This window comes from Lepidothrix coronata, unplaced genomic scaffold (assembly GCF_001604755.1).
Source record: "Lepidothrix coronata isolate B3197 unplaced genomic scaffold, Lepidothrix_coronata-1.0 Scaffold71, whole genome shotgun sequence".
NCBI classification, from domain to species: Eukaryota; Metazoa; Chordata; class Aves; order Passeriformes; family Pipridae; genus Lepidothrix; species Lepidothrix coronata.
This window is the reverse complement of record NW_016690251.1, coordinates 1,545,676-1,597,657: the sequence shown is the minus strand read 5'-3', so window position 1 is coordinate 1,597,657 and position 51,982 is coordinate 1,545,676. Positions and strand designations below refer to the sequence as shown.

Below are 51,982 nucleotides of genomic sequence, written 5' to 3'. Positions count from 1 at the left end.
GGCAAAACATGCCATGAAGGTGAGGCCCTAGAAGAGGGATTTTCCCAAAGCCCTGGATAGATCTGCACAGCCTAGGTTAGACAAGTTCCCCGTTTTCCCTGGGGCAATACTCACCCCATCTTCTCAGCAAGGTCTGTTGCATACACCCTTGCTTCTGATACCTCTACTGGGTAGGAAGCATGGGATCAGATTTGCTGAAACCGTGACCAGACGCGTGCCCTGAGCTGGTGGCAGTGCCTGAAGGCCGGTGGTGGTGTCCAAGGGCTGGTGGTGAGTTCTGCAGGGGATGTTCATTGCTCCACATGCAGACATGCGTGGCCAGAGTCAGTGAGCCAACACGTGGTGCTTGCCCACACCAGATGCATTCAAACATGCTTTGTCTGGGCTGACAAACCCCTCTCTTCCCCTCTCCCTCAGCCCCACCACAGTCAGCAGCTACTCCAGGAGTCTGGCAGCACCGTTGCCTTGCAACTCTCAGCATGGGAAAAGGTTTCAATTCCAACGTGCTGCTGCTGACTTCACTGGGCACCTACCAAATCTGGGACTGAAACGTGCTGGAGGAAGGCAGCGGGGATTGCAGGGAAATCCCCCATGGTGCTAGCAAAGAAACTGGTGCCGTGAGGATGATGTAGCCAGGAAGTGGTCTAGGAAACAGTGTTGAAGTTTGACTTGAAAACACACCACCACTTTTTCCTCTAATGCCACTCCTTGCACGTGGTTCTGGAGCTACCACTTCCTGCTCTTGCTAAAGACTCTCACACAGAGGAGAAGTGAAGACAAACATTGAAAATCCAACAAACAAATCATAAAAATGAGGATGAATCCTAGCTCTGAAAGGCTGCAGGAAACTCCGCTCTGTGCATTCACGCCATGAAGCCACTGGAGGATCACAGCAGCAAAGGCAATAAAAGAGATGGATTTTTTTTACTGCTCTGTGCAGGGACCAAAGGGCTCCCAAATATTGTGCCTGGCAGCACCTCTTTCAAAATCATCCAGATAGGAGCCATGATGCCTCCAGCTTCAGAAAAAAGCCAGATATTTTGGTGGAAGTCCCTTGGGGAATGGGCTGCTCAGAAGTAACCTATTGCAGGTAGTGAGGCTATACAAAAAAGCCTGTGGCAAAACCCTGCCTGATTTTGGGGCAGACATGAGCTCAGCCTGAAAGGTCTAAATTCCAGATGGTTTGTGCAGGCTCACAGGGGTGATGACTGGGTCCATGCTGGCAGCAGCCATCAACTCTTTGAGAGAAGATCAGAAACACATCCAATTCCTCCAGCTGGATGTTCAAATGACTACGCCAGTAAGATGAATGTCCTCAAAGAACAGACTAAAAGAGCTATCTAAGGGGAAATTCATCTCCCTTCAGCCTGAACTCTCTTTTACTGCTGGCTAATGAGGTCACATGAAGGAATCCAGATGTTAGAAGCAGCAGTCACGCCAAAGAGCTGGCCTGTGTCCGTGTGTGATACTTCCCCACTCTCCTGGCTGGATGGGCTGGGAGGGAGCTTGGGAGCAAAAACCCAGTTGAACAACAGCTTGCATTAGCTGAACAACTGCCAGCAGCCACAGCAACTCATAAGCCAAGGAGAAAAATCCCACCTGCAGTAAACCAGAATGATGGTTGGTTAAAAAAAATAGGCCGAGCAAATATCGCAGCCCTTCATGGCTCTGAAAATTAAAATTAAATTTTAAAGAAGTCAGTAAGAGGTATGCTTGGAAAGGGGATTTGTCAAATGGTAGCTTGGTCGCCACTTCTTTGGGTCTGTCTGAAACTATTGGGCTGTGAGTGCCTCTGCTGCCACAGGGGAGTCTGCTCCTATCAGCCACCCACACTGCACCAGGGAGGACCTTGTGCAAGAGATATAACTCTGCAGGACCCAATTCATCTGGTAATTCATTTATATGTATTTTCAACAAATAGGTCTCTTTGCCGTGGAACAGGACCTTACATCCCCTGGTGACACTGGCTGGTGTTTCTTAGCCACCAGCAGCCGTCAAAAATCCCCCCAGCTGGATCATTTGTGCTCAGCTGGGTGTTGTGGAGCTTATTTGTACAAGGCTTTGGGGTCACCAGCCTTGATCTGGATGAAAATGGTTCACCCACTGCCACTGTTGCCTGGCAGCCTGCTGGCCATGGAGCAGAGGGGCTGAGATAGTCTTTCTTTAATTGCAGAAGTAGTTTGACAGCCAGGCTTATGGCAAAGGATACTAATGAAAAGCAGCTGCCTCACGCCTGTAAATAGCATTGTCTGTGCAGCATTTTGCCCTAATAGAGCAAAATCAGAAGACAGGAATTTTCTTTATATGTGAAGACTTTCGGTCTCAAATCCAAACTTTACTGACACCATTGGTTGGAGGGGGAGGGTTTAGGAACAGTCAGATGTTGAAATAATTTATTCAAATGTGTTCTTTGAGACTTAAAGCCCCCCTGAGGCTTTGTTTTGCCCACATCACCCTGGCTTTGGTGGGGACCAAAGCCTACAGTGCCTGTTCCTGCCCCACCAGCCTGAATCAGCTCTCAGCTCCACCAGGATGGGAGCTGCTAGGCAAAACCCCTGGCTGCCACTGCACAAGCACTTGGGGACCGTGTCCCTCCCATGTAAGTGCTCAGTCAGGGTAGCACTGGTTTGGAAGACAACCTGTATCTGAACACATCTGCAAAAAACTCAGCATAGAGCACTCAGGTTACCTCAAACAGACTTAAATACCTTCCCTTGCCTCCAGCCACACTGTAAAATCCTCTAGCAAGAGAGATACACTTTATATCACACAAACCTCTTCACTCCCAGCCTTCCCTCGCTCTCCCAGGCTGGTTTCTCTGCCAGGTCCCTCCTTGCTGGCCTCCCCACGCTCTTGCTGGTGGCTCATCCTCAGCTGGGTTTGTGTTGTACAGCTACAGAAGACAAACCCATCTTAACTTCCCTCATTGAGCAGGCACTAATTCCAATGATGACTCATCTATGATGTGAAGTGAGTGTAAGCTGGGGTGTCTGCCCAAGCCCAAACATCACCATCCAGAACAGCAGGCACTCCAGCAGTCAGTGGATATGGACACGGATGGACAGAGCAGCGGAAGCCCATGTGAGAAGTGAGAAGTGTTGCTGTGGGGGAGGGCAGCTTGCCCATCCCATCTCATCCCATCCCATCAGGCACCAGAGCAAAACACCTCCCCATTCCAAGTGGCCTTTCCTTCCCAGGTGGTTACACAGCCAACAAAACCAGCTGAGAAATGGCATTTACTACTTTCCCCAAGTGTACAGTGGAAGGAAGGAATGAAAACCAAAGCATTACCGATGTAATGCTCAAGTATTTGGTTAACAGAAATATAAGCACTGAGCAAAGCCACCACTGAGTGACAACAGCTTCCTCTCCTTCTCTGCTCACTTCATCTCACTCAAGAAGTTGGCAAGTTGTCTGCAGAGCCAGAGTTACTCTTGCTTCAAAAGCCTTTGCTTTAGGACTGTCACTCTGGGGTCAAAGGACAGCCCAATTGTTTTGTCCTGCTCTGCTCTGCACTGAGGCAGCCTCACCTCGAGTCCTGTGTGCAGTTTTGGGCACCACAATATAAAAAAGACATTAATCTATTAGAGAGTGTCCAAAGGAGGGCCCTGAAGATGGTGAAGGGTCTGGAGGAGAAGCCTTATGAGGAGCAGCTGAGGTCACTCGGTTTGTTCAGCCTGGAGGAGACCAAGGGCAGACCTCATTGCACTTACAACATCCTCATGAGGGGAAGTGGAGGGGCAGGCACTGATCTCTTCACTCTTGTGACCAGTGACAGGATTCGAGGAAATAGCATGAAACTGAGTCAGGAGAGGTTTACATGGGATATCAGGAAAATGTTTTTCACCCAGAGGGTGGTTGGGCACTGGAACAGGCTCCCCAGGGAAGTGGTCACAGCACCAAGCCTGACAGAGTTCAAGAAACATTTGGACAACATTCTCAGGCACTTGGTGGGATTCTTGGGATGTTGGGTTCAATGATCCTGATGGTTCCTTCCAACTCAGCATATTTGACAGCAACGGAGAGTACAAAGTAAATGACTGCTGCCTACATGCAATGGCTTGTTGTGAAAATGAGGAAAATAATTATCTTCTGTGAAGTTATTATAGAGTCGATGTTCTTGCATGTTATACTACAGACAATTGCTAGAAATTCTGTATATTAAGGAAACAAAGATTTTTTGGGCTGGCTCCTGACAACACTGCTAAAGGTGAACATCAGAATCGCCACCAGGTCAGGCCAATGGTCCACCCAGCCCTGTCTGCACCTCCAACAGCAGTTATGAACAAAGGAACAGGGAAGAGCAATAAGAAGATGACTACATAAGTTATTTGCCCCTCCCTCCAGTGGGTTTCAGCTCAGGTGTCTTTTAAGCCAGGTGTGATTTCTGCTCAGGGACACCTGCCACACAAATACTGCATTCCTGACATTGACTCCCTTTTTCAAGTACTTGCCCAGTTTTCCCTTGAGCCCATATATATGTTTAACACCCAAAACTCCTCAGGCTGGTTACTCCATTAATCCAGTCCCTGCTGTGTGTAAAAAACCCATCATTTTTTCTTGTGGCTCTGGCTGGCTCCTGTTGAAGACCCTCCTTGCTTCCTGCTTCTCCAGGATACTCATGATTGTGTAATCCCCTCTCATGCCCTTCTTCAGTCATTTCTTTCTAAATCCAAGACTAATACCTCACACAGACTGAAGCTGCTACATGTGGATCGTTGTGGTCTCCTTCTGCACCTTTTGCAGTTCTCTTCTGTCCTTTTTAGATGAGGAAACCCAAACCATGTGCGTATTGAAAATCTGGATGGACCATGGATTTACTCTATCCCTTTCCTTACCATGTTTGGCGTGCAATTGGCTCTGACCACTTCCCAGCCTACCTACAGCAACCCCAAGACCCAGCTCCAGAGCAGCAACAGGTAACACCTATTCCCTCACCATGTCACCTTCCACCCCTCTTCCTTCCCATCTACCTCCCATTTCACTTGGCCTCCTACAGCTCCTTCTGAACTTCCCCCAGGCTGCCCATGTCCTCGTCACCACCACCCTGAGAAACTACCCCTCCTGAGCAAGCTGTCCTATCCCACTGTTCACCTCCAGTTCAGTGTGAACATGTTGTAGATCATGGTGGTTCCTGCAAGAAGCTGTCTTATGCTCACCTGCTTGGGACCAAACATGGTGGGTGAGGAGGACTGTCCAAATAACAGAGGTCTAATTTCTGTTACAGACCATTTGGCTCTTCTCAAAACTGTGCTTCTCTTAAATATTTACTCTCACACCAGGTACCAACATGTGCCCAAGAGGTTAGGGACAAAAATTGTTCACTGAGTTATTATCTATATTTATGCAGCACATCTCGGATGCTTTTTTCCTCTGCAGCAGCTCCATGAGTCAGTGTGGAAACATCCTGGAGCTGAGTTACAGAACCCAGTTTTCATTTTTTTGCCCCCAAAAATGGCAGCCTTGGAGGATATGACACAGCTGGTAAGAGCACTTGAGCTCTTCTAACTCTTTATCCTTTATTTCTTAAATACCAAACTATTTTTCCTCCAAGTGTATGTTTACAAAGATTTTCAAATCTTAACATGAACAAAAATTCCCTGGAGTAGAGGCTGGCATCATGCCATGCTATAGATCATTATAAAAGACAAATTCCAGACACTGTGATATTCAGAACAGATCAAAAGTAAAAGGAAGAAACTCAGGGGGAATTTATAAATCAGTAGGTGGGAGAGATGTTTAATATAATGTTAAAGCAGCACTAGTTTATTCAAGCAAATGCTGGGTGACTAAATGAAATGGTGGTTGTTTTCTTTTGCATAATTTGGGCCCTTTCCTTTCACACTTCTCCCATCTGGGGATAGAAACAATAACATCATCCCTGAAGCACCATGTTTTTCTGCTCACTCTCACAGAACTACACCAACATGGGTGCTCTCTGTTTAGCCCCCAGAGATATGCAAGGTGTAAACATGTCTCTAGAAATAAGCTATCCACGGTGTTTTTGAAACCACTGTGCTTCACAAGATACAGACCCGGGGGGGGGGGGGGAAAGTCTCTCAAATATTTCCGTGCATCAGTTTTCCACCAGGATTTTCATCGGGTGTTCTGTTGGGATGCAGGAGCGGGCCGAGGTTTCTGCCAGGTTTGCTGTCAGCTATGAAATCCTTCCAGCTCTGATGATCTTGGCTGCCCCTCAGTGAAGGGCAGACCCTTCATTTACAAAAAACACTCCCACGCCAGGCTTTTTTATCTGTGTTTATCCCCCCCTCCTTCCCCTTCTCCCCTGCAGAGGAGCATAGGAAGTCATTCTGGCAAGGCCCAGCCAACCATAGCGCTCCAGCTGCTCCGCATGGGAGTGAGTGCAGCTGCATTCCCGCCCCCCTGGATTGCTGGTGGAAGTGCACAACTGCTTCATTACAGGAATGATGTAGGTCTGACACCATGCTGGCCTCTAACCCCTTTTCCGAGCCTGGTGAAACTGGGAGAGGTGATGACTTTATTGTTTGGGCTTCTCCTGTTTACTGCAGCACCTCAGGACACAACCCCGCACGTTCATCAGTTAGGAGGGTAAAGAGCAACCCTACCAGGTTATGCAAGAGCTTCCTCTCCAGACAGACACTTGGGGGATGGATGTAAGCAGGACACAAAGATGTATCTTCTCTAGAATAAATCCCGGTGTAGCAAATGTGGCTTAAGGATTTCTTGAACAAACAGCTGCGCTGTGCACATCAGCCATGGACACAGCTGTGGTCTGAGAGTCTCCCTATCCCCGTTTGACCCCTGCAATCTCCTGCAGAGATCAGAGTTCATCCATATCCTCTCCTGGTTTAGATGAGGGACAATAGAGCGTCGCTGAATTCAACCACAGTTCTCTCCATGGAGAGGTGAAACTGCAGCAACTCCCGTTGCTTCTCTGGGCAGGAGGCACAGGGCCTCGGAGAGTTGCCCAACACAAAATAAACAGGGAGATAATTTCATCGAGTGCCTTTGTTGTTTGGAGGCACGAAAGGCAAAAGACTGAATCACAGATGTGGGGAATGAAGAACTCTTCTAATTATTAAGTACCATTAAAAACTTAAGTGCAAAACTCATCTGTGTAATTAGGTCAGTATCAATTACCCTGAGCGAATGATTCAGATCTCTCTAGCATTAAACACCAGCTACATGCAACAAACATCCTAAAGCAGGGAAAATCCTGAAGAGATCACCTGAGAACAAGCAAAAACAAATCCAGGAATGGATATTACAGTCTTAACCACTCAACTGTGCACAGACCAGGACATCCATTTTCTCTCCTGCCCTAAAACACACTCAGAGTAGGGAAAAAGCACATGCAGGTATGAGAGGGCCCTCCCATGTGCTGGAACTGCCTGAGAAGTGAAATAAAGGAACAAGCCTCATCTGAGATTTAGTGCATTGGGTCCATGCCAGTTCCTTCTCCCAAGACACAGACACATATTTCACTTTACTTTCTAGCAGGCAGCTGCAACTCCATCACACAGGATGGCTCAGGCAACGCAGAAGAGAGCTGGGAAATATAACAAATTCTGGCATAAGCAAATGTGATTTGGTGTAGCAAATAGTAGGAAGTCAGTTCCAAACCTAGATCAAACGTGAGTAGTTTTGAAAAATTCTGAGATGCTTCAATTAGAGTTCAAAGAAAACCCCTCCACAACCCCCCACTGTGGCATTAACTTTCCAGCAGCTCTGAACCCCATTTTCTCACACTTAATATTCTTTCACTTATAGCTAAAATGGTTCATCTTGCTTTCCTGTGAGGAAGAAAGCACAGGAATTAAAAATCAGGAAGCTAGAGCAGAACAAATGGATAATCAGCATTTAATAAGAACTGCTGGCATGTATCACATGTCAAGGTACACCTCATGGAGGAAAAACACCCTGTTGGATGCATCATGTAACCACACATAAAACTTCAATTTTTCCTGTTATACTTTGTTACTAAGAGATCACAAGGGCATCAGGTTTAAGTTGTATCACTGATGGCCATACCAGCAACACCCACTGGGGATGGTCCATTCTGAAAAGATAACAAGGGTAACCCTCCTGCTAAACCCATACCCCTGTGGATTCAGGGGGGCAACACCTCCCTGGAATCTCATTTTCCTCTGGGAAGAGTAATCAGCAGCACTGCAGGCTGTTACTGAGCAGGCACAGACCGTGCAGGAGATCAGGGGTAGCACCCTGTACATACTTTGTAGTCTCACACTGTTCCCACAGGTCTGGCAGAATAAAGTGTTTGGCTCAAAAGCCAAGTTGCCACGCCACAAGTAAATTTTTCAACCTTTCAGGCACAATTTACAGGCTTTGATAAGGGCAGAGGGGTTAGCACTTATGTCCACTCCAAACTGCAAGGTGGGGAGGAGGGAGCTGATTTTCCCATTCTTGAAGCGCCAGATACAGAATGTTCATATAGCACATAATTATGTTGCAAAGTTCTTCGCCAGTGAAGGTTTAAAAAGAAGAAAAAAAAAAGACAAGAAAAAAAAAAAAAGACAAATTCCTGAAAGATGATCTTGTTGCTTGTCACTAACCACCATGGTCTAGAAGCAGCTTCTAATGATTAAAGGCTCTCATGAGCTACCAGAAGCATTTTGTTCTTCCTCTGAGGGCTTGAGGACCAATCTAGCCTTGGTTAGAACCAATACAGCTCTTCCTTGAGTTTACTTTAGAACAATCCAGGTTATATTTATATGGAGAACAGATGACAGCTCCAATAACAAGAACAAATTCTCAGACTAATTCCAACAAGGAACCCCTCTGAAATCTGAAGGGCACAAACAAAACTCATCTCTCTTGAAAGTCATCCAATTTCTGGGTATCACAAAGCATGGCTTATGTTTATACTGTCTTGATAGTGATACTCATCATTATCTTCATCTGAGCATCACTACTGCTGATCACCCGGGAGGGTATCAAAACCATGCAGGACAGGTTTAAGAAAAGCAACAGTTTACTGGCCTCTCTGGCATTTATTTTTGTTTTAAGATGAAACTTTCAGATCTCTTGGGCAGCTGCCAAACCTATGTCTAAAGCAAAAGTCTCCTTCCTCACATACTGGAAAGATTGAAAGGAAAGAAAAAGGCAAATTTCCTTTGGTTTTACATCTATTAAAAAAAATTCCCTCACTTCCCACTGTGCCTAAATAAGATACCCATCAAACCAAGGAGTCATTTGTTCCTTCACCTCACCCTATTATTTCATACCTTGGCAGTTGCTTACCTGAAAGCTTTTTTAATGTCTGTAGTGGGAATTTCCTGCAGCCACCCCCCCCTTTTTTTTTAAAAAATCATTTGTACGTGCTTGCATATGGGACAGTAAGAAGTGCAAACCAGGATGCAGATTTTGGAGATGAAATAAAACACAACAGGTCTCTAGGTACACAAACATGCTTCTATTTTCTTCAAAAGTATTGCTAAAGAATATTTCAAATCTCAGTAAAATTTGGTCTAAAAGTGGATATTTTTAATCTCACCTCTACTCGGAGGTGAGCTTTCAGGTTTGATTTCCATCGAGAGAGATGCCAGCCTCCCTACTTAGCAAAAAGAATGGACATAAATCCCACAACTACCTCCAGCTCTATCACAACAGCTAACTCTCTAATGTTACAGGATACCTGGAAAGTAAGAGCACAAAATATTAAGAACCGGAATGATCTTACAGGTAAGAAAACAAGGAAGAAATTACTTGCAGGATGATGTTTTCTGAAGTTACAAATTTATTGCACAAATGAAAGGTTGTGTGTTCTCAAAATTCGTGACCTCCTTTCATGCAGTTCAAACACTCATCACACAAGGGGCTCCTGCTGATCTGCCGGCACAACGTGCATGTGGTGTCCCCAAAAAAGACAAAATTCAGACTGCCATGAGATAATTGACTTTCCTGGAAGAGGAGGAATATCAGTGGCAGCGGTAGGAGTAGTGGAGAAAAAACAGATGACACATTTCAGGTACACAAGGAAGCACAAATGAATCACGTACAACCTCCTCGCATTGCGGAAATCGGACAAAATTTAGCTGGAGGGATGGAGGAAGAGGGGAAAAGGACACAAAAATACAGCCACAACAAATACTAAGCTGCAGCTCCTGGCTTTAAAAGCTATCAGGGGATGTTTGGGGATTTTTTCCTAACCCCTGTAGAAACTCTCTCCAAATCTGTTCAGGGCAGTTTTGATTAAAGATATTACAACGGCAGTGACAGTAGAAACTTTCCAAAATCAGAAAGTTTACAGCTTGTTTTGCAGCCCAGTATTTTTTTTTCTCCCACTTACTCCACTGTTTGAAACAGTTTGAATCAGGGTCTGATAGAAGTGATTTTGTAAATTTTTTTTAAAGCTGATCTCTCAGGTGAATTGCCAGTGAACACTCTCCAGACTCTCTTTCCTCCATAGTCTAGGGGTCTGTCACTGAACATCAAGCCACAAAATGAAGTACCTTAAGACTACTCTGTCTGAGGGAGTCAAAATCCATCTGCTAGAGGGATCCATTCATTCCAGTGAATCCAAAGAGGTGTTTCTGTTTCTCAGAAAACCCTGAGGTTTACTGGTGAGGCAAGCGCTCAATCTCTACCAACAGATGAGACAACATGGGACAGAGGGAACAAAGACATGATGACAAAGCAAGAAAGATGGATTTATTTAGATGGGGAGCTTAGCAGGAAAAACTGTAACTGACACAGGTTGAACAAGCAGAGGTAAGCCAAGGAGCCCAGAAATTAGAAGACTGATTGGAATTCTACATAAAATTTGACATGGTGCAAATTTCTATCTTGATTTATTTCTGACAGGAAATGCAGAATGTATTCATATAAATCCCCCCTCTCAGAAGAAAGCGGGTAAGACGAACAGAAGGACTTCACCTAAGATCAGTAACTTTTCAGAACTTGACAAACAGCAACAGGAGAGACCCCAAAAGCAGAGATCCCATGTGTTCATTGTCCTTCAGGGATGAATGAATTCCCTTTGAGCCAGCACAAACCTGCCATTCCCATCCAGTTCAGAGCTGAGTCACACTTGCCAGGCCTCAGTGATCCTACCACATACCAGACTGCTGACCTGAAAATGAAAACTGGGCAATAAACTTACATGGGCAAGTTTTGAGGCCGCCCTCCACAGTTCCTCAGAGAGCAAAGCTGCTGCATGCTGTCAGAGCCCCAGCCCCTACGGCACAGAGGGTGCTGAGTTATAAGCACATAACTCGTGGTCTAAAGCGCTTAGGTTTGAAGACAACTCCAAGAATATATATATAAGTGCAATAACATACAGAAAACAGAGCAAAATTTGAGGTCACAGAGATTTGTTCCATACTTATGTAGATGTTAACAGAGCCTGAAGTGATGGTGGACACACCAAGACCAGATTATGTCCAACTCACCTCATTCAGTCAGGTGTTAGACAGGGTACAAATGTTTTCACTGACAAATGAAAATGGATGTTTATCTTTTGAAAAGGCTGGTGTGCAAACCCCACAAGGTGCTGCTCAGCAGAATCTACCCAGAGTTGTTTAAACATTACTTTGAGCAGGCCGGGCCAATATAAATATAAACAAACTGTGATTAACAACCAAATACCTGATCTGAGTACAAGCAAAAGAAAAACTGACCTGCTCAGCTTTTCATCATTGCTGTCATTTTGAAAATTTGCTTCCAGAACTGCGGTTTTCTTTACTAACTTCTCACTCCCACTCTTGTTCTCATCCTCATCCAGCAACAGCTTTAAGAAGTTGGAGGAATACAATGAAGAGAATTTGGAGAGAGATGTTTCCGTGCTGGGGCTGATTGGCATTCCTCCACTCCGAACCACCTCCGTGATTACTGTCTGTAAAAGGGATCCATTAAGCAGCTCTCCCTGCCTTATTTGCTTGCTAAATTGGGTTCGTGATTATTCTATGAGGAGGAAGTAGTTCAGCGTAGACGTGAACTCATTTGGATTGGTGCCCTCAGGAAAACACAAGTACAGTGGAAATCTTATGCATATGAGGTGCAATAAGAGAAAGGAAGCCAAATTTCAGGGGGTAAACTGCTTACTGTAAACTAGATCAGAATAACAGCAGCACCAGATAAGAGCTGGATTGCTCATTACTGCATCAGAAAGCCCAGAATTAAGGATTACCCGCCTGTAGATCCCTGCTGACTTGCATACCTAATGCAAAAATTTTAGTGAATCCTAATCTGCCCCTTTCCTGTGTTTTCCAGCCAAAACTCTTCTGAAGTTTGGCTCTCTGCGCTCCCAACACTGAAAAGCAGAAAGGATTGCCAGGAATTCTCTTATCACCAGTCCTGTCAAGCACTACATTTCACTCAAGCCTACATAAAAAAAAAGCTGGGTAGGGGAGGAAGGGATCCAAGTGTAAGTGCATACAGGCTAAATAACCAACTGGCAGAAAACAGGGACTCCATCCTCTAGAAGATAAACATTATAATTTGTGCATTAATTATAGCTCATTTACCTTCCTTATCCTGTATTTCCTCCTCCCAACTGGATTTTGTAACAAAGGTCTGAGCCTTTATACAAACAAGTTAATGGATTCTAATGGTTCACCCTGATGCAATGTTATTTAATCACAGCAGCGCTTCATTTTCCCTGCTGTATTCAGGGAAGAATAAATAAATAAAGAAACATCGTATCCACATTCAAATGTCTTATTTCAGTTTTCAAATTCCATTATTTCCACTGTAGTGAAATTTTACCATGCTTTCATTTTAGTAGACTCTTTCCCTTAAGAAAAATGCAACAGAAATTTTAAGTATTTAGCAGTATTTAAGAAAGATACAGCAGAATACAGCAGATACATGTTATTTGTTTTTCAAAGACTTTCATCTTCTGTTTCCCAACTGTCCCCAAATCCCATCGCCACCACACTTCTGGACGCACTCTGTGCATTTTATCTCTGATATTTATTTCGCTTACTCTTTATACTCCACACACTCTCAATTATTTGTCAAGACAATTCTTTCTCCATGGGAGTGGACCAGAGACATAATTGGATAATAGTCACCAGAACTTCTCCATGCTCATAGTAAACAAAACTGGTCTGTCCAATTTCCTCCCCAGAACCTTTTACCTCTTCACCCCACCAGCACCACCTGCTCAGCCTTTTCCTCTCCCCCTTTCTCTTGTCACTTCAGGAGGTGGGTAGATGCTTTCTCACAGCATTTCTCCTTTGCAAGTATCACTCAGCCTGTTTTTCCTTATTATCAGGGGCATCCTATGCAAGAGGCCTGTTTTTGATCTCATGGTTGCAGGTATAAATTACACAATTAATGCTGGCACTCCACCACTCCCACCCATTTCACTTAGTATCACATGTGCATTCCACCCTACCTTACTCACACCATTTAAATCCTGGGCTTTTTTCCTGTCCCTTTTTCTTTTTTTCCCTTCAAGCCTCTCTTGTGTGTTTGATCCTTCCATGGACCTCATCAGTATGTTTAGTGTTCACTTGCCTCTGTCTCTGTCTCTCCCCTCCATGTCTCTACTCAGCAACCCCTCCTTCCCCCTCAAGGCTCTTGACACTACATCTCTCCTTGCACCTCTCATCATCAGCATAACTCATTTTCTTTCACTTGGTCCAAACTCTTGACAAAAATCCCGCTACTATTTAAGGAAACAGGGTGCTAGGAACAACAACACATGAACGGTAAAACCTGCATCTCTTTCAGAAAGGTGTAATTTCTCACAAAGCACAAGGTCAAACCTCATGGCACAGCACCAGAGCACAGTCTGTCTTTTACCTACCCTGGGGCCGACACGATCATCTACAGAACAAAAAGGTGGAAGACCAGACGCAGACAAAGTACCACGTTTGTTCAAGGTAAATGAAGGGGAAAAAGCAGGTGAAGAAGCAAAGGAAAAGAGTCGTCGCTGCCAAGTTGTTTCAAACAAAAACTAAAGTGCCAGCTATTCAATCCATTCCTTGACTCCTTTCAGCTGCACAAGCAGTGGCATTGTACAGGCAATTATCTCTGTACTTACTGTTTCTCCCAGGGCACTTAATGTCCCCCAGCTTTCGCCAGAGTTGTCCATCTATTCCAGTATCTAACGAATGCATGCACAATTGTGACATTTTCTCGATAGTCTGGTACACAAGCATTAGAGAAATAAAGCCTTTTGCTTTATGTCCTTTTACTGGATGCCACATTCTAGAGCTCTGCAAGTCAACATGAAGCATGACAAGAAATACTTAAATCACATTTTATTTTTCAAGTTCAAAAATAACAATTAGCTTTATTTAACATGTTACACGTATCAGATTTAAAATATCATGCTCTATTTAAATATCTGAATGACAACACTATACAAATAAAATGTTACACAAAATATATTTAAGAAAATGTTTTGGTCTTCCATCTGAACAATAAATAGACAGGCACTTCTACATGTACAAAGAAAGCAACCACTATTTAGAATAATTCTTATAAGCAAGATGTGGAAATACAGAAGATCTGAGTTTCGAGAACATGTTTAACTCTACGTGAGGCTTCATGCAACTTCAAAGTTTGTTTCAAAATCCGAAACTCTTTGTATCTGCACAATTCTGGATTTGCTACCGCTTTACAGGAGATCCAAACCGTGCTCTCATAAGCAATGTGCAATTTCAGTCATTCCCATCAAGCTACCTGATCACATTTAGTGCCCAAACAGGAAACAAGGATTGACCAGAGTAGCTTTTCACATAAATAACATAAACAGTAAGTCATCTTTAGTAACTAAGTGAGGCAGGGACCAACTTAACTGTACCTGCTGCCCAGCTCCAAACAAAGTCTGTTCTTTTTCCTTATATATTGAGCTCTTAAGGGGTGTTTCAAGCAGTATTATGCTTTTCTTGTAAAAAAAAAAAAAAAAAGGCATAATCTAATAAAAGGGTAAATTCCTTCAGACACAGATACACTTTGCACAAAAGATCCTAAGTAAAGGAGAAAATACTGTTTCAGGGTGCAAAAGGACCGAAAACTATACATTAAAACAAAATCTAAAAGTTAAAGTCTTGTAAATGTTTCATACCTAAAGATAAAATTACATTCCTCCAATTTGTGTATTTTCAATTTACAGTGGTTTCCACACACGAACCCTACTCAAGGAAAAATTATCTTCCACCAACACAACTCATGAAAGATGCATTGCAGTAGGCAATCCCTGTTTCCAATACAGCTAACCAGTCACTGACAGCTAGTTATATCCTCAAAGTCTCTTTTAAAATTAAGACAAATATTGAAACATAACGACCATCAGGACAGTGGAAAAGTCAGGACCAAGTCTTCAAGCCATCCCTTCAAATTTTAGTATTATTCTCGTTTTCGAAAGTACAGGAAAAAAAAGTTTAGGGAGAAAATTCAACTATTAAACAGAGCTTCAGTGATCCACCAAGGAAGTCAGACCCAAACCTGGAAAGTTATTTGGACTTGGACTTATGCACATTACTTTAACAATTTAAGTGTGGATCTTGCAAGCGTGTCCAGATCTTAATCATCTCTTGAGGTTTTCTACTATGTACTAACATTAAGTTTGTGTAGGAACATATGTTATTTCTGTATTTCTCCTCGATATCAAACGTTTTGAAGCCTTTGTGTTTTTCCGGAGCAAGCCCAAGCTTCTGAAGGCACATTCCAGTATAAACATCATCAATAGGGTAAAGGAGTACCTGGTCAGATGCATTATTCAGTCTTAATGCCAGATCACCAGAGTACAGAAACCCGCCACCTCCAGCATACGGAGGGTATGAACCTTCATAAACACTCTCTGGGATGTAGTACTTCAATTTTTTTTCTCTGTGAGGTCCAGCATCTTTGATCACGTCGCCTATAAATAAGTCTTTGGCTTTTTCCTTTGATAAGCTCTTCAAGTAATCCAGGATCTGATGGGTATTCACAAAAACATCATCATCACCCTTAAAAATAAACTGGACGTTCGCGCAACTGCTGCTGACCCACTTCAGAAACAGCACCTCTTTCAGAGTCAGGTTGAAGAAAGTATCTCTGTAGTTCCAGAGGAGAATGTCTTGGTGGGTTTCACTCTCGAATTTCAGCATGTGTGAAAGATCGGGAAAATGATCCTCTGGTGGGGTCTGTCCAAGTAAGAAGACCCTTTTGACTATCACATCCCCTGATTCAATTTCCTTGCCCCAGGATTCCCTAATTGCTTGCCTTCTATCAAAATGGGGTATAAGTGACTTAATAGCCAGCAGCAGAAAAGGTTTATGTTTGCACTTGTTTGGCTGATCCATTACTAATGAATAATTTCTACATCTCAAATAAAGTAGAAAGTCTTTGAATCTGTCTGGCAGGTTTGCAAAGTCACTAACCTCTGAAGATACCCATGGGTCAGGGTCACAGGAACTGAGAGCGCTCAGGTTAGAACTCAAATTCTCTTCCACAGTCATATTGGAAAGCAAGGCCAGAATAGGGTTGTACAGGAGTTCAAGCTTCTGCTGCTGTTTGTTCCAGTAAGCTTTGTGAGGGGTATATTTTCTCCAGAATGTGCTACGTGGTATAACAACACGGCCCTTTGCATTCTTCTCTTGGCTGCCACTTTTTGAGACTTCCACAATCACATAAATAAAAATGTTCACCATCATCAGAATTCCCAGCAGCTTTAATCTTCTGCGTCCAACACTCATTTCTCATATCTAGAAATAAATAAAAGGAGATTTTTAGCCTTCTTCATATCAAGTTCTCGACCTCATAAAAATACAAACTACTTTCAGGTGAACAATATGAAAGTTAGTAACCTAAAAACAGAGGTTACCTACACCCCCAAAAAGGCCAAACTAATCTGTCTCTAATACATGCACACCTACAGCTCGCAGGTGTTTGGGGTCTCATCAGCAAGCTGCTACAAAGGCATGGTTTCCATTTGCTACTTAGGAAGGTTACACAGCATTTCACTGGGCACCTAAATCAGCCGGCGGTGTTTGCTTCTTATTCAGATCTCCTGTAAACACTTGACTGTATAATAATTAGAATCCGAGCCCTCAGCTTGGCAAAGGCAGGCAGAGAAAGTTTTTTTCTGCTCGTAAGGTGAGCTGAAGGGTATAGAATAAATTGCTATATGATAAGGTCAGTTATTTTTAAATTAAGTTTCAAGCTTTTATACTTGCACTCTTATATCTTCCAACTACATAACAGGCAGAGCCAAATTTTAAAGCACACAATCATTTTCTGACAATTTCACTTGGCTGTTCCTTGGGAGAGAAGAGAGGCTGACAAAACTTGCCAGCTGCATTGCTGGTATTCAGATCTCAGCAGACAGAGGAGAATGTGAACTTGGATTTCTATTTTTTTTTCCCCTCCAACTGGAAAAGAAATGAATGGCAGCTGAAAGTAGAACTGTAATTATTAGGAAGTTTTAAAAAAATGAAAAGAAATAAAAAAGGAGAGGTCTCCCATACATGCAAGACTTTGAATTGTTCAATCAAAAATTCTGTTACCCATCTCCAGTTTTTACTGAGAGAGACAAAATGGATCAATCCCTCTTTCTTCCACAGCTGTCAGGATGAAAAGTACAAGGAGCAACATGAAAACAGTGTGTTCCTCTAAAGCAGTGCTTATCAAACTGTTCACCAGCCCAGGGGTATATCCATGTACAAGATACACAAATAACTCAGAATTAATAAGGTCAGCAAGACTACGGTCAAGTCATATATGGAACTCATTGTTGAAGACACTTCCACTTGCCAGGAATATAAATGATTATTAGAAGACCAGAAAAATCTCATAGAAGATTTGTAATCACTGTTACAAGCCCAGCTGTAAACACGGCCTCTGAGGTCCTGAAGTCACAGAGAACAGCAGACAGGGGCACTTGAAAAGTACACCTTGTACTTGCTGCTGTTTTCGTTTCTTTTCCCAGCCATCACCAGATGACTGAGCTAGACTGACCCTTGATCTCTTCTGGTTTGATCAGCCTTACTTTCTTTTACTCCTCAACAAGTTAAACACTAAACTACTAAAAATTTAGGAAGAAAGCAGCAGGTAAATAATCAGCAATCTTTTTTCTCTTATTTGACCTTATTAATCCAAAGTGGGTGTGTGTATTTCTGAAATAAAAAGCCACTCTCAGAAACAACAGGCTATTCAGAAACACCCCTGTTCTTCCTCATGTACCATCTGCATATTTATCTTTGTATACACTCAGGCCAGATCTACTTTATGTATTATTCTATTCTCAGTCAGCTATGAAGTTCCTGTTCTAATTTTAAAGTAGTTTTCTTCTATACTTTAAAGACAAAAAACACACTTGTGGTCAGTGCCATCACTGAAGCTAAACAGCTGAACTGTTACAAAGCACTGGTTGGTCGCACAGAGTTCAAAGAAACTTTATCTTCCTCTTCCAAATGCCACAGCAGCTTCCACTAAGAACAGATAATTAAATATTATTTTTCTTCACTTTCCTTCCAGTACAACAAAAATACTGAGGCAGCTGTCCCCTGATTGTACTACTCCATGCAGCTCAGCATGCACATCAGTGCTTATCTACCCTGTCCTCTGAAGCACTTCTCACCAGAACAACAAATGATGTGGTATCTGACCTATGATCCCGGGACTCCTGACACAACGGGATGACATGCTCCCTCCTAGTAACAGCCAACAAAACTCAGGATTGTCAAGAGCTCAGCCAAAGCTTGATTTTTCAGGAAATGTAGCACTAACACAGCACTGTCTGTCTCAGCCCCCAGCTTACTAAACTGTGAGTATTCAACACCTCAGTAAGTCATCAGGATACTTGACTCTTCTGAACACCAGACACCATTTGCAAACACTTAACAAAATCCTTCAAAACACTGTGACTGCAATCCTCTGCAGCAAATGAGACAGGGATCCTATGCAGAAAAATCTCCATTTCCTATTAGACTTGGTAGAACTTTTCATCAGAAGTCTGGCAAGGTGATAGTGGTTCCATCACACACAGCACAGCAAATGCTATCAGTCCCACAAGTAAATACTTCCAGCCTCAACCCTGTTCAAAGCTGTGGATCCACAAGCAGCTCAACCACTCTTATCACCTGATCACTCTTGTTGATGGAGACTCTCTCCTCCTCCCTTTCTGACTCCAAGAACTCTGGTCCAACCCCTCCCTCACACTGGCTCTGGTGCTCTGCCAAGCCTCTCCATGAATCAGTTCCCATCACCAACCCAGCAGAAACCCAACCCTGACCAGAGATGCACACCAGGTAAGCACCACAGCAGCTACGGTGGAAGCACAGGGCAGAAGGAAGCAAAGCAGACACATTTCCTCTCTTCAGCTGGGATGACAAACATGAACAACTGAGCCTTGGTTCTGGATCCACAATCCCCACCATCCTCCAACAAGAGGCTTTGTGGCACTGTAGCTGTGACAGCATCACACTTACACCCTGGTGCAGGCAGTCATGTACCACCAGTCTCTGAACAGACTGTGCAGGTGCAAGCTAAAACATTCAACTTTTCCACCTTCTTCCAAGTCTGACAGAAGCCACAGCCTTTAAACTGCAAATACTTGTATCTACTACTGAGGACAGGAGTTATGATGTATTTTCTAAGTGGGTTGAGTAACATGTCTACATTATCTGACTGCCAAACCCAAGCATTAAAAGTCCATTTATTTACTGGGACTGACAAAAGATAAGATAATCCTTATTAGCTACAGGTATTACACCTACCACTCTACTGGTTCAAGAGTAAACTATCAGGAATTTGGCAAAACAACGTTTTAATTCAGCTATCTAATAGATATAACCACCCTTCTCTCTTTGCAGAGGCAAGCTGTAACTGGCACTAAGGCAGACTTGGATCTTACCATGTAACTTCAGTCTGAGGCCTGGTATCCCTTATAGAAGTTGTACATGCAGCACAACTTCTGACACTGTCAGCAACAGTGTGTGCAATAGTGACACTACATTGCTGAAAATAATTTAATTACTTAACACATCACAAGGCATACTCAGTCCTACTAACCTCCTGTGAGATGTATCAGTTCTCCTAAAAGCTCAGTTTTGTTCAGTGAGTCAAGAGATTTCCGGATTGAGCAACAACACAGTTTTAGAACGTGAAGATGTTAAGAGCCCCAGGCTGTTACAAAAAGTCTGTGCTATTTCCAGCTTTTAAGAATTTGAACACTATTTATTTTTTAACTACACACAGTCATATCTCTTTCACCCCCCTCAGAGCTCTACACAAGTTCACTTTTGTACAATAGTAATTAAGAAAATCTTAAGAACTGGAAAATACCGAACAGATATCAGTATTCTGCTTCTACAGAAGCACGTCACACACAGTGGCTACCACTGAAAACAGTCAATGTTCTCTGTGTTCTTCAAACAGCACAGTCTGAAACAATGTTCCAGTTGGAAGAAAGTTACCAAGATAACACACTACTCAAAGCAAAGAGTGCAATGAAATTCAGAGCAGTTATATATTTATTTTAACATTAGTTTTCATTATTTGCATATACCTGCTTTGAGACAACTTTCGGCATATTATTCAGCTTTGGGAGAAATTCCAATCTTCCAGTATTTGAATACCAAAGGACACCAGTGCAACTTGTGCATGGAATTTCAAGACCTGAGTAAATAGCAAGACTAGGAATGGATGTATTTGTATTTTCCTAAAACACACTCCAAGGCATAAAGAACTATAAAGAGTTTGAATAAATGCCAAATTAACTTCATATTCTGTTTCTCACCAGTTATCTTCAGCACATTTTTGCTCAAAAAAACCCCAAAAGCAACACCAAAAAAATATTGATGTTATTTTCTCTACACACATTTGCCATACCAGCTATATAATGAACTTTTATCTGTTGTCCCTTCCCCTTCTTTTTGGTCATTTTTGATATTACAATAACAACAAGAAAACCAAATCGTTTAGTACTTAAAGCTCACAAATAAGAACTTGTGGAGACTTTTTTTAGAGCTGTACATCAGTGGGACTTGGTGCAAGGTGCAAACCACAGAACATACTCAGTTTTGCACAGACTATGAAGTCACTGTGCACCCCACGCACAAGTGATGGCTCTGAAGTGAAAGAACAAAGCAAGACTCCCCTCGAAGCCTCTTAAACCTCATCCAAGTCACAACCAAAATCAAGCAGAGAGAACATGTTCCAACAAGGTTCTTCTACAGCACAACCCACAAGTGACCACACTCCTTCACTGGGTCTCATCAAGCCTCCAAATCGCAGGGATGAAGAGTCAGCCTTGATGAGGTGAGAACACCGTCCTATAAACTTGTCAGGAGACAATCAGATTATCATGGAAGCCAACTCCCCAAGGTGCAATGCATAGACCCTGCAGCTAATCCGAAGGGATCTGTGAGCACTACATTTAAATTTCTCAGACTACCACCACCACCACCACCTGGATGCCAGCAGGTCTCCACGTTATGCAGAGTCTTGCTTTTCAAAGCAATCAGATAACGTTTAAAGGCATTGCCCAGAGCAGTTAAGTTCCAACGAAACTCCAGAAGTTAACTTGCCAAAAGCTAAGTTAACTTCTTGAGTTAACTTCTAAAGGCGGGGAAATCCCTCCTACATTAAAGTTTGTGAAAGCTTAATGAGAATCTAACTCCCTACCCCTAACAGCCTACTTGACTGCTGTCCCGACACTACTAATGTCAGTTTTTCAGCTGTGGTATTAAGACCTTTCATTTGCTGCTGAATGCCAAGTTCTGAGTATCACAATTCCAGAATCTTCAGAGTAAGTTATATTCTGTTCCTGTCACCATTTTCACTAATTTCAGGCGTTCCCCTCCCTCTAGCTCTTCCAGCAGAAAAGAGAAGCTACCAGAACACGCTATTTAAAATAACTCCTATGAAACCAAAGTTTTGTTGACTTTATATTGCTGTTTAGAAATATTGCAGCAACACCCACGAAGTTATCTTTTCAAAGTAAGTCAACAGTAAAAAAATTAGTTTTAACTTCACTAAAACCAGCTTATGTGAAATTCCTGCTTGACAGAACACTTAGAGATGGAAGAGATACTATCAGATCTCCACCATCTCAAACTGAATACTTCCAACCCCAAACCAAACTGCTCAAGTGCCAAATTCTTCAACTGGAGAGTGATCTATTTTTTCATTTTTAAATGACAGTCAGCTACCGGCAAATCCTCAGATCCCAACCCTATCTTTTAAGTTACTAAAGGTGTCTCTCACAAAAGCTTTGGGTTTAATTAAGATATTTAAATACTGTGCACCTACTGAATTCACTGTAAGTTAGGCCCAAATATTGTATTTTTAGCTGTTAAAATTAAATTCTTGGATTGGCTGAATGAATGTTCAGTTTCATATTTGCATTGTTTTAATGTTTCTATAGAAGATCAAGGTATATGCAAGAAAAGCCCTTTGGTCATTATGAGAAGTATTCTGTAAACTCAATCCCAACTTTGATGTATATTCCAATTTTTCTACTGGTATAGACTACTTGAGTTTGGTCATGATTTCCTACAGGGTTGAAAAAGCAACAGAGCTCCACATGTACAGCACACTTACATAAGGCAATTTAAACCATGGCATGTCCCTATAAATCATGCTGATATCACCATTCTATACTGGCACACCTACAGCCACAGTAAACATTTATGAAGGTGTTCCTCACTGCACATGAAAAAAACCCCCAAACCAAACAAAAAAACCTGTAACCAAAAAAAAAAAAATCGGTTTCTTTGTTTATCAGTAAAAAGTGTTTGGGTTGTTGGTTTTAGGTTTGTTTTTTTTTTTTTTAGTAATTGAGATTTCACACTGACAACTGTGAGTAAGATCTCAACTCACTATAAAAACAAATATTAAAGAGGGCCTGTGGTAGCAGAAGTGACCTGTTTTTCCCAATTTGTTAAGACAAAAAAGTCATTCTAAGGTCAGTTCAAGCTTTAGAACAATGATATTGTAAATTTGTTAGGAATAACACAGAGTTGCCAGTTTCTGATTTAAGAACTTCAGTTTTTAGTTACCCTTGACAGGCTTCAGCTTGAACGAACACTAAATTATAAAGAATCAAGATAAGGGGTTTAACCAAGTGTCAGCAGAGAAGTATTTCTTGGAAGAAAATTAATTGCCATTCATCACGTCAGTCACAAGTTGGGGAGGTACAGTTCCAAGGCAGTTTGAAACAGTTTCAGTCACAGCTGACTCAGTCCTATTCCTTCCCCTACAAACTGCACAGTCCCATCCTACCTTTGCACTGATAGGATTGTGGTGAATCAGTTCAGGAAGCCAGAGGATGAGAAAGCACCTGACAATAAAGCAGCAATTAGTTTTCAGCTGCCTCATGTCCCTAGAGGTGTTTGCCACTGTGCTGCACAAACACCAGGAATGGAGCAAGAGAAGAATGAAGACTCCCACAGACCAGATCACAGCAGATCCCATTTTTCATCAGCTTAAACTTCCATGTACCAGCACATTGCTGCTGCACTTCTGGTCTTGTTCCCACCTTCATCCACAGAGGTCCAACAAGCAGGGCCAGACCCACCACTGGTCCACCAGAAACAAAGAGTTTGGGAAACCTCATCTTTAACGAAATACACCCCGGGGTCTGAATTTCTCTAACACTTTTTGTAAGCAGGCCAGCTTACAGGTTGCCTACTGAACCAGCGTGACCCACCCATTTGTGCTGCTTTTTGTTCAGGGGTTCCTTTCACCCGGAGTGTTATCTGCCCATAATTCCTAGAAAGCCAAGGAAGTGGATAATGAAATACCTTCGTCCCAGATTCTTAGTACTTGGATCTGTGTTTGTTCTGATAACACATTGCAAACCTGACTCATGCTTTCAAGGCACATTTAAAGAGATGAAGTCTGCTGGACAGACACACGCTTACTCCTTGCTTTTGTGCTGTATTTGAAATAAAAAAGGTGATTTAATGTACCTATTCAAGAGGCAGATGACCATAATTTCCACAGACAAGACATCTCCTCCTGGTATCTCTTCCACTTTTATCTTAAAACCAGTAATTAGTACTGCCTTAACCATACCTCAACCACCTTTATGTTTGCATAGAGAGCATTCATTATTTAGTCAACTAACCAAACCATCCTTCAAGCACCATACTTCAAGTCATCAAAACTTTACCTTTTCTTAGCCTTCTTGCACAAAACACACTGCTAAAAACTATGTTTCAAAAGCAAGTACAGTGTAACCTGGTATGTCTGTTGAAGTTACTACCTACCCCTGATGACCACTGTCCTTTTGGGTTAAAAATAAACCAACACTGGTTTTCAATTTGACTTCCACAAGCTGTCACTTTTGCAGTCAGTGGCTGGGTGATGGGATACACGGCTGGGACTTCCCAGCCATCTCAAGCCATATTTCCCTGCAAGTGCTACGTGGCTGCTCAGAAGGCAATCCAAACCAAATTCATACTGTGAATATTCACGACAGAATTCTGAGATCTGCCTCTGAACTTACAATACTGAACTAAACACGTGTTTGAGAATGCAGAACCTACATTTCAAAATGCAAATACATGAAAAATACTTCTGCCTTCAACTGGGTTTGGTTTCAGGTGTAATTAACGAGTACAGTAAAAGTTTTTCATCTTTCTGAATAATTCATTTGAAGTTCAGAAAAAAAAAAAAAAAATCAGTGGAGTTCACTGTCTTCTCTCAAACTTATAAAACCTAAGATGCAGATCTCGTTCTAGCCTGTCAAGTTTTTGGAAAAGGAAACAATTTCTCCACAGCTTTAGGCAGCTAAAGATGCATATAAATACCAGGAGGATTTTGTAAAAGATCTTTAAGCCGGTTAGGCAGCTACTCCCATTTTTGTTAACAGCAGATAATCATCTAACCCGATTAGAGACTTCTAAATCCAAGGAGTACCTTCTGTACCTGTTACCTGCACAGGGATGCAAAGTATTTACTGAGTTTGTGAGTGGTTTAGGTAAACAAATTTAAGCTGTTTTGCAGATCTTTTAATTGTTTTTATTCAAAAGCAAATCAACAGTAAGTGTGCAAAAGATAGCCTTCCATTACCAGTTTCTAACAAATATCAGATTAAAAAAATACAATTGCTCAAGTAAGATAAAACAGCACTAAATTCAGGGTACAGAGCAACGTTCAGCTGCACCTAAAGAATCCCACCCTTTCCCAGGCCATGAATTCCCACATTTGCATAGCTCACTGTATTGCATTCTGTATAACCCCGAAGACAAGCAAACAGAAAGGCTATTTCTCAATCCCCTTAGTTCCTCAATTCAGTTCACAACGCAGCTGCACAAACAGCTACACGAGCACAGGAGACCGGGAGGCACAGAAAGCAGCAACTGCTTCAGCCACTCTGCCTCCAAACCGCACTGAGATACACCAGGACGATGCTCTCGGCAGCAAACCTGGGACAGGCTGAACGGCAGGAGAATGGCAGGAAGCTGCACATCCCACACACACACCCTGATGGGGCACATCAGCTTTCAATACCATGCTTCTGCTGTAAATTCCGTACAACTATGCACATCCTCTGGTGGTTCATAAGCCATTGAGCCACTGAGAACTAACCTTTTACAGAAAAAATAAAAATTACTCATTCCCACCCACGAATCAAGATTTCTTGCCCATTTCATTTAGAGAGCTGGCTTTCAAATTAAGTGATTTAGTCAATTCACTCTCAGACTAACTCTTCTGTGAGTTTAAGATGAAGCAGCTGCTAAGTTTCAGAACTTATTTACAAAGACGAACAGAACTAGTTCCAAATTAAGTGCTTTTCAACTCTTACTATTGTATTTCTCTCTAACAACAAAGCTTTCTTAACCAACTGCTGATGGAAACTGTTTCATCAATTCTCCCTTTAAAAAATCTCAGCACCACACCCATCACACAGTGGGATTCTTTTCCTTACTTAAATGCTAATTGCCTCTCATGAGACACCAATTCAATCATTCTTCTGCACAGTTCATCACAAGACAGTTTAATGATCCAGTCTTTTCACTGGGTTTTACATGATCTGGAGACTTGGAGAGGTTTACACAGTCATCTTTTAAATCCTAAAAGGCCCAAGAGAAAGATACAAGCAAAGTGGAAGATCAAGCCCAAGATACCTGTCAGTTCTTCCTATGCAAAAGCAAAATGTGACTGAACAGATCTGACAGTTATTCCCAAACTTTTGGCTAGTGACTTTTTCACTCTGTACTAAAATGACAGGAAGAGCTTGTATTTCATTATATCATCATCATCTTTGTTGCTTTTTTGCTGATTTCTAAGCACATAAAGGGTGCTTACTTACATAAAGGGATACAGCTGTGAAGTAGTAGCAAACTCATTAAAAACATTTAAATATATATTTGTGAGGTCAGCACGTGGCATAACAGGGAGATTACATAAGTAATTTTTGTTAACTGCACTCACAGGCCCAAAGTCCTCCCTAAATCAAATGAAGCACTGTCCTGTGCAGGGCCAGGAGCTGGACTTCAACAGTCCTTGTGGGTCCCTTCCAACTTAGGATATTCCACGATAAGCACTCACCTGAACATAGCCTACGACACACCAGAAACATCAAATACTAATCCTGTGACTGCCCATGCACACAACTACAACCACCCAATTTAATTGCTAAGACTTTGGTTAAAAATGTAACTTTACAAACTACCATATAAAAAAAATTTGGTGTACCTGAAAAAAAAAATTTAAAACTTTAAATATAAAAAGCAAACAGATGCCTACTTGCTTCAAAATTACTTACACACTTCTATTACAGAGTAATAGAAAATGTAATAAGGAGGCATACTAGGAAAAAAAATCCCAAACCAACAACCTATGAAAGGAACAAAGATGGTTTCAAGCTTTTGAGAGGCGATCAATCCTAATGGCCTTCAAGACACATTAACATGAAAACCAGACATGTTAAAATGCTCATAATTTTAATGAAATATATATTTCTTTTTATATTCTGTGCTTTCTACAAAAACATACAAAAAAAACCCCAACTTGTTGCCACAACAAGTACACTCTAGCCAATATCTTCCCCCCATCCTGCCTTTGACCTGTTCTTGGCCAGTTTTAGAATTATACTGCTTAAGAAGCTTTAAGTGTGTGGCAAACCTGCAAGAAACCTACCACGCTCTACTATGTAGACTGCAAATCCTTCAACTGAAAAAGAAGAAATTAATGGGATTTTTAGAGCAGGACACATAACCCAGCAAAACACAAAGACCTGGAATGTCAACCCTTGTGTTTCTGACACAGCTGCTCAGTCACTTGCCATCAAAAGGCACCAGTCTGACAGCACACAGAAAAAGTCCATCAGGTAACTAACTCTGAAGTTTCACAAGCTGTCTGAAGCACAGATTTTACAAGATAATCTGACACTCATTTGTCAAAAATTAAGTAATCTGCTGAAAAAGAACAAGTTACTGAAGAATCTGGTTGAGGATTTTAATTGACACTGTTCAATCTTTTTCCTACCCTTTAGTTAATTTGGAGCAACATGACTATACAGATTTTGGTCAAATGCACATATCAATGACAAGCCATCAATGCCTCTTGACTGTTGTGATAAATGACAATATTGGCTGTGATAGGGGACATATGTTTCAACAGGATCAGCACTGACACAGTCTTTTGTCACCACCATTTGTTCTCCTTCAACTGGATCTACACAGCCAACAGGAAAAATCACTGTCAGAGCCAGTCCCACTGCAAAAATAGCTGCACCAGGTGGCAGTAAAATGACAATTCCTCATCGTCTAAGCGCTGACAAGTCACCATGGAGGAGCATTCCTCTGAAAGACTTTGCTCTCCAAGGAGTCTGATAGTAGGCAAGATGAAGACTCAAATCCTGCTTTTTTCCCCTTTTATATACACTGTGTATATATGTTCATGCAGACAGTTGCACAGATTTGTCAGCGTGCAATACAAAAACACTTTATCCGCTTCTTATTTTTTTGTCAAACACTACTTTTTTTTTTTCTGAGCAAACACTGCCTGTATGCTGATCTCCTCAGCATCATCTTCATTATCCAGAAGTATTTAAGAATTTCAAGAGGAGCTTCCAGGCAACAACGATAATTTTTTTGACCACCAACAACATTGTGTTCATTAGAAACAATCTCTAGGGAGAATTGTGAGCTTTACCTGTCATGACACAGGGCATCAGACAGCTCACTGCACTCCCAGTCATCTAATGCATGACCTTCAAAACAAGTCCCTTCAGCAGTGTTACCTTGCTGCTGCATCTCACTTTCCGGCATTTTTCTCATCTTTTAATAGTACGTGGAGAAAAGACATGAGCATAAATCCATGCATGACGACTCCAGAGATGACAAAATTGCTTTAAATAAATTCTAGCTTTTGGCTGGAATATACAGCCGCACAACTGTACTGCACAACATCTCATCTCGTGCAGAAAGTCACACGTTCAAAGCAAGCAGCAAAACAAGGGGTTCCTTTAAGCCAAAAATATTTTGACTCTAACCGACAGCACTGTCTTTTTAGGTATATGACAAACATTCTGTATTTCAATTCACCTCCATGGCAGTATTGCTTTTTAAGGATTCTACTATGGTCTCACGTTGTTCACGGCCCCAGAAAAGAAAAACAAACAAACAAACAAACAAACAAATAAAAAAACCGAATAAGCAAAACACATCAGAAATTACATCTGCTGAATGAGAAAAGCTGATTCTCTGTTTCGTTTCCTCCACGCATTTCGTAATAATTGGCAGCTAATTCAGCTCTTCCAGTAGTTTATCAGGCATTAGGCTGGGTCACTAAGTAACAAGGCAGTCCTTGCCAGCAGCCACCTGAACGAAACACCAACTGTACCACTCACCCGAGTGTCATCTGCTGCCCCCACCCCACCCTCCACACACGCCCTCGGAGACACCACCAGGACCCGACGCCAAAGCGGAACTGCAAAGAAGAACACGAAACCGTTTCAAGCAGCTTAAAGAGAGAACTAAATTCCGCGCTGCCTCTCTGTAAAGACAGGCGAGAAATAGTTTACCAGAAATTTCCTCAAAGGAGAACGCTATAATCATGTTTCCTCAAGAACTTTAAGAGTATATATCTAGCATGTAATTTTATGCATCTTCCCGTATCCAGATTAAATTCTTCTGTGCCCAAACCCACTTTCTCTGTCCAAAATACAAAAACAAAACAACAAAAAAACCAAAACACCAAAACAACAACAACAAAACAAACAAAAAAAATCACAGGGAAAAAAACCTCTACTGCACCACGCAAACTCTTAATTTGCATAGTTAAAACTAAACATTAGTGTTTAATAATCAACTCCAAGAGCACTGAGCATTTTGGGAAGCCGGATTAAAGGGTTACTCAAGTAACTTTCACCACGAATTTTTGCAGGATGACTAATGAATTGCGAGCTGCAGTTCAGCCACAATCACAGCGAGTAACCTGAAGTCCCCCCCCCCCGACGGGGTACAGCACGTCTCAGGAAGTTTAAAGGACTAAAAAGCATCATCTCGTGATGGAGCACATACATTCAGGGCCAATTCTGGCAAAAACGTGATTTTCCCCCTTTCAGCTTCACCGAAGTCCACGTTATAGAGCCACTACCTCAGCACTACACTGTAGCGCAAAATCCTAGGGTTTGGCAGATATTAATAATTAGCCTACTGGGCTGCAGCCCGCTAACGAGCTGAGATGAGCCGACACAGCCGAGCCCAGGAGCTGTGCGGGTCTCCCCGCTCCACACCCGGCGGGCGCTCCGCTGCCCTCCAGCCAAGGAGCGGATTGCAGCAGCACCCAGCACTGCAGCACTGGGCTTTCTCCGCGAAAAGCTCACGGCTTCAGCACCAACTCCGCCCTCCCCACGTTTAAATAAATTTAAAAAAAAAAAAAATTAAAAAAAAAAAAAAAAAGGCAAACGACGACAAAACATACGGTGGGGCTGAGCTGGATTAAGTTTCACCCATGCCAGCGGATCGTGCCTCTTCTTCCCCGCCTTTCCTCTCGCCTGGTTTGGGCTGCAACATGTGCCGGCCGCCGGTGCTGCCCGTGCGCCCGCGTGGTGTAACCCCACCCTTCCACCGCCCGGCACCTCCCGTTCGGGGGGAAAAAAAAAAGCGAGCCAAAAAAACCCCCAAGCCCTAAGAAAAAAAAAACAAAAACCACCAAACAAAACCAGAAAAAAAAAAAAAAAAACACGACAAAACAAAACATCAAATTCCGAGTAAATACAGGTCTGCGAGCGTTCGCCTTTCCGCCGCCCGCTCACAGCGGTCAGCGCGCAGATAAAGCGAGGGGGCTGCGAGGAAGGAAAACCTCGCGACCTGGAAAACCAGGGGAGGTGAAAATTAAGTTAAAAAAATGATTTTTTTTTTTTTCGATTTCCCCCCGCCCCGTCCCTCCTAAGCTCCTCTCGCAGCCGGCAGCCGAACCTCCCCCCCGCAACCTTCCCCGCACGTACCTTGCCCGGCAGCCGCGGGTCTCGGCCGGGGATGTTCCTGCCGCCGCCCCCGCCTCCACCATGCTTTTGTCCGCCCGCGGGGCTGCCCCTCGCCGCGGGGCTCCCGCCCCCGGCCCGCCGCCCTGCCCCGGCCCCGCCGGCCCCCGCACCTGAGGGGCGATGCCGGGGCGGCGCCGCGGAGGGGGCTCGTCCCGTCCCGTTCCGCCGCCGCCTCCTCCTCCCCCGCGGGGCCGGGCGCTCACCGCCCGCTCCTCTGTCCCCTCAGGGCCGGCCGCGCCTGAGGTGCGAGAGCCCGCGGCGGGCGGAGCGGGGCCGGGGCGCGGAGCCGGACGCGAGGGGGAAGCGCACCCGCGGCGGGGCGGGGGCGGGCGGGGCCGCGCCCTCCTCACTTGTTGCCCTGTGGCGGAGCCGGGCGCGCGCCTTCCCGCGCGGGCGCGCGCACCGCCCGCCTGCGCCGCCGCCGCCGCCGCCTCTCCCCCCCCCCACCTCCAACCCCAGCCAGGCGCCGCCGCGGCCGCACCGCGCGCTGCAGGCGGGGGGCGGGCGGGGGCGAGGCACCGAGCGTCGCGCTCTCGCCGCGGCCCCGCCCACCAGCCCGGTCGGCGGCGCAGCGGGTTGGCGGAGAGCGCGCGGCGCGCGCCCCGCGGGCCCGGGCGGGGCACGTGAGCGGTGGGCGGGCACGGGGGGCCCCCGCGGTTGCCGGACGGCCGCGTCCCTAAGGAGACGCGCGGGCGGGCGGAGCTGCCTTCCCCACCCTGCTCCTTCCCACCGTCACCCCGCCCCCGTCCCTAGGGCTCCGCGGGGTCGCCCCCGAGCCCAGCCGGTAAAACGAGACGGTATTTACCTCAAAAAACGTGGGTTTTTTTGTTGGACGAGCGAGGGGAAGGAGGTGCCGCCCCGGACATCACCGCGCTGCCGTTCGCCTTTCTGCCGGGCCAGGTGCTGCTCCCTCCCTATGGAAACAGCCCCGAGCCGGGCACCCTCCTCCTCCCGGGGGGGGTGGCCCCGGGTGACACCTCCCTCCTGCTCGGACGGGGTGTTTTGCGGCGAGCTCTGTCTGTGTGGGCATCGCCCTACCTCACCTTTTGGCAATTTTCCTTTTTTTTTTTTTTTCCTCACACGGCATCAACCCCTCATCCATGCTGGAAAATGCCGTTCCACGTGATTTTGTTTTTTTTTTCTCTTAAACGTTCCTCCTTTTTAAGCCAGGTAATTGCAGCTGGCCCACCTTTATGTGGATCGTCTTCAAAGCTTTTGTCACCGAGACCAGGAGGGAGGAGAAAATTAGTGTTTTAGGCTGTCGAGGCTTCCCTGAGTAAATAAGTTTCTGAGAATTTCCGATTTTGGAGATTTGCCTTCCAGGGCTGATATTAATCACTCATGACTCATTCATTAGTAACCCTCTTTATTTTTTGTGTTGTTCTTTGCTTACTAAGCTGATGAGACTACAAATCCTAGCCAAACGTCCCTGCTGAAACAAACTAAAGGAATCTCTTTAAGACCTGGGATGCTGACTGAAATAAAACATAGAAATGTGTGCTGCTACAGCAAAGAGTGGAGTCTTCAGTCTTGGACAGATCAATAGCAACCAGCAGTTCTCACGGACGTGAACCTCGCAGCTTTTTGTCCTGTACAGGATAAAAATGAACACATGCCATTTGTTTCTATTTTTAGCACTTGCATTCTGAGTCCAGTATCAGGAGAGGCCCAACCAAAGGAATTATCTCAATGTCACCTGGCACAATCACTTAAAAGCTGTTTTCACTGCAAAGAGAGTGGTAAGGATGTCCCCGTGATCCATGAAAATACACGTTGATGCACTTCCATTTTACAGCACTTATTTTCACCAAGACTCACATCAGCACAAGCTGATGTGCACAGCCATAAACACAACTGGTTTGGCAAGCATCATGAGTACCCACAGCACATACTGAGCTCCCCATACTCTGCCAATGAATGCCAGTGGAAAACCTGCAGTGAGACATTTGGAGCTGCTCTTGAAATCTCTCAGGAGTCTGGAAGAAACGTCCCCATTCACAGTGCATTGGGAGAGACGTTGCATATTTCATTCCTCTTCAAATATTAATATATGTACTTCACGTTTGAGTAAAGCTGTCTTTTTCATCAACGCAGAAAGATTACAGCAAAGGGAGGAATTACCCTAAATCAGCAAAGCATCATTGTCCATTAAGTAACACAGGGCTGGAAAGGAGAATTAAGTGTCTGGCAGCCAAGAGCTTGGCTCCATTACACGGGAGATTTCATAACAATATGTTTTGAGATCAACTAAAGGAAAAAAAAAAAGAAAACAAAGATCAACTATAGCAGTGTATCATGTAACACCGGGTGATAAGGAGCCTGGAAAAACACACTGAGGCTGAAAAGTTTGGACAATGGTGAAATGGTCTGCTGTCTTTGGGGGAAGGACACTTCTCCCAGTCCCACACCCATGGCCGTGCCTGCTCCTCTGTAATCACACCAACTTAACTGGTCACGGGGCTGCATTTTGAAACCTTTGGGGGGGGGAGGTGTTTTAATCCAAATATATTCCCCGATGCAATTGGCAGCCTCGAGGGTTAGCTGAAAGGAGGAAAACACCTAGGACCAACATTGCCATGGAGCACAGCATGTTTTCAAACAACTGCTTCACTGTGATGCCCCTGCTGTGCTCAGTGCAGCTACACCCCAAAAACACCAGCAAAGGGTGAGGCCGGAGCTCACTTTCCAGCCCTGCTCTCCCAAGCAGGCAGATCAACCTTGCCCAAATCCGTGCCTCAATGCCAGGCAAAGTGTTAAGTCTGGGGAGGTTTCTTACTGATGCTGCCAATTAACAGGTCCTAGTTTGAGTACCAGTGAGCACAGCACTGTCCTGCACCTCATCTCGCTGCAATGGCATGAAAACTGCTCCAGCTCTAAACTCAAATCTCCCCTGACAGTCCTCAGGTTTAACAGTCTCATTAGCACAAACAACTCCACAAAGCAACTCTCTCCCCCATCCCATCCTGAGATGAGATGAGATCTGCAAAGCCTGAGAACCACTCCTTTCCTCCTGCCCCTCAAACTCTCACTGGGGGCCAGAACACCTACCCCTAGGTTCGTGTCCCCATGGGGGTTTAGGGGACAAGGTGGGCATGCTGGCTTAACAAAAGGCTCACCAACTCCTTTGCAAAGTGAGGGAGCAGGGAAGGCCATGTGGAAAGACGGCCTACCTTCTTTAAACCAGCCTCCTTCCTACACCCCTCTCTGCCTGCACTGGCTAGTGCAGGGTCATGCTAAGCCCATGCCAGCACCCCATCTTGTGTAGAAGCACCTCAGCCACTTCAGATTCATATGTATTTTACTTTATTTATATATCTTTCTCCCTTTTTGGCAGGCCCTATCGCTTACAGCAAGCAAGGCAGGAAAAAACAACACTGCCAAGCAAGGACACAAATCCACCCAATGTCCTGCCATCCTGTGTCATGACCTCATACAATCTTATCCATTAATTACTGAGGAACAGCTCCTACCAGCACCCAGATGTGCTGTTCCCAAGCTTTTGCTGTTGTTGTTGACATTGTTGATTTGACAGGGCCTGCTGAGAAAGAGGATTTGGTATCCAGCTATTGAGACAGGTAGTGCCAGAGTAAGGAGTAACCTCATAAAAATATACTTTTTAAAGCACTGACAATGAAGCAGACACTAATTACATCTTCCAGGGAGTACAGTCCCTAGGCCACCTCCAGCATGCACTGTAGGATGAAGCAGGACACAAGGGATCACATCTAAACACAGATTTACAGCCTCTCCTGGATGGCTGGTTGTGTTTGGGTGGAACTAAGGGAGGCCTGAAAAATGTGCTATTAAAGTTATTCTGCAGTTTGCTTCAATAGAAGAAGCGGGATTTTCATGTTTCAGGTCTGTAAAGCTAAGCTTTATGACGGACACAGTAGTAAATTGTTGCTCTTCTTTTTTTTTTTTCCTCTCCTGAGAAAGAAAGCAAATGCTTCTGATTGCAGCAACTTTAATTTGGTCTGAATCTGGAATAACTATTTTGCCTACATATTCAAAAATACCACCTTCACTCAGCATCATGATTAGATGCAGTGTACAGCCCTTGTCAGGGAGTTGCAGGGCACCAAATGTTTCCCAGTAGCAGGTTACAGGGAAGTTGTGTGTTCAGGGCATTAGATGTTATATCACTTGGTGACACAAATTCTTCTTGCCTGAGGTTTTTCACAGGTAGGACGATGTGCATGACAGCCAGAAAAGAGAATCTTTTAAAAGGATTCAGTTCTCACTTTTTATCAAGTTCAGAATAGTTTCTGGGTTTTTTTTCCAGGCTATTTATTCATAGCAATTGGGTTCACTGTTAATAAAAGCTGACCTAGGGACTGCTGCATTTACATTTATGGAAATGACTATGTACATTGGCCTTTTCTCTAGCATTTGCCTGTTAATTAATAATTGGTACATTGCCAGGAGCAAAGGAGAAGTAGGAATGAGTCTCAGGTTATAAAACCTTCAAGGTTATCTTGCTCTCCCTGTTCTACTGCAGCAAAGCAAGAGCAAGAAGTCAGACAGAGCCAGGCTGCTGAGAGATGGGGACCAGCCTCAGGGCACTCGTTCCAGGGGGCCATGTGCTGCATTCCTGGGGGAGCCACATCACAGCACGTCCCATCCCACATCTCTCAGTCATTGCAGTGGCTGCAGGCATGTCCTGTCCTCCCCCAGCTACTGGAAAGCAGCAGGCACAGGATTTTCCTGCTTGCAGCCACCCTTGTGAACACGGTCGGCTCATCCCCCACAGCAGCTTTCCACAAGGGACCAGCACTCATCCCATTGGAAACACTGACTAGCTCCTTTCCACAGGGAAATGGACTGGCAGTCATCTACATTATGGAAGTGCTTGTCCCAGACCCCTCACACCACATCCAGTAATATTACTGACATCTCAGCCCCTGCTCCAAAACTCACCACCTTGGCTGAAAATACTGCTGGCTGCAGGCATACATCTATTGGAATGATTCCCAACCTCCCTCTTGTAAATAGTCATTTGGTTTTCCTGAGTCAAAGCCCTCCCATAAGGCCAGTGCAGCTGGCCTTTTCTGTGATGGACCAAAGCTTACCCAGGACACAGATCTGTCTGATTTTTGTGGACAGAATAGCGTGGCTGGAGGACACTTGGAAATCGTGGGACTAACCTGAGTGTGCTTCTGTGACCAAAGAGGATAAGAACAGGAGATAAGATGTTAAAATTTAAATAATAACAGGAGCCTAAGGATTGCTCCTGTGGCATGTGAGCACTTCAGCAGCAATAAGAACAAAATAAAAAAGCAAAGAAGACATGCAATTGGAGCTGGAGCATCTCAGTCCCTCCAGGAATGAACCTGTTTCTTCCTACCCAAATGCTTGAGCCTGTAATTCAAACAAGCAAAGAGCCTCTTCCGGGGTAGGCAGTGTTTGTCAGCAAGGCGTGCCAGCAACATGAACACAGCATTTCAGTGGTCTCCTCACACAGTCATCATTTTCCCCACCTTCTCCCCCTGCCACACTCTTGCAAACCAGCACAGCCAGAGCAACTGCTACAGAGATGTTGTGCCCCACCTCCCTTTGCTTTTGTTCCTTGGTGAGATGGGGGAGATGTGGCTGGTAGGTTCAGCTTTGGTAAAACCACCCGAGTTGAAGAGATTGGCACATCCATCCATGTGCTTCAGAGCACCACTTTTTTCTTCTGGAGCACTGCAGTTTGCTGTACAGGGAAAGCAGGACAGGATAGAGATTGTGGAAAGAAACTTGCCCCTGCTATGCTGTGTGCTGTCATTTGCAAGCTGTGGACAGAGCTGCCTTGTGCTCATATTGATTCACATTTACCAAAAATAATTACTCCCTGAGCTGCTTGGATTAAAGTCAGTGTTTCCCTGCTCTAGAAGGACATACCTGCCTTTTTCAGACAAAGGCTGCAGTAACTAACACTGGTTTCCTCCAATTGGGGTTCCTTTTGCTTGCAAACAGAAGGCACAGCAGTGCAGAGTGCAGGCAAGAGGATGAAGAAGAATCTACTTGAAATTCAATTGCTATACTAGCAGAAACTGGACAGTAGTTATTTGGAAAAAAAAGCACCTACTGTGTATAAAACATCCTTTTTTGTGTCCCGGAAACATGAGCTCCTTACACCTCTCCTTCCCTCAGCTCAGAGGCTTCCCACAGTGTTTTGCAGCAAGACCTGAAGAGCTGTAAAACTGAAGAAGCTGCAGCTGAGCCTCTTCAAAGGTGAGAAAGCTATTTACACTTGGGAGAAAATGTACTGGACCCACTTCAGCTGAACTGCTTCTGCTTTGCTTTTATTTTTTAGCAGATGCAGTTTTAAGCTCCAGCAAAATCTCAGATGTGGGAAAACTGCCAGTCCTCACATGTCACCTAGATTTTTTTTAAATCATCTTGACTTCAGGCATCTCCTGGATGAGGCTCCTCTGTGTGATTTCCCTCGGACTCCCACAGTGCCAGCTTGGGTAAGGCAATTCCAGTTAAAACCACCCCTCTATCTGGGAGGGTGCTGACACCCAAGCTGGCTGTTTCTGGGTGGCAAAGGAATCTACGCCAACACCGTGCGCAGGAGGTTTTTCAGGACACTCCCAACCTCTTGGCAAAGCACTCACACCTGCTACCAGAGCGAAATCCTGCTCAGCCCATGGGAGTTGCAGACCAGTGGCAGAGGCACAGAGTGTTTTGTCACCGGGCTTGGGGCTGGCACTCCTCACTGAGAGCTCCTCAGAGGTCTTTTCCAACCTATTTGATTCTGTGATTCCTTCTTTGGATGGCATGAGCCAGAAGTGTCTCCAAAACCAGGGTGGAGAGAGTGGCTCTGTCTCAGGAGCTTCATTCTTACAGCTGCAGGGTTGGGGTGGGACCTAACTGGGCTGTTTTGGAGCACGCTCCAAGGCACTCATCAGGCCCTATGCAGAAGGAGATTTGTGCCAGTTCTCTGGGGTCAAAACAGCAGTTGCAAGCCCTGGTTTCAGCTCTGCTACTGCCTGCAGCCTCTGTGTCAGCTCATGGGTGCAGGGACCTGGCCAGCACATTGGGTGCCCGGCATGCAGACCACCCTGAGGCCTCACTCCCAGCTCAGAAGTCCCTGTCCTGCACCATCTGGCTTCTGATGGCTTCTCCCAGGCGGTCATCTGATTTCCCCCAGGACCTGCAGTTCTCCTGTAACCTTTTCACATGTATTTATGCTCCTAAAAGCCACCTCAGAGGCCACAGGCAATTTGCTGTGCCACAGCGCTGACTTACACACACTCACTACTACACTGAGCCCACCTGCAGTGCAGGATGTGGCCCCCTGCATATCTGAATTACAATATGTCAAAGAAGGAGATCAGAAAGCTTCTTTCTTGTTATTGTAGGATCTGCAGATAAACTTCAGAAATAAAAAAAAAACAGGACAATGGGAAATTAAATAATCCACTTATCTAGTTTTAATATTTAGACTCATACCTATGGGTTACTGAAAAATGACATAGAGGGGAGATGCCTCCCACATTATGGGCTGGGATCAGCAACATAATCAGAGTAAATGAAGGGTTTTCCTCATGCTGCTTGATGGAGAAATGCCCCTGACATGGATGTGCTCACTATAAATAAATAAAACTTCAGAAACCAGCACACAGCACAGATGAGATCTTGCCTCGTAAATTAGTAAACCACTGCCCCATGTACACAATTGCTGCAGGTTTTGTGCCTGATCCTGTACATATTTAACCTCCCCCATGTAAATAGTCCTCTGGAGTTAATGGAGCTGTGCTAATTTGCAATGGCTGGGGATTAAGCCGTTGGGGTTAAGCATTTCTGCCAGCTCTGATTGCAGCATGCTGTAGTTACCGGGCTGTAGGATGACTCAGAGGTGTTCCTGTGCTCTGGGGAAAAAACACCCATGGCCATTACACCATGTCTCCAGCAGCCCTGCAACGCAGCCCAGGTACAGCACTTGCCCTTCCCTCAGACAGAGAAATCCTGCTCCTGCCCTGCGCAGACCGGTGCCGACATTTCGTCTGATGATGCAATGTAAAGTTAATTTCTTTCTTTCTTTCTCACTGGGTATGTACCAATGTTTTCCAAAGACTATTTCAGTACTATTATGCTGCTTGCAAGCATCTTAATTTAAATCCCATTACAGATGCATCAAGGCAAAATGATCTATCCACAGCTGAAATAATAAACTGGAGTGAAAACATCCTTGGGCTGTGAGAGGCTAGAACAAGCACTAATTGAAATGTATAAACTTACATAACATTATTTATAGAAAGGAGCCCAATTGTCAAAGGCCCTGAGAGAGCTGCAACATGGGAATGTTTGTCCTCCTTGCAAAGAAAAATTAATTATGTAAGTTTATAAATTCCAGTTGCTTTGCTTGCTCATCTCCTTATGTACCTAAGGACTGCCTGAAAGGTATTTATGGTTCCCAGCCACTGCTTCTTGATGGCATTTTTTTAACCTTATACTTCTGCATACCATTGCCTTGCAGGATCTTGGAACAGGGGATTAACTTTACACATTGTGTTCCTCGGCCGTAGAAAAATGCAGATTTGTTCTGAGATTCTGCAGTGGTGAGTTTATTTTAAGGGGATGCCTAGATGAGGCCAGAGCTCACCAAGCCACCACATATTTTGCAGAGGGTGGTGGGGTGGCTGCTGTGTTTTGAGAGTACAGGGAGAGGCCTGAGCCACTCACAGGTGGCTGGGATCAAACAGACACCTCTGTCTGCTTGAGCCTGCCATCTACTTCTGATGCAGCTTTGCTTATTTGTTTTTTAGCTGCCAGGAACAGAGATGCCATGAAGACTCTAATGCCATAAATGGTTTGATTTAAAAGGCAGGAAAAGTGCCACTTATTACTAAAATGCACTATATCATGTAATTTCCTGGTAGTGCTGTACCAGCCAGGGCTGCCAACTGGCCAGAAAGCTCAGGAAGTATGGCAGAAAAATTACATATCATCAAACCCAAATGGTTGTTTCCTCCCATGCTCCTCTCAGAAACACTATGGCTTTGAGTTTTGTGCTGTGATCACTGATTTTCTCCCATCCACCCCTGTAAAACGTCGCTACTTAAGGGTCTGAGACCCTTGCTGGCATCCAAAAATGCCATTTACTCAATTATCCGATATTGTGTATTCTCCAATACCATCTCATTACAAGAGCTAATGGCTGAGTGCTGGAGTTGCAGCGGCTGTGGCCTCTAAGTGAATTAAAATGCAAGCTCCAAGTCACCTGCACGCAGGGGGAATGAGAAACAGGAAGATGTCTTTGGAGAAATATTTCTTACCTCCCAGTTGACAGATGTCCTCTGACAGCTTTGCATTTCAGGGACCTCCCCTTGGGTCCTGCTTGCTGCGATAACCCCAAGGACCACCTGCAAAATGCCCCAAGGTCAAACCCCCCCAGGTGGGCTCTCCATCCCCAGCTGCCCGGGCCCACTCCCTCTCACATGCTTCCAAACCTGTTCTCCTGCAATTTCTTGCATTGCAAGATCTGCCTTGCTACCACTAAAAGGAAGGAGGAAGGGCAAGGCATTTGGGGACTTGACCTTGGGAATGATCAACCCCATTACATCTGGGAGGAAAGTTTCACAGCACCAGCCTCTACTGCCCATGATTTTGTGCTTGGACAACAAGCTCAGGTGATATCCCAAAATAGTACTTGCCAAGTGGTGCTGGCAGTTCAGAGGTGGATTTGCACCAGGTGAGGCTGTAGCTGCATCCCTCTTGCCACCTTTTCATGGGAGGTGACACACCATGTCCTCTGGGACCTCTGTGGCCCTGGGGATCACCCACGGGATTCATGCTACCGGGAAAAGGCATCTTTGTTGGTGTATGTACGTCCTTGTTGAGGAGAGGGGGGGACCCATCCACAGCTTTGGCAAGGACTGGCTGAACCAGTGTGACCTGTGTGAGTAGAAAGAGCTGTATTTTGCTGCACTGAGAGGAGAAAGCGCTGATGGTGACGGCTGCCTGTCTCCCTGTGCTGGCACCTTTATCTCCTGCCATGGCCAGGGAGAGCCAGGAGTGCAGTTCTACCCTCCACGTTGGATTAAATGACACCCCAAGCCACACTTCCCTGGGATTTGGGAATAATTTAAGAGGCAGATTTTAACAGGCCCAGCTTCAAGGCGAGGAGTCACCGTCTGTTATTCCAGCTGCAAGCCACATGAAACGTAACGCATTAAAAAGTCGTCAGTGGCTACTGCAAAGGACCACTGCATTCCCCATCTTAGAAAGGCTCCCTCTGTTCCCAGCACTGAGCACCTCTTTATAAATATTTGGATCGAATGAATAAACTGTTGAAATGCCCCAGAAGGAGAAGAAAACATTTCTGTGAGCAACGTACGGCAAGTGTGAGTCTTTCGGTAAAACTTTTTGGAGCATCTACAAACGGTCAGTAAATATTTAAATCAGGAAATCTCCTCAGAAAAATGATTTATTTTATCAATATGTAGCAAAGAACTGACATACAGGAAAGAAAATCTCTCCAAATATCAACCAGTTTATCAAAAAGTTAAAGCACAATAAGATGGGGAGGTCACGGGCTCCGGCAAAATCCTTCCCACGTGGAACACAATAGGAGCGCGAAACGTTAATATTTACACTTGCAAAAAGGACCTGTAAGAAATAAATAAAAAAGTGTAAAATGAAACTAAGTAACCTGAACAATGGGAAAGTAAATCAACACCAATATAAAATAAATATGCTTCATCATCTGCCGCTTTCCAAGGCCCAAAGCATTATGAAATACGGCACTTGCTTGGCTTGGATTTGGAAAAGAATGGTGTGCCTAAACCATTATTTTTTTCAAAATACAGATACGCCTAGAAAAATACTTTAAAAATTTAGCAGTTCTGGGCATATGCAGACCAAGAAAGAAGAAAACTGTGCTAAGAGTAATTGTCTTGCCAAGCAGAGATTGGATGCAGGGCTTGCCAATTGTGTAATGTGATTGAAGGCGGCAGGACTTGCAGATATTTTAGGGAGCACCAGATCATACAACGAGTGGCAACTTGGAGGAATGCCCAGAGAAGAAGGAGCGATAGCAGGAATAAATTGCAGGGCATTTTAGCAGTGCAAAAGGTGACATGTAAGGAAGAACAAGCTGAAGGTTGCAACAACATGCGGTGGCTGCTTGTGAGTCTTCAGTGAGAGGCAGCAGAACTCAGGATGGGCTGCACTTCACATGTAGGGTGAGTCATCGGGAACATGGTGCCAGAGCTGCAGCAGCTGCCTTTGCTCACCGCAGGGCAAATGCACTGTGGCTTCTGCAAGTTGTCACTCAGGAAACTGCCGGCAGAAGTGGGGCAGGAGGAAACTGCCGGCAGAAGTGGGGCAGGAGGAAACTGCCGGCAGAAGTGGGGCAGGAGGAAGCTGCCGGTGCCGCTGGGTGCTGTCCCCTGCCCCGGCAGTATCTTCCCGGACACTCCCTGCCCGGCCTCTGCCAACACGATGCAGGTTAGATTAAAGACCCAGGCTTTGATTGAAACCAAGCTTGCCCCAGCCACGTGGTAGTTCCCCTACAAGTGGTCTTTAGTTGTTAGTAAACCAGGGGGCAGGCAGGCACAGCTGCAGGGGGGCAGGCATGAAAGGCAGCTCTCTAAGGTTAAGGATGTTGGAGCATTGCAGGAATGGTGTCCCAGCTCCTTCCCTGGCTGCTTTTGAGGATTAGGCAGAGAAACAAACCTCTCTCAGATGGGACTCAGGCAGGTGCCCTCCTTCAGCCTTTCTTCCTGCTGCTTCCCCATCTCCCTCGCTTTCCTCCTCTGGCTGTGCTGAGCTGTTCAGTCCTTGCTGTAAAGCTACAAACTGCCTGACAGGCTCGATTTGGGGCACGCTGTCATGTGGCTGCTTCACTGAAGGAAGGAGGAAGAGGAGAAGGAGGTGAGAGCCCCAGTGTCACACTGGCTTAGTGCACAGACACAGGTGCCAGTGTCATGGCAGGAAGCAGTGGTTTTCAAAACTGGATGAGACCACTATGGCCAACAGGGCTGTGCTGGGATGTCTCCTGGCTGGATCCATGCAGGAGGCATCATCCACGTGTGGCCCCAGCCACTGCAGGAGCTGCCTTAGCATTCAGGCTAAGTCTGGTATCTGGGCTTTGGGGGTGGAATATGAAATCTCTCCTGAAGTGCACAGGCAGGAGCTCTCGCTTGCCAACACCACAGAGATATTTAGCAGGACCATAGATAGCAAGTGACGTCTGTGAATCTTAACAAAAGCCATGGGTGATTGTGCCTTTCACTCAAGGAAGCAAAGCAGAGTGGCATCGGAGGCCTTTCATCTCCTCCAAGTTCAGCTGAAAGTGGCCAATAGGTTCAAAACACTGTAGGCAGGGACAGATGGATGGACACACACAAACCATCCCAGTAGGAAGGAATGGTCCTGCTAAAGGAGCAAATCTGTCCTCTGTGCCCCAGCAGCAGCGGAGGATTACAGCAGTCTGGGGAAGCACAGCATCCTCTTTCCCTCCCTACATCCAATTTTGTGAAGCAGGAATGATTTTGCTGCCCAGTGACATCTTTGCCCTCACAAAGGGGTGAGCAGAGTGCAGTCCTCAACACACTCAGCTATTTTTTTTTTTTTTTTGCACAGTAGTTTACCAAGATCCACCAAGAAGAAAATCTGGATCATTAGATATTCAGTGGAGGGAGGATTAGGAAGAGAGAGAAGCATCCACCCATAAAAATGTACCCCTTTTTAACTTCACACCTCAACTAGGAAAGTATCCAATGTCTTAAATGTCCCCAAGATTTTTTGCCTCAGCCTCCTTGCCTTGTTAGCCATTCCACATATTTATATTCTTTGCATGAAATAATACTTCCTGACATCTGTTCCCAGTTTGTGTCTCTTTAATTTCCATTTATAGCACATTTTCCTATCCTCTGACCATGTTAAAATAAAACAATAAGTATGTTTGACACAGCGCAAGTTACTTAAGAACATGATCCTTCTCTGACCTTAATCTTTTTTTTTTTTTTTTTTTTGTAAACTAAACTGCTCTAAAACACAGAAAACATTTTAATGAACTTTGTTGAAAACGGAAAGCTCAGAGAGTCACAAACCACTCATTTCATGCCAGTGACGCAGCCAGTGACCAGTGTGAGAATCAGTTGGTGGTTACAGACCAGTTCCTCTCTCACAAGTTATCTGCTGAAGGCATGTGGGGAAATCGAGATGCTGTGGGCTGTGCAGTCCCTCCACGAGACAGAGGGGAGAACCAGGTTGCTCCAAGAGACAAGGCGGCAGCAGGACAGGCACGGGAAAGGAAACGTTAATTCCCTGGGCAGTGACACAAATTGGCTTGAGTGATGCTTTCCCTTCTGACCAGGCAGATGGGAAAAGGTGCCCTTCCCTTGCTCTGAAGAGATTTTGCGTCCAAGTACAATCTGGCAACTCCACAAGCAATAAATTCACAAGGAGAAGCAATGAGGAGTACTTTAGTTATGGCACCAGAACATTTTATGTTGTCATCTCTATCTTGGTGCAAGCCCTCAGTATAATTTCAGCTCAGGAGGAGGTTGCTTGCAAAGCTAATATAAAATGGGAATAATCAATGGAACCTCCAACCAAATGTGTGTGCACACCTTCTGGTTAAGTAACAGAGCAAACCAGCGAGGCAGTATCCTCCCCCTTTCACGGACCAGCAGGCAGCTCTCCTGTAGGGACCCTCGTTCTCTGTGCGAGTGTCAGCCTGCCCAGACAGCCCCTCCAGTTCCTCCTGCACCAAAAAGGCAGTGAAGTGTGGTCAGACCCCCTGCTAAGACACAGATGACAAGATTGCACCCCTGGACAGAAACACATGACACTGAAAACGCTCCTGTGAGGCCTCTTTCCCTGGGAGGGCAGCGGCTGCTCTGCAGTTATGACAGAGATATGGGCACCCACAACTGCCCAGAGCCACAGCAACCTGGGCAGTGCAAACCGTGGTGCTGCTTATCTGCCCCTGCTTTCACCTTTCTTCACACAACTGTTTTATCCATGGGGCCTGCCAGGTTGCAAAGGGCATTTTCCTTTTACCCACATTCCAAGCTGAACATGCACACACACACTAGAAACTCTGGGTTTAATCTGAGGCTTTCCGAGGTCAAAACAAACCATGACAAACAGGACTAAGAGCAGCCAAGTTAAACTGTGCTCTGACAAAGCACTGGCCTCTCAAACACACCGTGCAGCTCAGTGCCAGGGCTGCACCACTACAGCTCAAGAGCCAAGAAGGCTGATGAGGGTGGATGGTCCTTGGGGAAGCACATCAGAAGTGGCTTTGAAGGATCGCCAGAAGTAGCTGGATCAGGTGATCTGCACATGCAGGAGGACTGCTCCTCTTGGGAAACCAGCACCTCCCACTGCCCTAGAGACGCTCCCCTGATTGTCCCCTGGCTCCCCACAGCACCGGGAAGGTCTCACTGGACAGGCCAGCCAGGTTGTCCAACTCACACCCTTGGGAACCACTTAATCCTCAGCAGCACAGGGACTCCCCATTACGGAAATGAGCGTTTGTGTCTCTGCTCCCTGAACTCGCTGCACTTCATCTGCTCTCCTGGGCTTTAAGCTCTAAGCAGACAGAGTTCACGCAGGTGGATTTGTCCTATAAAGCCCATGGTTTGGAAGGATAAACATGAGTATCCCCTAATCTGCCTGTTTCTTCTGCTCATTTCTCTCCTGTAACAACGGGCCAATTTACCTTTGCTGTTCATCCAGCCCAGCATTTACAGCATCTGGAAGACTCCAAAAATTGACTGAGGGGTAAATGAGAAAAGCTGTGCTACATTCTAAGGCTTGGTTATGCAAAGCTTTGTGCAAACAATGTTGCTGCCACCTTGGTGAAGAGGCCAGGAGGAGTGGATGAGAAATCTTCACAGTGTGACTCAGCCCATGTCTGGTTGTGAATGCATCATCCACTTACAATTTAACCATTGTCACCTATTTTATGTGCAAAAACAGGAGTTATGAAAAAATACCAAGGGACATTTTTTTTTCTAAGTTGCAATATCTTTATTTGATTAAGTAGTCTGAGTCAACAAAGTCATACTCTCCTCTATTTCTGAGAGTTTCTTCAGCATCTGGTTCACCTTGGCCTCATCGAACTCCAGACACAGAAACTCCGATTCCTACAAAACAAAATTGCAAGAACAATATTTGAGAAAAATAATTACATTTGATCACTGTGCAGAAAGAAATGTTTGGTGAGGAATTTGACAGCTTAACTCCACTTGGCAGTGGGCTTTCTTGTATCTTCCTGAATATTTTCCTGCCCTGAAGTACCTCTCGAAACATTCCCTGACTAGGAAGCACTGGAAAAGTCAAATCTCTAGCAATCCATTAGTTAACCCCTGAGGCTTTGTGAAGCATCATGCAGAAAACATCACAGACCCCTGCTGCAGTTAACCATTCTCCCCAGAAATGAGCAGAACTGGACAGTGTCAGCCCAACCAGTGCAACTGCTACAAATTGGGACTGCAAAGCAAATGCCTCTTCAGCTCATGCTAAATCTCCCCAGTTTTAGCATCCCTGTTTTCCCAGACCTGACTAGGAAAACGACTTGAGTTGTCTTTCACAGAACAGCTACTGCAGGAGCAGCTTTTCTCACCACCCCAAAATAATCCCACTATCTATAACACATTACAAGTCTCGTTTCACAGACAAGATCTGACAACAGCTCCTCTCCGTAACTTGACCTCTCTTTCCTCCACATGTGTTCCAGCCACGGGCTGATTTCTATCCTGACCTTCCAGGGAAGGAGTGGCAGTGCCATGTTATGCAGCCCTAGGTCCTGGTCCTCGACAAGATGACCTCAAAGGCCTCCTGTTGACATCTCAGGCTTTCCAGCCAGAACTCTGCACCCCAAGTCATGTGAGCCCATCAACAGACTAAATCAGGCCAGGGTTTGCCCATGCAACCTTTAAGATCTGCTAAAGCTGATTTTATGGCTTAATCACACGGCGAGTGTGAGCAGACAGGAGGAGACGGAGGTGCCTAGATCTGGAGGAGATGTTTTTCATGAGCCTAAGGCATAAGGAGGACTTTTTTTTCCCCCTCTTCAGGTTTTGTCAGCTAAAAGGAATGTGAACTGCTCAAAACGAAACGCTTTGATTACACAAAGACATTGCCACTTCATCCAAGTGTAAGTGTACTCACTGAGCATACTTTTAGCTATAAAGCAGCTATAATTTTCCCATGTGGGTGGGATGGCGTCTGGTTATCCACTCTCAAGTGGACCAACCTAAAATTTGACCAAGAGAGTTGTAAATCAGGCTGCTCAGAATTGAGCTTCGGTTTTATTTAATGCTTTGTTAGTTTATATCCTTCATGAAAAAAAAAGAAGACAAAATAAGATGCAGCAGTGAAATTCAAACCTCCTTATTGCTCCCCTAAGGTGTCCTCCAGGCGAAGAACAAACTTGGTATCTCTGCTCATGATCAGCAAGAAACAAGGCATCCCTTTTGATATACTTCTTACTGTTAAAGAATAATTCAGCCCACTTGGATCCTCTGCAGTTGAGCAAAACCAAAATGGAACAAATCAGCCAGTGACTCGAAGTCCTAAAGCCCAGCACAGTTTGCTGCCCAGGCTGAAACCTGGATTTCAACTGAGCCCTTCATGGGGGTGGACGTGGTCTTTGGAAAAAAGGTGCCTGTATGTGCACAAGTGGGGTTGTGACCTGCATCCCCACCTTGAGGCTGGAAAGCCAAGCTCGATGCTTTCAGGAAGGTGTAGCAATGGACATCCATTTCCTGCAACCGCCAAAGTTTTCTCCCCACATGCTCTCCCACCCCTCCTCCCATTTCACTCCTGAGCCTGGGCTATAAAAAGGAGCTGCAAAACAAACAACCAAGAAACACAAACTGCCCCCAGACTTGAATCAGGTTGTCTAGGAGCTGCAACAGCAGAGTGCTGCAAAAATATTTATATGAGAGACCAAAAGAAGCACATCTTTTTCTATCTTAGTAACTATACTTAAAAAAACCCATGTATTTTTAGAAAACCAATCCTCACATGCTGAAAACTTTAAAAAATACAATTGTTCTCTATGGCATAAGTTTGAGCAGCTACTTAAAATGGTTTCTAGCAACTGTGATACATCTAGTATTTTTAACTTTTAGCCAGTATATTGGAACAACAAAAAGAAACCTCTCTGAATTCACATATCATTTTGTTTTTATTCATATTCATTTCCAGTGCCACAGGGAGAGGGAGTCAACTCCACCTTCACACAGGGAGAGCTCCACAGCATTCAAGAAACCGAAACAGTCTGAAACTGGACAGGGTTTGTCCAGTTAGATCCTATTTCACACGAAATGCAGTTGCATTTTAAAGCCACCAGCCAAGGCGCCAGACCCACTCTTAAAAGCCTTCTCAACTTGATGTGGTGCTTGTAAAATCATTAAGGGTTCTTTGTAAAGGAATTATCCCATCTTGAATTACCAGGAAAACACTCCTTAGATAGTGAAAAAGCATCAGCTTCTGATGCCTGTGTGCAAACACAGCCAGCCAGCCAAGTACTTCTGGACTTCTGTACCCACACAGCTGCTTCTTGGAGCAATGGGAGTATTGTAGGGTTTTAGGTCTGATCCTTTTGGTACAGGCAATGCAGTCATTTGCTCTGCAGAGGCTGGGATTCAATGCGATTTCATTGCTCAGGAAGATATTTTATTCTCCTGGCTTGGGTTTTGCCTTAGATTACGATGTTTTAAAGATTTAGCTGTCCCTTGCATAAGTAAAAACCCAATCTGTAACGTCAACAGAAACCCAAAGTGCCTTCAAACATCCTAGTACCTTTCATTGTGATTAAGAACCCACATTAATTTTCAGCCTTCCCAATTTTTTTGGTCAACAGAGACAGAAAAGACATTCATTGCTTTTGGGAAGGACTAGCTGATAAAACAGTTTTACAGCTGCAGTTATGCATTCACTTGTTAGCAAGGAAACCTTGTTCTTATTATCAGGTTTTGAGACTGTGGTAAGCAAAGTTCTTTACTAACAGAGGGTTTTTTCCTAATTAAAAGAATTGCAGAGCCCAGACTTTCAATAAAAGCTATTAACGAAAGTAGAAGAGTTCAGAAGTGTTGCCCTTTTTTGGGGACTGAAGGCCAACCATTCAGTGACATGTGATTAAAATAAAAAGGAACTTCCTTCTCCACTTCTTAGTCAGATGTGTGAAAGGGTGAATCAAAGAAATTTCTAGCATAACATTTCCCAGAGAAACAAATTTTGTTGCTTGTTAACAACTTCTGAGTTCCTCATGGGTAAGCAATAAATAATTTTTTTTTTTACTCCATGTCATTTTTCCTTCTAGATCACAAAATATTCTGCATTTAAGCAAAACTTCTACCTCTGTTATCCAGGAAAACCATCAAGTATATATTACGTAAGTAACTGAGTGTATTGGGGCCTCTGGTGGTCTAGTGGTTAGGGTGCTGCACTCTCACCGCTGAGACCCGGGTTCGATTCCCAGCCCCCCGGGCAGCTGGAGCTCGTCAGCCTTGTAAGGCAATCCATCTAAGAGAAGGTCACTCTAAACAAACCTACGTCCTGAGGTAGGTTTGAGACCCTCACTGCCACTGTCCAAGCGTGCTCGGCCCCGGCAGATGAACCTCAGGATTAAAGGGTGGGCTCAGTTCAGCGCACGCTGGGTCTCACCTAAAAAATCCACTGCGCAGGCTCGAAGGGTTAATGACCTTTCCCAAATCTTCGCTCGCGAAGACTGGCCATTATTATATTAACTGAGTGTATCACAAATAAAGACTCCGGAGTCAAGGCTGTCAAACCTCTCAGCATGTTACATTTGCTTGGATAGTGAAACCAGCAGGGAACACCTCCAAATCAATATAATATGGTACTGTAATATGCCTGGGGACAACTACATACAGTTTTCCACCTGAACAGGTGCCTCAGTGTCCTGTGCAGATCCCACCTGGCTCACCCCAGGCTGACCTGCAGGAAGAGGAGTCCAGGAAGAGGTCAGGCATCGCCAACCAGCCCAGGAGAACTCCATCGCTCCCTCGAGGAGTTTAGGCAGCATTATGTGTCTGAATAATACTTGTCTTACATGCAGAAGAAACACAAGGGTATATAAAGCCACATACATTACAAGCTAACCAGTAGTGCTCTTTCAAACAGAATTATCTCTGTAAATACGTTATCTAAAACCAACCTTTGACTTTCGTTTTTAAACCCACCTCAGAGATTGCGGGCTGGGCTCACATCAAAGCAGCAGGGCTATGGTTAAACCAGCGACCTGTTAACACCAGATGAGTATCTGCCCGTTCACAATACAAGCACATTAGGCTGCAAACAGGAAAGCCAGTGGGGGATAAATAAAACAAGGAGCCGGTCCCAAGACGTCACCAAGGCTGAACTTGTGGCCAGCTCGAATCACACGGAACCAGCACACAGGAAACGTGCCTGGGAATTCACAGCACACACATCTTCTCCAGAAACACCCACGACCAGAAACAAACGTCATTTTGTTTCCAATGCATTAATTAAGCAGATACTGATTTTAGAGTAAATCCACTTTTGCAAATAAGTATTAAGAGACTGCTTCTCTGGAGTAAAAGAAAACGTATGCATGGGCTTAGATACAACCTGCTTCAGCAGGACAAGTTAGGGTTACAAAAAGAAATCTGGTTTATCTGATGATGTCAACTCCCCCACTTCCTCCAAATTTGCTAATTCCATGCAAATACTACCTTAGTAAAACACCTGCAGGGACTACTCTGTAAATATTATCCCAAGTTACAAGTGTAGTAGCATTTCAGCAGGAAAATCAATCACAGAATCATAGGATGGTTTGGGTGGGATGGGAAGTTAAAGCTTGTTCCAAGCCTCTGCCCTGCACAAGGACGCCTTCCACTGCACCAGGTTGCTCTAAGCCCTATCCAACCTGGCTTTGAACATTTCCAGGGATGGGGCATCCATAGCTTCTCTGGGCAACCTGTGCTGGTGCCTCACCACCCTCACAGTTAAGAATTTCTTCCCAGTATTTATTCTGAACATACCCTCTTTTAGTTTAAAACCGTTCCCTCTTGTCCTGTCAGTCCATGACACTCCATGTCCAAAGCCCCTCTCCAGCTCCCTTGTAGCCCCTTTAGCTACTGGAAGGGGCTCTAAGGTCTCCCCAGAGTCTTCTCTTCTCCAGGCTGAACCATCCAAACCCTCTCATAGCAAACTCTCTCTGTCTCCATAGCAGAGGTGCTCCAGACCTCAGAACATCTTTGTCAACCCCCTTCTGACCTCATTCCAACAGGTCCAAGTGGATTACTGGCCAATGATGGTCAACTACTTTATCAGCTCCCATTTTATACCTTCCTTCCCTTACAGGAAAGTACCGAAGCTCCCTCCAGATGAACCTCCCTCCTTGCTGGCTCAGCACCAGAGCAGGCTTTGCCTGAGCCAGTACGATCAGCCCCCCGTGCTCACAAGCAAGAACTGCACATTCTCAGTTATGCCCGGTTTTATTTCTTAATCCCTAAAAGATTATAACTGTAGTTGAAAAAGAAAGTCTCTGGAAAGAGCCAGTGAGGAAACCTAGAGATTTGACAGCAGGAACTGCACCTTCACTTGGCAAGTAAAAAAAATACAAACCAGTCCAAGTCCTTTTAACCTTTTTTACACAGTGCTCTGTCAGGGTCACTTGGATGGTTTTAAAGTCAATAGATTGAAAGTACAAAGTGGCTTCTTCAGTCATTCCTTGGCACATCAGCACTGCTGGGAGCCAGGGGAGCAGAAGTGTCTCTAAAGCAGCAGCAGGGAGCTGCCTGTGGAACCCACTGGCTCCAGTGTTAAAAGGAAGCTGGCACATAGCCCTGGCCACTGCCAGGAGGCATTAACATGTTAGAGTTATTTCTCTAACAGGGACAGAAACAATAAGATTCTATTATATTATTTTCAAGGTCTAGCTAGACCTGCTTAGAGGCTTTAATTGATAAAGAAGTGCAAATCTTAATTAAAAACAAAAAAACGAACGAAAATAATGGGAGGGGGTAGGGGCAGGAAGAGAAAAAAACATTCCAAACACCTTCTCCCATTCCAAAAAAGGCAAGAGAAAAGAAATAAAACCCAAAAAAGGTCCCAACATAACCAGAAATTCAAAATGGGAATTAGACACTTTGTAACAGTGCAAGGACACATTCTCCTTGGAAAAGGCACATCCAGAAGTCATTTTTGCAACAACGCTGCCAAGCTCTATCGCAGAAGCCTCCCTTCCTTGGAGACTATTTTTACTTACTCAGTACTGTGGGAATTTTTTATTGTACTGTCTGATAGCACAAAATAAATAAACCCTGATAAACTCAGCACTATCACTTGCTTCCCAAGCTTTCTTGGGGTGGCCTCTCCGTGACAACTGGTGCACACAGTTCCCAGGTGACTCACCAGGACTGCCTGGGTAAGTGGTATTGGGGTTTGTTCTGCTACATGTGGCTTTAGTGACTCTTCCATGCAAACATCTGCAGCAGGAATGTCAAAATACACAACTGACCTGCACTGCATCTTGCATGGATGACCCAAAAAGAAGACAAATATTGGATTTGACCTTATATTTTCTTCTTCAAAAATTACAGTAATACCACATTAAACTGGTGATTCCACTGGGTGGAAATATTTCATGTCAGATGT

General features: G+C 44.6%; 2 protein-coding genes across 4 annotated transcripts in view; both read right to left on the bottom strand.

Moving 5' to 3' along the window:
* Positions 1-14,201: 14,201 nt before the first annotated feature.
* B3GNT2 (UDP-GlcNAc:betaGal beta-1,3-N-acetylglucosaminyltransferase 2) lies at positions 14,202-31,313 on the bottom strand. 3 transcript variants are annotated; one of them, XM_017818942.1, is made up of 2 exons: positions 31,191-31,313; positions 14,202-16,643 (listed from the first exon to the last, which is right to left on the bottom strand). In XM_017818942.1, the coding sequence occupies exon 2, from the start codon at positions 16,632-16,634 to the stop codon at positions 15,441-15,443; it is 1,194 nt and encodes a 397-aa protein (XP_017674431.1). In that variant the 5' UTR covers positions 16,635-16,643; positions 31,191-31,313; the 3' UTR covers positions 14,202-15,440. The 3 variants fall into 3 exon arrangements, with proteins under 3 accessions (XP_017674431.1, XP_017674430.1, XP_017674432.1); XM_017818941.1 differs by lacking the exon at positions 31,191-31,313 and adding an exon at positions 30,347-30,461; XM_017818943.1 differs by lacking the exon at positions 31,191-31,313 and adding an exon at positions 29,821-29,951.
* A 14,020-nt stretch (positions 31,314-45,333) lies between these two features.
* COMMD1 (copper metabolism domain containing 1) overlaps positions 45,334-51,982 on the bottom strand; it is a 69,748-nt gene continuing 63,099 nt past the window's right edge. The window contains exon 3 of the mRNA XM_017818973.1: positions 45,334-45,474. Coding sequence (XP_017674462.1) covers positions 45,367-45,474 — 108 coding nt within the window. The 3' untranslated portion in view covers positions 45,334-45,366. The remainder of the gene's footprint in view (positions 45,475-51,982) is intronic.

Coding starts and splice junctions, on each gene's coding strand:
- B3GNT2 (XM_017818942.1), bottom strand. CDS start 16,634: ATGAGTGTTGGACGCAGAAGATTAAAGCTGCTGGGAATTCTGATGATG.